This window comes from Molossus molossus, unplaced genomic scaffold (assembly GCF_014108415.1).
Source record: "Molossus molossus isolate mMolMol1 unplaced genomic scaffold, mMolMol1.p scaffold_m16_p_13, whole genome shotgun sequence".
Lineage (NCBI taxonomy): Eukaryota > Metazoa > Chordata > Mammalia > Chiroptera > Molossidae > Molossus > Molossus molossus.
Genome location: NW_023425348.1, coordinates 2,618,927 through 2,691,015, shown reverse-complemented (window position 1 = coordinate 2,691,015; position 72,089 = coordinate 2,618,927). Strand labels below are relative to the sequence as shown.

At 37.1% G+C, this 72,089-nt stretch overlaps 3 protein-coding genes across 7 annotated transcripts; all 3 read right to left on the bottom strand.

Annotated features, from left to right (window-relative positions):
- Positions 1-11,671: 11,671 nt before the first annotated feature.
- On the bottom strand, positions 11,672-24,729 carry LOC118628924 (caspase-12-like). 5 transcript variants are annotated; one of them, XM_036259936.1, is made up of 12 exons: positions 24,583-24,729; positions 23,223-23,471; positions 21,596-21,655; positions 21,355-21,432; positions 21,085-21,162; positions 17,949-18,043; positions 17,372-17,545; positions 16,353-16,587; positions 15,794-15,940; positions 12,846-12,955; positions 12,355-12,474; positions 11,672-11,777 (listed from the first exon to the last, which is right to left on the bottom strand). In XM_036259936.1, exons 1-11 carry the CDS (start codon positions 24,587-24,589, stop codon positions 12,376-12,378), a joined length of 1,332 nt encoding a protein of 443 aa, XP_036115829.1. In that variant the 5' UTR covers positions 24,590-24,729; the 3' UTR covers positions 11,672-11,777; positions 12,355-12,375. The 5 variants fall into 5 exon arrangements, with proteins under 5 accessions (XP_036115829.1, XP_036115831.1, XP_036115830.1 ...); XM_036259938.1 differs by lacking the exon at positions 21,085-21,162; XM_036259937.1 differs by lacking the exon at positions 21,596-21,655.
- A 10,209-nt stretch (positions 24,730-34,938) lies between these two features.
- LOC118627675 (caspase-13-like) lies at positions 34,939-52,049 on the bottom strand. The gene is made up of 9 exons (XM_036258115.1): positions 51,942-52,049; positions 47,498-47,752; positions 43,739-43,836; positions 42,725-42,898; positions 41,358-41,592; positions 40,341-40,484; positions 39,022-39,131; positions 36,724-36,826; positions 34,939-35,049 (listed from the first exon to the last, which is right to left on the bottom strand). Exons 1-8 carry the CDS (start codon positions 51,946-51,948, stop codon positions 36,728-36,730), a joined length of 1,122 nt encoding a protein of 373 aa, XP_036114008.1. The 5' UTR covers positions 51,949-52,049; the 3' UTR covers positions 34,939-35,049; positions 36,724-36,727.
- Positions 52,050-53,262: 1,213 nt separating this feature from the next.
- LOC118627674 (caspase-1-like) lies at positions 53,263-65,334 on the bottom strand. Its single transcript, XM_036258113.1, has 10 exons — positions 65,281-65,334; positions 64,388-64,654; positions 62,062-62,130; positions 58,828-58,943; positions 58,004-58,177; positions 57,385-57,619; positions 56,825-56,968; positions 54,340-54,449; positions 53,774-53,877; positions 53,263-53,358 (listed from the first exon to the last, which is right to left on the bottom strand). The coding sequence occupies exons 1-9, from the start codon at positions 65,285-65,287 to the stop codon at positions 53,779-53,781; spliced, it is 1,221 nt and encodes a 406-aa protein (XP_036114006.1). The 5' UTR covers positions 65,288-65,334; the 3' UTR covers positions 53,263-53,358; positions 53,774-53,778.
- Positions 65,335-72,089: the final 6,755 nt, after the last annotated feature.

Sequence of the window (72,089 nt, the reverse complement as noted above, 5' to 3'; positions counted from 1 at the left end):
CACCAGAAGTTTTTTTAATATATTTTGGTGCTCCTATATTGGTTGCATATATGTTTATCAAGGTTATATCTTCCTGTTGGGTAGATCCTTTCAATATTACGTAGTGGCCTTCTTTGTCTCTAATTATGGCCTTCATTCTGAAATCTATTTTATCAGATATAAGTATTGCTACCCCAGCTTTTTTTTCTTTTCCGTTTGCTTGGAAGATTTTTTTCCATCCCTTGACTTTCAATCTATCTGAGTCTTTTGTTGTGAGGTGGGTCTCTTGTAAACAACATATAGATGAGTCATGCTTTCTTATCCAATCAGCTACTCTGTGTCTTTTTATGGGAGCATTCAGTCCATTTACATTTAAGGTGATTATTGATATGTAGTTATTTATTGCCATTTTTGTTTAGTGTGGTTCTATTTTTCTGCAAAGAGACTATTTTTTTACAGGCTGTCCACTCTGGGCTCAGCACAGAGAGAGTTGATATAAACACTGATCTATCAGTCTATCTCAGAAAGAGGACTATTTTCATTCTTCCAAAGTTGCTGCTTGAAGATCAGGCTTCTAATTTAGCAAGCATCTAGAGAATGACTGTGATCTTCCCTGACGATCTAGGAAGCCTGTGGGTACAGTCTCCCTGTTCTCTCTGGCCTGCTTGACGTTGCTAGAGTCTTTCTGGAAGGAGCTTGTGCATGCACATGTCAAGTGCTCTAGTTTTTATGGTTGCCATGCAGGGGATGAACCCCTTGATCAGCCAGCAGTGCTTCTATTCCCTGGCCCCCACAGGACTGTAGCAAACAACAGAGCAGTTCTTGACCAGCTATATGCCAGGGATCAGTGCAGAGGAAGAAGACAGAAAGTTCTCTCTCCCAATCTTTCCCTGAAAGAGGCCTATCTGCATTCTTTAAAGGCCTCTGCCTGAGCATCTGGCTTTCAATTAGCCTACATCTAGTTGCTGACTGAGAGCCACCTCTTTGAAACACCAACAGTTCTTGGAACAACCCCAACTACTGGGATCTACTAGGAATAAAGATGATACCTGGGACAATCACGAAGAAGAAAGAATCAAGAATTTGGACCAGACTGAATGAAAAGGTTCATCTCCTACCTGAGTTCACTTTGTCGAGACAGGAATAGGTCATTGTTATATCTAATGCGTAGAAGCCAAAGCTAAGCGGCAAAAAAATGAAGAAACAAATGGGATATATTCCAAACAAAAGTACATGATAAAACTCCAGAAATAGATCTTAATGAAATGTCAATAAGTGATTTACCTGCAAAGAGTTTGAAAGATAAAAGTATTAAAAATAACTATAACTTCAATAACATGTTAATAGGTCCACAAGGTAAGAATATGTAAGTTGTATCCACAAAAGAATAAAATGCAGGGGGAGGGAAGAGAGTAAAAATGTAGAGCTTTAAGTATTTATTTGAAATTCAATTGTTATAAACTTGAAATAGACTATTATAAATATAAGATGTTTTATGTAAGCTTTATGGTACTCACAAAGCAGAAAAAATTATAGTACTTAAAAAAATAGAAAGGCGTCTAACATACTATTACAGAAAATCATCAAATCATAAAGGAAGATAGCAAAACAAGAAGATAGGAACAAAGAAATGACAAAACAGCCAGTAAAAAATTAACAAAATAGCTATAATTAAGTTCTATCTATCATTAATTACTTTAAGCATAAATAAACTAAATTCTCCAATCAAAAGACATAGAATGGCTAAATGGATAAAAAAATAAAAAATAAGACCCAATTATATACTGACTACAAAAGACCCAGGTCATCATAAGGGCACATACAGACTGAAAGTGAAAAGAGGTAATAAAATATTTCATGTAAATGGAACCCAAAAGAAAGCAGGGGAAGAAGGTATACATACATACATACACATATGTAAATACACACACACACACACACACACACACACACTTTAAGCAAAGACCGTAATAAGAGAAAAAAAATCATTATATAATGATAAAGGAATCATTCTATCAAGAGGGTCTAACATTTGTAAATATGCATGCACCCAACATAGGAATGCCTAAATATATAAAACAAATACTAACAGATCTGAATGGAGAAATAGAATAGTAGGCTACTTTAGGATGCCACTTTCAACAATCAATAGATTATCTAGACAGAACATTGATAGGGGAACATTCAACTTAACTACACATTCTATGAGATAGACTTCATAGACATTTATCATATATTCCATCCAACAGCAGCAGGATATACATTCTTCTCAGGAAGTGTGATGCCTCAGCTCTGCACTTATTACTCAAGATTGATTTGGCTATTTGGGGTCTTCTGTGGTTCCATATGAATTAATGAGGTAAATATCTTCAATATACAAAGTATTTATTCAAATCAGCAGCCATTATAGAAAACAGTATACAGTTTCCTAAAAAACAAAACCATTATATGATCTAGTAATCCCTAAGGGTACATACCCTCAAAAAATGAAATCAGTACCTGGAAGAGATAACTGTGCCTTCATGTTTTTTTGCAGCCTATTCACAATAGCCAAGATATGGAAACAACCTAAGTGTCTGTCAACAGATGAGTGCAAGAAGAATTTAAGCATTTATATACATATAAAGACATTAAAATTTTACATATATATGAATTAGCCTTTAAAAAGGAGATCCTTACATTTGTGACAACATGCATGAAACAAGAATGTTATGCTAAGTGAAATAAGCCAGTCACAGAAAGAAAAATATTGCTTGATCTCATGTTTATGAGCAATCTAAAATGTTGAATACTTAGAAGCAGAGAGTAAAATGGTGATTACTAAGGTGGAGGAAAGGGGAATGAGTAGATGTTAATCTAAAGGTATTTTTAGCTGCAGTTAAGTAGGATAAATAGGTTTAGAAAGCTGATGGATATAGTTAATAATATTATATTGTATATTGAAAATTTGCTGCCAGATTTCAGGTGCTCTCATCGCACACTCAGAAAATGGTACCTGAGTGATGAGATAGCTATGTTAATGAACTTCAATGTAGTGATTATTTCACTATATGTATTTAAAACCTCATGTTGTACACCTTGAATATATACAATTTTTACTAAAAATTCAAAATGAATAAAAATGTATCATGATTTTATTTTCAAATGTATATTAAAAATTTGAACTGAAAGTGAAAACTATTTTTAAAAATTATTTTGGTAAAGTGAAATTCAGTACCACACACAATTCTACATGATTCCGACTAACTGGCAGGGAGGAATCATTGATATGCAAGACCAGTCACTGTCGAGTTTGTACCATCTGTAAGGCATAAAGAGTAGTTTAGTTATAGTATTATGTATTTGAAAGTGTAATTTTAGTTTATTATATTTTTCATTCTGCAAATTTGAAGTACAAAGGAGAAACAAATAATAAAATCACGAGGCTCTCAACACAGCAAGCAAGTCGGAAATTCTCCAATTAGCAATAACTGCGGAGTCAGCACTTCCTCTACCCTTGAAATAAATGCCTCTTTAAAGAAACTACAATTTAAATATTTCTCATATAAATATAGAAAACAACATTGTCTCAAAGGAAATAAAATAAAAAACATACTGACAGGCAGCTGAAGTAATTGCTGTGTTCAAGTCATCTTGTCTATTTTTACATTAAAAAAAAAATGCCCTATTTTTCATTTCCATCTCCAGAGATGAAATATATTGGGGAAGAAGTAAAATAAATCCACATTAAAGTAACAATAATTTTTAACATAATTAGTGTGTCTGTGCTACCATATTCATCAAAATTTTGTAAAAGGGAGAAAATATTCATAGTGAGACATTTTGGCTATTGGAAGGATAAAAAAAAAACTATCTTAAATCATACTTTATTTCTTAGTTATTAGTATTTTATTTATTATTTTGTTGTTTATTCAATAATTCAGATATAGATAGATGTATAGATATAGATTAGATATAGATATAATGAGCTCCAGCCTTGTTAACATTTTTATTTTTAAGTAATTTTAATCCTATAGGAAGTTACACTACTATGTATACAGGATGGACCAGTGAAAATGCTATAGTAGGGAAGTCCAAAAGTCTGTCTCACTAACAAAAAGATTAAATAAACTGGCAAAAACTGTTTGAGTCAACTTACTTGGAACTTTGGATACTACTCAAAAGCTTATACCAACCAGAAGAATGCTCAATCAAGAAATAAAAAACAGCTGAATCTGAGTAAAAACACTTTGTAGCATTTAAACTTACTTTGATTTCACCTCCTGATCCCCAATTTGGTAGTGGTCTTGAAGACACCAGCATGCATTCCTGGTACAAGTGTCTAATACCAAATGGGTAGAGTGGACTTGACTCTGAAATAGTTGTAGTTGTTCACTTGACCTATCTGGTGACTCCCTGAAGGCCTGACCCAAAGGGCTTGACCCTGTTTTGCCCAACTCAGTACTCTTCTATGGCTGAAGAGACCACCCAGTAGCACAGGTCTAAATTATTTGAAGGCAAATTTAATATTGCTGCTTTGGGGGCAAGGAATAATAACTGGAGCAAGAAATAGAGTGATATAAGGGCTGAACGTAGAATTTTCACCTTCTAGGTGCTCCCAAAAGATTTGAAAACATATGTTAAGCAAAACAAGCACTTGTACATAAATATTTATAGCAACATTATTGATTATAACCAAAAAGTGAAAACAAACAAAATGCCCATCATCTGATTAATGGATAAACAAAAGTGCTACATACATACAATGACATAACTTCTGGTCATAAGGAAAGGAATGAAGTACTGATACATGCTGTAACATGGATGAAACTTGAAAACCATATGCTAAATGAAAGAACCCAGACATGAAAGGTCACATAGGGCATACGGTATAATTCTATTTATATGAAATGTCTAGGATAGGCAACTACACAGAGGTAGAAAGATTAGTCACCAGAGTTTGGACAAGGGGAAAATGAGGAGTGACTGCCTTAATGGTAATAGAGTTGCATTTTAGGGTAACGAAATATTCTGAAATTAGATAGCAGTGATGGTTTCCCAACACCATGAATATACGAAAACCCATTGAATTGCATTCTTTAAAATGGTCAAAAGGTGAATATTATGTTACGTGAATTTAAACATGAACACGTGCTCTCAAACACACGTGCACACACTCAAGTGAGTGGCCCTGAGCCATGGGTGAAAGGACAGACTGTTTAGACTGTGACTTCCCTCCTATATTCCAGGTTAGTAGGGACACTGGTACCCTAAGCCTTCCCCTAACCTGTGCCGATAAGCCAAGACCTTCACCGTCACTTATCCTGCAGTATGCAATTATGTTGTTTAATGTGGTTATTTCATTACGTCTTTATCTACCACACCTAAGTCTCATCCAAGCTATTTGACACTGAGTTTCCACATCAAGTTTTCAACAAGTACTCACTGAATAAAGAAATATAAAATAGGAGGGAAAAAAGGAGGGTACACAGATATCCTGTGTACCCTTCACTCAGTTTCACACAGTGGTAACAACTTATGTAATTGCAGTACAATATCAAAATGAGGAAATTGACATTGATAAAAATTCATACATTTTATTCAAATTTTACATGCCATAATTGTGTGTCTAAAGTTCTCCCAATTTTAACAAATGTGTAGATTTCTATAACCACCACCATTAAAATAATGAACTGTTAACCGTTTGTAGCCAAAACCAACTTTCTTTTCCCCCATCTTCTGTCCCATGTGGACCCTGTCTGATAAATGCTGCCTCTCAAGAACATGTGTAAACATGCTTTCACATATTTCTTCCAAGAGTTGGGGGAAAATTATCAAGGAAAAAAAATTTAATGAGCTGATAACTGAGCTGAATCTTCAATAAAAAATTGTTTATAGAATGTTTTGTGAAACTCTACATAAAAACATTCAAAATGAATATTTTTTTCTCATGTTTGCTCATGTTGCTACTGTGCTAGCTATATTTGTTATTATTGTTAGTACTGTTATGACAAACAATCAGAGAGTGGAAAATGTGCTCATTTCAGGGAAACAAGGTTAGCAGACAGAAAGGCATAGAGAACATATAGAGACACATAGAGTGTAACATAGAAAATTACAGGTAGTTGCCCTGGCTGGTTTGGCTCAACAGTTAGAGCGTCGGCTTGCGGTCCAGAGAGATCCAGGTTCAGTTCCCGCTAAGGGCATGTACCTCGGTGGCAGTTTGTCCCCGGCCCTGGTTGGGTCATGTGGGTGGCAGCCACTCGATGTATCCCTTTCACGTCGATGTTTCTCTCTCTCTCTCTCCCTCACTCTCGTCGATGTTTCTCTCTCTCTCTCTCTCTCTCACTCTCCCTCCCACTCTATCTGAACAAAAAATGGAAAAATGTTCTTGGGTGAGGATAAAAAAAAGAAAAAAGAAAATTGCAGGTTGTTGAATATTCCTGGGCTTCAAAGCAGAATAGGGAAAATAAAAGAAAATAAGGACACAATAGCATTTGTAAGTTATGAGAATATGTTTTTATTTTGTTCTGAGAAGGATAGTCTAGTAAGCTGATGGATGACATTCATTTCAGAGCAGTCTCTTCAATGGTAGTCTATTTGTGTATTAGATGAAGACAAATGTGCCTTTGGGGTGACCAGCGGTGAGTCTATCCACTGCTTCTGGTGAGAGATGACAGTGGTATGACCTGAATTGGTGAGCATGAGTATGGAGAACAGAGTGAATTTGGAATTTAGGAAGCAGAGTTGGCAAATTTGGTGATTAATCTGATCTGATGAAGAGGAAAGGAAAAAAGGAGGGAATTAATTCACACAATGGTTCTGAATAGAAAAACAGAGCTGGAGTGAGATTGTTAGTTAGGTTTAGAACATGCCATGTGTTTTAGCCCATTTGGGTTGGTTACTTTAACAGAATACCAAACACGGGGGCTTGTAAACAGCAGAAATTTTTGCTCTGAAGGCTGGAATTCTAGGATTATGGTGCCAGCATGGTCAAGTGAGGGTCCCCTTCTGGGTCACAGACTTTTCCTTATATACTTATACAGGGAAAGAGACTAGGTTGCTTTCTAAAGCCTTTTTCATAAGTCACTAATCCAATTCATGAGAGCTCCAACCTGTGACATAATCACCTCCCAAAGGCCTCACCGAGACTCAAACATTCAGATGACAACTGTGTTTTAGATATCTATATTAAATAATTCTATAAAAGTAACAACAAAAAATAAGCTCTATATATGTAGCAAGCATTTTTCGTATATCCTCAACAACTAGTATTGAATCAAGCAGAAAACAATCATACACACACTATTTATGGAGTGTATAATATTTGGTTGTGAAAGAAATAATGTACTATAAATTTCTAACAAATAATGGATGTTCCCAAAGAATAATCTAGAAAAAATGAAGTAACTTGATAAAACAGGAGGAAAGTCCTCGACTAAAACAAAACCTAAGTTTTGTATTGCAAAAGAAAAAAATGTTTATATTGCAAAGCCATTTGCCAAATATATTATATATTCTGTCTCTATAGCTCCACAGAATAACGTTTTCTAGATGCATTCATTTATCTAGTCAAAAAAATTAGTGCCTACTCTGTGCCAAGAACTATTCTAAGCTCTGTGAATACCACACCAAACAAAATAAAGTCATTGCCCTCACAGAGGTTATATTTTCATGGGTGGATGGCATATAAATTGTAAACAAATAATTATGTAGTGTGTGATAAAGTAATCAGTACTTTGGAAAAACAACGAAGCAGGGTCAGGATGTAGGGATTATCAGAGGCAGGACAGGGCATGGTTTATTTAGAGTGGTGAGAGAAAGCCTCACTGATAAGTGTTAACTTAGCAAAGACCCAAAGAAATGCAGCAGCAAGTCATGTAGATATGGGAATGGAAGAGGGGATTGTTTCAGACAGATGGGTTAAAGAATTCTGAAGTGAGAACATGCTTGTCAAGTAAGAGGAACGACTCTAATAGGGCTTGAAGTCAGGGAGACAGACCAGGAGCCAGTTCTTATAAGTTTATGGCAGCCGTATGCAGAACTTGTGGGTAAGAGCTTGTATATAATGACCAATAAACACAGGAAAGTATGCTTAACCAATTTATAAAGCAAGGAAAGAAAAGTTATATATGTTTATTTTGTTTGGGCCTGACAAAGTAATAAGACTGATTATGCATCATGTTGGTGAAATGTGAGAAAATAGGCCATATCATATTTTACTCATGGAAAGTACACATTTTGACAATTTTTTGAAAAACCGCTTCATCGGAATTTTAAATTTTAATATATTTGGCCTTGTCTTTTTAGATCTGAGAGTTTATTCCAATAATGTTGTCAGAGAAAAATTTAAAGACATATTTACTAGAAGATTTTTATTATAAAATTGTTTAAAATAACAAATTTAGAAATTACCTAAATTTAAAATACATTACAATAGATCTAGTAAATAGAACATCAAGCAGTCATTAATATGGAAACAATCTATGGCAGAGAGAGACATTTGAGACACTATATATATATATATATATATATATATATATATATATATTTCAGTTTCCTAATGGACACCCCAATTTTTTAGTTGGGCATGTGACAATATGCAGTAAACACTTCATTTCTCAGCTTCCCTTGCAGCTATGAGTTGTTTTGTGACTATGCTGCATTAATGACTTAAAGAAAGATGAAGTTCTGTGATATCAGTAGTTCAAATAGAAAGTTAATACTTTCTTTCTATTTACTCTATTCTATGTAAGAGCCCAAAATAGCATTCATCCCTCGGAGGGAGACAAACCAAAAAAAAAAAAACACACACACACACACACACACACACACACAAAAAAAATGTATATATACATTTTATTATAAAACAAAATCTATCTTAAATCAACAGGAAATATTACAGTTAGTTATGAAATTCTGTAGACCTTTTCATTAAAATAATAAAAGATGCCCGGTATCACTATTTTAATTGTTTTATTATATCTAGAAGTATATGATAACTATAGAACTTCATGAGTATGAAATAAAAGCTGTGAATATTGCCAAGGCGAGACAACTGTGATTTGCAGATGATAAAATTTTATATGTAGAATTTTTAAAAGAAAAACTTAGTGAAAAATTCTCTAGATTAGTGAGTGTTCAGTACAATTTCTGAATTAAGTTTATATATATTTAAGAACCAATAGTGCCTGCCATTTGTTTTTAACACTCATCTCAGTGATTAGTTGGAAACTTAGCAAAAGAAATTGTCATTCAAAATAGTAAGAAAATACAATTTGTCTAGGAATATCCACATCCAAAAATTTGAGGAAGATATATGAAGAAAAATATAAACATTTGCTTAAAGACAAAAAAAAAAAAAAGAATATGTGGCTTCATGATTACATAAAACATGGCTCTAGGTAACCAAATTTACATACTTACATCCCATTCAAACCCTATTCATGGTCAGAAAATGTATACCATCGTTCTAAAATTCACCTGGGAGCTTGTAGATAATAATTAAGGTGTGTGAATAAGAGAGGACTAGTGAAAATTATTCAACCACAGTGATTAAGACTATGATGTGGCATAGCCCTGGCAGTTAAATCAGTCCTGACAGTGAGGACTTCCACCACAAAGAGTTACCCATTATGTGACAGGTAGTGCGGCAGGAAGCCAGGACATACAAAGACCTTCACACCTGCTCTATATGAGTCAAGTGTTAGTGTACCCACTTTGTACCTGGAAACTGGTGTCAGAAAAATTAATTTATTTATTTTAAAATACCATAATTAGAATTTTATAGATGCCGGTTATAAAAGAAGAACTCATTTTACATTGGAGATGCTATTCAGAGAGAATAATTTGTTTACTTTCTAATTTCCAGACCACATTTCCAGACACCTGCCTACTTGTGCTCTAAGGGAATTGTAGATTACCTATTGTATGCTTACACCAAGGCTGTTGTTGTGTTTGGGGTTTTCTGAAGCTATTTTGAGTGGACTTTAAACCCATAGTCAAAAGATTCCCTAATATACACACCAAAATCTACTATCTTTATTTTATATCCTTCAAAAACCAATAGCCCTGAGCATAGTCTAAACTAATGGTGAAGACAGTTACAATTTGTAAAAAAAATGAAAATGATTCATGTAGTATATATTTCATATCCTTTGGGAAAAAAATCAATAATATCCTCAGTAATAAATCCCATAGTTTACAGCAACTAACTCACATACATTTTAGAGAAGGATAAAAAAATCTTCAAAACAATGATAAGAAATTATAGATAGAGTAGTATGTATTTAAGTTTGAAAAATAGAAACAAACAGAAAGAAACGTAAATGAATTACTAAAACTTTAAAGCTTTATATAATATCATACACAAAATTTATTATCAAACAACTAACTCAGAAATGCTTGCTAACATATGATCATGAACTAAAATGTAATTATACAGAATGTTTTTACACAAGTTAATAAGAAAAACACATAAAACATAATAAAATGAAAAGATAATCTGAATTAATAATTAACATAAAAAACTTGCTAGTGAAGATATTAAAAGTCCAATGAGCCCTGGCCGGTTTGGCTCAGCGGTTAGAGCGCCCGCCTGCGGTCCGGAGAGACCCGGGTTCGGTTCCCGCTAAGGGCATGTACCTTGGTTGCAGTTTGTCCCCGGCCCTGGTTGGTCGTGCGGGTGGCAGCCACTCGATGTGTCCCTTTCACATCGATGCTTCTCTCTCTCTCTCTTCCTCTCTCTCCCTCCCACTCTGTCTGTACAAAAAATGGAAAAATGTCCTCGGGTGAGGGGAAAAAAAAAAAAGTCCAATGATAACAACAAAAATATATGCCTATAAAACTGACTTTTTCATCTGTGATTTAGTAACTTTTTAAAAAAGAGACATCTAATTTCTTTGTCAGTCATCTTAGATTTCTAATATGCATAGAAGCAGGCATAACATTTTGAGAGTAAAAAGTATAAAAATATTTATGCTTTCATATAGAATTTCTACTCTTTGATATACAATTATAAGACAATGAATTTATACCTAGACAAAGTAAAAGAATAAAAATATTTATCATCATATAGTGTGTAGAAGATAAATATTGACAAGACATTAAACATAAATAAAAGTTTAAATATATATATACATATATATATATATATATATATATATACTATAATGCCTGATGCAATATCACAAAATCAAAAATAATATTTAGGGCATTTTTTATTGCTATTAGTGATGGTTGTCACAGAATTATAAAAGAAAATAGAAACAGAATTGTACAAAATTAAGGAACTTTATAAAAATAAGTTGATTTTATTATAAACAGAGTAACAAGAAGGTTAACAAGTATTTTTAAAGATTTTTTTTCCTTCTTTCTTTCATTTTTTTTGAAAGAAAAAAAATGGAGAGGAAAAGAGAAACATTATTGTGAGAATTACACATCTTTTGGCTGCCACTCAGCAAGGGTGTGTGCCCTGACCAGGAATTAAAAAGGGAATCTCTCCATGCCTGGACAAGGTTCAACCACCGAGCCACACTGGCCAGGGCAAGAAGTATTATTTCTTCATTAAAAATCTTTGTATGTTTCTTTATACTTAAAATTTGTATTTAAATGAGCATGCCACCTTTATGATAAATGAGAAAACAAGCGTATTTTAAAGGAATTTTATTGAGTATTAATTCAACAACAGTAAGACAGTGATTTTAGCCTGGTATTTGTAAAGGGTGGGCAGTTGAAGGTTTGGTATAAAAATATTCTCTATCAAAAAACTGATCTTTTAAAGTGGTAGATTCATAGAAACCATAATGCTTCCATTTGTCCTGGGAAAAACAGAAAGGAAACATTGCTATTAGTAACTAGAAGTAAGATATAAATAGAACTAATCTGTACTGTGAGATATATCTTTACAAAAGGGCTATGTATCTATCACACCCAAATAAGTAGCTCTGTACTAGGGCCTTACTGCCTCAGTGTAGATTCATAAGTAGTCAGTTGACACTCTGGTATAGCAGGCCTCATCACAGACAGAGTAGGGATGTGACTCAGCAAAATAGGCTTCTGGGGAAGGAAGCCAAGCACCAGCTGTGCATTCCATGTCCAATTATTTTGTTTTGTGCATGCATCGGAACTAAATATTTTCTACTCACTGAGTGGGTTTTTGAGAGATCTAAGGCCTGAAGAATTTTCTTTCTGGACTTAATCATTTCTTATGCATCATTACACTATTGTCAAATGCATATAAAACCAGGTTTTCCACAAGGGCCATTGCAAAAGGCAAATAAGGTGAGCCTTAGTGATAACTGGGAAGCAGCACTCTATCATTGTTCACTATTCTATCTAGACTTTATATATAGACTGAACAGGAAGCAGCCAAATCAGCTCCTTAGATACATTTACCTGAGATGATTCATATAAGTTTTAATTCCCAGGGAAGAGGTAGAAATACCGTGTCATGGACACTCTTTCAATCGTGGGCATCTGGGCCAGTACCTGTGGTGTCTCAAACGAACGTTGAACCTAAACTTGCAAAGAAAGCCTTTAGAGATTTTCTTAAAAGAAAATTTGAATGTTTCACTAAGAAGTGAGAAAATTTACAGTGTGTATTAAAGCTGTTGCCAGATGATATAAACAGAAGAAATGTGGGGTTTTTCCTTGGATATAGTATATACACGAGGGAACCAGCACCATCAAAAGCATTCCCAGAATGAGCAAGGCTATCAGAATCAGAGAAACTCATTCTGTGTAGTACTTTAGAAAACTTCTTGAAATAATCATGGAGTACAGGAAGGAGCATCAAGAGGACTTAAGGCTTTAGGATTCCTGAAAACATTTTGCAAATGGTTCTACAACCACAGGGGCATAGGTTCAAAGGAAAAGAAGATCCCTACCTTTCGAAAAATCTCTTCCAAATGATGACACCAAGAATATTCTTTGAAGTTGTAGATAATTTGGGAAATGAAGAGAGAGCCGTTTGTGCTCATTCTCCAAGAACTATTATCTGCAAATAAAAAGTATAAACATATTGGGGGATGCGGCCTTTGTTGAAGTGTGAAAACTACTAGGGCCATGGCTTTTGGACAAAGTTTGGTGTTGATGCTTTGGAGGAGAGAGGCAGGCCAGATCTGGATAAAGCTGGGACCACAGGTTTTCATAGCAGCCCAAACAAAACCATCATGGACCTTCCATCATAAATCCCCTTTACTTTCTTAGTAGCAGGGTCAAAGTTATGGCCCTTGGGATTGCAAGTAGTCAAAATGAACATAAATCCTGTCAGCACTTACTACATAAGAGAAAAAATAATCCAGCTCTTGGCATTCTTTGATTCTGGGTCTTCTCTTCTTCCATACTCTTCCTTAACATACATGTTTTATGCTTATAGTTTTGTTGTATAAATATGTTTTAAATTTCTTCTCTTTAACATTTAATGTGATCAAATCTCCTCTGTCATAAAAAAGCAAATATTCTGCTCGTCACTTTATCTTCAGCTACCTTCCTATTTCTTTTTCTTTTAGAAGTGCAATTTCTCAAATATCTCTACTTAACATCTTTATTTTCTCCTAGCCTGCTCACTCCTGTCTGGCTTCTTCCTCCTACCCTATATGTACCAAATGACTTTCTGAAAGTCACCCGTGTCCTCCAAATCATTAAATCCAATGGTAACCCATTGGGCCTCACCTTTACCTGATCTCTCATTCACATCAGAAACTATTGGTAACTCCAAAAGATTCTTTCTTGGTAACTCTCAAAACACATTCTCCTAGTTTTCTTTTTTATTCTCTGACCGTACCTTCTGAGTCTAATTTGATGACTAATACTTCTATCTCTGATCTTAAACTCTAGAGTTCTTCAAGCCTCAGATGTATGATCTGTTCTTTGTTTTTAGATAATTTCACCTATTTTTAGAATGTTAAATATCAACCTTAAGCAAGCATGTCCCAAAATTCTAACACAGATCACTCCTCTGGAAAATAGAGGTATGTAACTCTTCACTCTTCATTTTATCTTGAAATATGCCAAAGGCATCTCAAACTTTCTTTCAGGATTCCCATTTTAATACATGTACTATACTCATCTACTTGCAATGTTGAGTCATTGCTATCATCCTTCTTCTTTACCTGTTATAGTCACTAAACCACCAGGTCATATTAATTGTATCTACTAGTTATTAATTTTATCTACTAGTTATTTTTTTGAATCCAACAATTTACCTCATTCCAAGCTATCACTATCATTTGTTAATACTCAATAGCATTTTAACCTGCCCCCCATCTCTGCTCTTACCAGACTGCAATCCTTTTCCCCCAAACCCCCACAGTGATCATTTTAAAATAAAAATATCATTTTCTTGCTTAAATTTCACAAAATTTTCTATTACTGTTAGTATAAAGTAATATTAATAATAAAGCATATTAGTATAAAAGACAAAATGCTTTGCTGAAATATGAGGCTCCTGCCTACCTCTCCAACCTGCCTTTTGGTAACTCTTCCCTGGCTCCATGCCCCAGCTTCACTCGCCCCATTTCCCAAGCTCCTTTCTTTCTCAGATCCCTGTGTACTACTTTATCTGTCTGGTATGTTCCTCTCTTACTCTTGATGTGGTAACTCATTCATCCTTCAAATGTGAGAACATATTTTTCTTTAAAGCACTATCACAGTTGGTGATAATTATTTATTTCTATTATATGTATATTCCCCTTCCGAATTAATTTCTGCCTCTCTGGTCTGACCATACTCTTTGAAAAGTCCAGTAACCACGTCTGCTACAGTTGTACATTCTACGTCCTGCACCCAGCCCAACCTTAGCACATAATTATATGTATAAAAAATAAATGCGAGATTAGATTTTATTTTCTCAACTAAATTAAACAATCACTAAGAGTATGTGTCAAGCCATATATGACTTTTTAAATTACCTTTTAAAGCAAAAAGTATAGAGCTCTTCTTTTAAATATATATTCTCCAATATATATAAAGTAAGGTGAAGTAGAACTATTCCAGATGTGCAGTGGCCTTCATGGCTTTGTCCCTACTTCCCCAGGCTAGACTCAGAGGATCCTCTAGGCTAGGTCCTTGCTACTCATTCATGGTCATGGACCAGGAGCACTGACGTCACCATGGAAATTTTCTGAAAGGTAGAACTACTGAATCAGAAATCTACATTTTCATGAGATTCCCAAGTGATTTCTATGCACATTAAAGTCCTCAATTACTACACTAGAGCACTCAAAACTGTGATTTTGTAAACTGGGTTCTAAAAATTGCCCTTATTATCTAAATGGTTACTAAAACAATGTTGTATATGACTGTTATATCAGAAATATCTTTTACTTCTACCTTCTACTCTTCCACTCTGACTTTCCTACCAAAAAAAGCTTTTCAGTCATTGGCTGAATTATCCTGAAGGCAGGCACATGAATGTTAATGAATTTCCTAAGACTAGATTCAAATAATAGGTCAAGAGGTTCTTGGGTATGTGGAACAAGCATTCCAGTTTTCCTCATTGGCTCGTTTAATTGCTAGTGGATGATCAGGTGGACCAAACCATGAGAAGATGATGCATTTCTGTGCCATGAGTATATTTTTAAAAATCTCCTACTTTATTTATAGACTATTTTAAATCTGGATCCTCTCTCAACTCCTGTTTTGTCTGAAAGTTTCCTCCAAAATCAAGACATATAACTTTCTAGTTATGAAAATTTCAGTATAAGTCTCTCTTTTACCTAAATATCCCATTAGAGAGGACATGTTCGTATATTAGTGATAAGATGTGATCATAGCCTAGCCTGTAATCGAGGAACTGACAGACTGAGAAATTATTCTCTCCGGAGCCACTTACGTGGAGTTGAAGATTTGAAAGCAATGAAATCCTTCTCCACGTGGGTCTTTGTAACAGCATCACTCCAGATGTAACACTGAGAAGTGGGGTCATATCTACATGCAGGGGCTTTTTTCGTGTCAGTCACCCAAACGACCCCATCACCTCCTAAAAGAGACATCCATGTCATATGAAAGATATCATATTCAAACATGTACACAGACACACAAACACAATCATTTTTTTACCTTTATCCCTTTACTTCAATACCTCTTAATATAGCATTTATTAAAACTGAAAGTATCTTAGTGCTGGAAAAACGACCTCACTGATGTGAACCATACAGAGCCCACTTAAGTTAAAATAAACTTGTTGACCATCTAGTCTCAAATGATAGGGATATTCCTAAATAATCTAGGTGCTAATTATTTCTTTAGGAATAATACAGACTTAACACACTTTCTGGACTGGGACTATGAGTAGTACTACAATGTTATTTTATCTCCCTCCAGGCTAGGCTACATCAGGCTAATAGAATAAAGGTAAGGCCACTCCTTGGGTTCCTCCAACTCAGACTCACCGCCTCTGCAGGCCTGCATGATGATAACCTTGGGTTTGTCTCTTAGACTCTGGCAGTTACGGTTGTTGAAAATTTGGAAGATTGTATCATCACGCAGTATGTCTGGCTCTTGTTCTGTGTGCTTTGTCCCACAGATTCCCTCTAGGACACCATGTGACATGAACACCAAGACTGTACTGTCCGAGGATTTGTGCTCTTGGCGGGCAGCAAACTGCCATAGCACTGCTTCCATTTCCTGAGAGAGACCCCAGAATTACTATGAGGGAACTCAAATAGTAGATGGAGTTAACAGTTTGTACTCAAATAGTAGATGGAGTTAACAAAAAGGTACAGGCACCAAGGAATAGGGTGATTGGTACTTTGGAAGATGCCAGGAAATGAAGTATAATGAGGGGTAAGTGACATGACTAGTCTCCAGTAGAAAGGATTAGCTTCATCTGTTTTATATGTTGGAGTTCCTGTTAGTTTTCATTCAAAAAGAGAAAGAATCTTCTATTGACAAAAATTATGAACAACTTAACAAATTTCTTCATTATGGAACAGCAGAAAGTTAAGTTTAAAATAGTTTGTTTAAGGTCACCAAAGATATTTTAGGCAGAGCCAGAATCAAAACTTTCTGTGTGTGTATGTCTGTAAACTTTTTTTTTTTTTTTTTTTACTATATACCTGGTTTTACATTTAGATACATGGCGTTGAACTTATAAAAGTCTCCTAAGCTCATTCTGTAGGTATTAGGCAATTTTAGGGCCCAGATCTTTTGTCTCACTCATTCTATCAAGTAATAGATGTCTCTCAGATTGAGACCTTTAGAAAAATCCACCATTTGTAGTGAGATGCTACTACACAGAAGTGCTCTAAATCCTTGATATGAGACTGCATTGGAGGAGACAGAAATCCAGGTGACCCTATGCTGAAGCAAATATAATTCCTATGACACATTTTGTCCTTATAGCTGCTGAAGAAGAAGTTCAAAACTGTTTAGGATGTAGGAAGCTGGTCTCACTCTCCTGAGTCATTACCGAAGCTGTAAGATTCTCTTCTACAATCACTGAGTATCCAAGGTTTCCAAGCAGGTCTTGCATCCCCAAAAGGTCAACTTCAGAACCATATCGGTTACAAAGATAATCAAATTCTTTGTTGTGGATGATGAGGGCCAGGCGCGTTCTGTTCTCTTTCTCCATCACTGGATATATCTGTAGTTAACAGACACAGAGTGAGTTGCCACAGGCCTCTCTTTTTTGCCTCCAAAGTCCATACAAAACAGGCCTTTACAATTATAGAATGAATGGCTGGAGGAATTGGGAATGGAAGTATGTCCTCAGGAGGAAAGAACCAGGACCACAGGCTGAAACATGTAGTAGGAACTTGGCACATGTTAGGTGGTGGGTAGGAGTTCACAGTGCGTTCCAGGATGGGATGGAAGAGACAGAAAATCTAATGTAAGGAACACTTAATCAGATAACATGATTAGATAACATCCTATGGCTTTTGGCTTGATCTTAAGGCATTTATAATAAGAACTAAAATTCTCAGCATGTCCCCAGGATCTTGTTTGAGTGGGCAAATCATGTGTCTCCCTATTCCAAAGCAAAATACCTCATCTGCCCTTCTTGTCTTTAGTCTGTGGAAATGATCAGGAGGACAAAGCTTCAACTTATGAATGGGTTGGGAAGCCTGGGTTTCCTGAGAAGCTAAAAGAGAATACATACATACATACATACGTACATACATACATACATAAACAAAAATCTCGTTAAGCAATAAATAATATCTACTGCTTTGCAATCATGCAGCTCCTTAGAATGGGCTCCCATTCTTTGGAAACGCCTACTGCCATCCCACCAAAAAGCTTAATATAATAAAAAATATTTTATATTTAAAATGACTTAAACAAAAACTTGAATATTCCCCTTATTTTCTTTCTGACTCTTACTGACCCCACCAGATATTTCTGTTTTTGTTAGTAGTCACAGCATTGACTAATTTTTCAAACCCAACACATTACACTCACATAAACATAGTATCTAAGATTTGGATGGAAGCCTAATGTTTATTTAGCCCAGTCAAGTCATTATTCAGATATTTAAATGCCACTTACAATAACCCTACTTTATTATTATCACTCTGAACTATCTCTACTAACAGAGAACTTAAAACTTTCTAAAGCATTTGAACATTTCTGAATATGATAAAGTGTGAACCTTTTACATATAGGTATGTATTTCCCACACTGGGAACAACAACAACAAAAGTGTAATTCCTTTCCCTGTGAAAGCGCATAGATTCCTCCATGCCTTCAATATATCTCCCCATACTTTTATATAAATGCCCCAAATAAACAATTATTGTATTTTGTCTTAATTTTGTGTTTATTGTACTGTAAGCTTAATTAGGACAGGGAAGGTGTCTTTAATCTTTGTATTTCCAGTACCTAGCAAGATAATCTGGCACACATTAATGATATCTGGCACGGTTTCTAACAGCTCCTTAATGAATAATTATCTTCAACTTGAAAATAGCTGCCAAGTATCTCCTGGTTGTTAGATTTTCCTTAGGACAACAAGCCTGTATTCCTTTTGATATTTTTTTTACATGAAAATGATTTCGTCTTTTAAGCTACAAATCTATCAGTTTATCTCCATCTCTACCCACCTACTCTATTTTTCTTCCTATTACAAAGAAAGACAAGTATTGCCTCCTCTGAGGGAGATACTTCTACTTGGGCTCTGAGTTCCAGTCCTTCTCACCCACAAAGACTTGACTCAGATATTTAGTGAGCTGTGCCTTCTGCATCTGCCATTTCTCTCATTCTTCCAGTTGTGCTTTTCCCATTGACATATTAGCATGACTTCGTGTCAAGTTATCCTTCCCTTGACCCAATTTTTCCTCCAACTACTGTAGTCCCATTTCTCTGCTCCACTGTTCAGCACAGTTTCTTAAAGTCTCACTATTTTTATTATTTCAACTCATTTATTTCCCTCCTGGATGCCAAATAAACTGGTTACTATTTTCACCACTTATATAAAGTACTTGTTACCAAGGTTACCAATGACTGCGTCTTCCTTTCTTAGCATTTAACATAGTTGCACACATCTTGTTTTTAAAAAATGTTTTCTAGGCTTCTGTGATGCTGTATTGTCCAGCATTCTTTCAAAATCTGTTCTCACTGATAATTCTTTCTCTTCCACCATATGTCCAAGAGTTCCAAGAGTTGGGTTGCTCTGTGTTGGAACCTCTGTTATTCTCTATCGACATTTCTCCCCAGGTGGCCTCTTTCATTCCCATCATCTACAATTCTATTTACATGCTGATGAATTCCAGAATGTATTCCCCTTCCTGATTCCTCTGTGAAATCTTCCTGTTTGTTCAACATCTACACTTGGATGTAGCACATGTTTCAAATTAAACACATGCAAAGGATTCCTGATATTTGTCTACTTCACAAATCTGTTTCTCCTGACTTTACTCGGAATCACAAGTTTTCTCTCTCAGTAATTGGTACCTAGTTGCCAAGCCAATAAACCTAGAATCAACCATGATTCCTTCATTTCTTTTACTAACCCATGCCCAATTCATCTATAGTTTTTGTTGATTCTACCTCCAAAATAGATCCCGAATTTAACTCCTTGCTGTCATCTATATTACTGCAACTCTAATCTAAAAGCTATTATTTCTTAACTTAAACATACAAACAGCTTTCAACTAGCTTTTCTGACTCTATGCTTGTTTATTCCTCCTCTGCTTAAAAACTCCTTGAAGGTTTTGTATTGCAAATAAAACCCAAATCTTTTTCCACTCTCTAAAAAGGTCCAAATGGCATGGCAATGACATGCTGACACTTTAGCAGCTCCTCCTACTACGTTCCCACTAATTTCCAATTCTCCAGCCAGACTGGCCTGTTCTATAACAAAACCATTCCAGACTCAGCCCTTGCTCTTGTCTTCCCTTTCCATGGGATGCTTTTGCTTCAGAATTTGGCACAACTATTGTTCAGGTATGTACTGAAATAGCACCTCAGACGTGTTCTTGTAACTATCCACCCTGGCTCATGTATGTCTCATCCACCCCAACAAAAACATCTTTCTATGGCCTTAATCCTCTTTTTTCTTGTATATTTCCTGAAATTATATTATTTAGTTTTCACATGTTTATTATATATCTGACCTCACTACATTGTAAACTCCATGAAAGCAAGATCTTTATATTGCTTATTGCTATAAACCTAGTAATTAGAATAGTATACTGTAGGTTTTCAATGAATATATGCATATATTTTATATGTGAATGGTTATAACAATGAATAAAGGTTACAAAGTTTTATTCCTTCATTCGCCCGGATCTTCTGAAGATATGGTGCTCACTGCTCCCTTTCTAGACACTGTATTTCTTTAATGTGGTCCAATAATTCATTGGTTTCTTTGGTGAGCATATAGTATATGTGATTCATACTGTTTTTTTTTTAATGCACTTTTATTAACCACATCCTTATTCTGTTTTGTGTAGTTGGTAGGTGTTTATATCGTAGACATTTTGTGAATTCCTTTAAGGATGTTATTAATCTCATTTAAAAATATGAACCTCAGAAAAGCCGATCTATATCTGGTTAGTCAGTGGCAGATGGGCTTAATGTATACATTTCTTGGGTTTTACTTCACCTCTCCTTCCACTACACCACAAGACCTTTCTAATTTGCCTTAGCTCAAATAGTGTCATTATGTGTCAATGCTATTACCTGTCGGAGGTAGAACCAATGCCTGGAACAATCCAGCATGCTCCTCGGTTTCATTATCTTCATTTTTACTTCCAGATTCTTAAATTAAAGAGCAGGTACACATGTGCAATCCTACTTTGAGGAACTTTGTTAGGGGCAGAAGGGAGAATTACCTGGTTTCCTGAACCTAAATTCAGTGGTCTTTTCACTCTAACTTAGGGCCCCTGTACAGCTGCCTATCCCAAGTGATGTATAAAGCTCCCACGAGCCGCTGGGTTTTGCTGCAGTTACCTGATGGAGGGAGTGCCAATGCCTGGCCTGATCCAGATTTTTTCTTATCTCCATTTTCTTCACTTTCCTTTTCAGATTCTGAGGTGGAATGAAGAAAAAGTTAAGTATCAGGGCTCTACTCTGAAGGTTATTTCCAAAAATGCAAATTGACCGAGAACACAGGTTTCCTAACACTGTACCAGAATACATTCTGACCACGTGAGGAGTTTTCGCCTGTGATGTGAGATTTGGAGGCAGTTACCTGTTAAGGAAGAAGAGTCACTATTCCCAGATTCATCATTCTCATTTTCAGAATGAGATTCTGAAATTAAAAAAATATATTTATTTATTTATTTACCTATTTATTTGTTAGCAGGAGTATGTTTCTACGACCTGCACACTTCAAACTCTCTCCCTTGCAGTGACAAGGAAATGGCTAAGTTTAGGATGGGTCTGCCGTTTGAAGTGTGGGAATTTGGCTCATTCTCTCAACTCCAGGTTTGTTTTAGAGAACTGCATCTGAAGAAGGAGGCCGAGTTTCCATGAAATGAGGAAGAGCTCATTATCTTCCTGTTTTTATAATACAAGGAATAATTAAATTCTTTAATCGAGGCTTTTCTGCAATGGCATTTTTCATTCTGAGGAAGAAGAAAATACATCTCTGCAAAAATTTGTCTTTCAACAGCAACAAAATAATCCCTGAGGGATGTTGCAAGGATTTTGAATGTGCCCATGTATATGTTTACATTAGAGTAGGGGTCAGCAAACTATGGTCTGTGCATCCAACTCAGGCTAACACCTATTTGTATAACTAAAATTTTATTGGAACACACCTACATTCACTATGTACTGATTATATAATGCTGATTTCATGCTACAACAGCAGATTTGAGTCATTGTGACAGAGACCATATGGTCCAAAAAGCTTAAAATACTATCTGTCCCTTGAAAGAAGTGTGGCCAACCCATGTTCTAGAGAGAAAAACACATTTATGTCTTACCCTCCAATTGCCCATGTCCTCCTTTAACAAGGAGAAATATAGGTTCCTAGAGATGTATCTGTTGGGATAAGTCATTGCTATGTAGAAGATGGTGGTTGTGTTTGTTTTTTTTTTCTATTGAATTATTCTATATCTGGGAATGACTCTAAAGTCCGCAGTGTATGGCCAGAATAGCACAGATTAGCTAAAAATGCTCTTTAAATTTAATACAACTCACCCTGGCCAGTTTGACTCAGCAGTTGGAACATCGGCCCGCAGACCACAGAGTCCTGGGTTCGGTTCCGCTAAGGGCACGTACCTCGGTTGCAGTTTGTCCCTGGCCCGGTAAGGGGTCGTGTGGGTGGCAGCCACTGGATGTGTCTCTCTCACATTGATGTTTTTCTCTCTCTTTTCCTCCCTTTTTCCCTCCTGCTTTATCTGAAGATAACTGCAAAAATGTCCTCGTGTGAGGATAAAAAAAAAATTTAATATGACTCCAAAACTGCTTATTCATTTAACAAATATTTATTCAGCACCAATCAGGTGCCATTTGTATGCAGTTGGGATATATGCCTGAACAAAGCCTACAGAGATACATGCTCCATGGAGCTTACATTTTAGCAGGGAGAGATATAATATCACAAATAAGTAAATGTTATGGAATGATTGAAGGTGACAGTTGCTAAAGAAAAAATAAAATGTGCATCATTGTAAAGTGATTGGGGATGTTGAAACAGGCATGGGAGTAAACCCACGCATTTTGAAGTATTAGATATAAAAGTCAGGCAAAGAATTTACTACAGATGTGGTTAGTTCATTGTCCACATGCAAACAGAAATAAGAAGACAAAAATGGCATAAAGACAGTGAACAAAGATCTAGTACTAGCCCTTTGGCCCTAAATACTCACTTAAGCTCAGTAATTTCGTCTTGTTGAAGAGATTGTCCATTAATATTTCGCCTGTCATTTGAGTTTTCTCAGTGAAATCATCAAGTAGGCTTTCAGTCCTTTTCACGATGATGCCTACTCCTTCTCCTATTTTTTGTAACTCATCCCTGTTTAACACATTCTTTTCCGTCAAATCATCAATAATGCCATCGATCACGTTTTTGGCAAATGACTTCACCATGTTGATGGGATCTTCCTTCTGTCTCTTCTCTGTGAAAATAATAGGATTTTCAATGTAGAGAGAACCTTCCATAGGTCCTAGGCCAGTGGTTTTCAGATTTTAATGGGCCAGAGAATCTCCTGAAAAGCTTGACAAACAAGAACTATCTGCAGCCCATTCACAAAAATTCTAATTTGATGGACCCTGGCCCTGGGGGCCTCAGCAGATTAGAGCGTCCTCCCGATACACCAAGCTTGCAGTCTCCATCCCCATTCAGGGCACATACCAGAATCAACCAATGAGTGAATAAATAAGTGGAACAACAAATCAATGTGTCTCTCCCCCTCTCTCTCGCCCTCTCAAAAACAAAACAAACAAACAAACAAAAACTGATTTGATAGATCAGAGTGGATCTATCAAATTTTCATTTCATTTCTGTCAATTTTCATTTCTAACAATTCTTGAGGTGATGCGGAAGACCACACTTAAAATAACACCTGTCTTGTTCAAGCCTGTTTATAGATGAGGAAACTGAGGTTCAGAGACTTGAAGCAACTTCACTGAGCAGGTTAATAATGATATCTGACTCAGTTCAGTTTTCGTATCACCCATCATCTCTTCACTTCCTGACATATATATCAATGCTTAATTAAAAACCATGCTACATTCAAATCATATAGCAGCAAAGCATAAACATTACACCTATAAAAGAATGCATTTGGCTTTCATGAGCGAGGCTGAGGGCCACTCTGCCTGCAGAGTGGGTTCGTTTGCCCCAGAAGGGAAGGTCACGAGAGAGCCAAGTGCGGAGGAAAGGCACTGCCTCTGGTCCCCAGCAGGGCCTCCACCAAAACCAGGGAACACGTCAAATGGGTGGGAATTCTAGGTCAGTGTGAGTCCAAAGAAAAGCCTAAAATCACAGGAAAGGTTTAAGACTATAGGTCCAGAGTTTTAACATTTTTCCCTTTTTTCCCCAAGAAGCTGTAACTATTAACTAAAATACTTTGTGTGTTTGCATAGTCATTACTAAACCCCAAGCTCCCATCACCCACGTCCCAGAATAACACAAGTTTATCTGGTGAGTGCTCCTCCCCCACCTCCTCCTGAGAAGTAAGCCCCCAAAACATAGCTGTAGACAATGGACAGACTGGAGCCACTCACCAGCCATTGCTGCTGGGCTCCCTGGGCAGAAAGAGTAACGAAAATGAAAGCAAATTCCTTCCCTGTTTCAGTGACTCTTGTGCTTGATTGCCTAAACAGGAAAGTGCGGCTTCTCAGATCCTCCTTTTCTTTGCCAGGATGAAATTGGACTCCTCTGATTTGTAGCTTCTTCCTTCGGAATGCAGAAAAAACCTGTCTTTTTAGTTTGCTATAACAAAGTCAGCATAATGAAATACACACAGGCGCACGCAGTTTCTGCTCTGTTTTCCAGTCTATTTTTAACACAGTTAATAAATCAAATTGACCCGTACTTGTCTCTGTGCCACCCCTTAGCCACTGAATGGGAGGGAGAACCACTTGACCGAGCCTGTTCAACCCTGGAGTCAATGTGAACAGCTTGCTGGGAGCAAGAAACGGACTCACTTCCTAACTTGACAGGAAGATCACTATTTTAAAAACCCAAGTAATCTCTTTTTTTTTCTTTCTTTCTTTCATTCTCCTCATCAGAGGATATTTTTTCATTCTTTTTTTTTTTTTTACATCGAAGAGGGAGAAGGATAGAGAGGGGCGAGGAGAGGAGAGAAACATCAATGTGAGAGAGACACATGGATTGGTTGCCTCCTACTTGACCCCCAACCAGGGCCGGGGATCAAATCTGCAACCTAGATACGTGCCCTTTTGACCGGAATTGAACACACAACCCTTTGGTCCAGAGGCAGACCCTTCAACCACTGCGCCAAATCGACCAGATCTTCTCTTTTCTTTTTTTAAGAAAAGATAACAAAAAACAACTTTATTCTGTACATTGAAAAAGATAAGTACCCTTTTAGTGAAATGTGCACAAGTATTTTTCAGTTTAAATAATAGTAATAAATAAAGAGAACCTTAAAACTATTATAATATTCAAATTCAGTGGTATCTGCTGAGCAAGAACAATGAAGACTTCAGACATTTGTAAGAAAACCCCATTACTCAGTTTGAAAATAAATGGTAGATGTGTGATTTAAGAAATTCAGTGTTGATTTATTAAACAATTACATATAAACATACCTAGATTAGTGCCTAATTTATAATATTTGATGAAACAAAATAGTTCATTTCCCCTGACTCAATGGAACTTAGGCCAACGTTTTCTCTTTTTCCTGATCTCCTTAGTTGTCATTACCAGGTATTGTTTATCTGCATATTCATGTGTCTATTTTTTGTTATTGTTGAATGCACAAAACTTTTCTACATAATTAAAAAAATAATAGATTGCCATTAAAATTTAACAACAGAAAATTTTAGGCAATGGAGTAAGGTCATTTAGCTTCTTTAATTTCATACTGCGAAGTTGCCACAATTATACATTTAATTTGCATATTTTTGAATTCTTTCCAAAAACACTTAATGCAATACTGATTTTAGATGACCCCAATGATCAATATGCTTGGATCTGTGCTTCTTTGCTCTGACTTTGGACTGGCATTATGACTTGGTTTTGGCCAACATAATACAGTAGAGGGACATTGTGCAATCTGAACCTAGGCCTTTGGAAGCATCATGAAACTCTTCCTCATGGACACCTGAGCCTCCATGGGAATAAGCGTGGGCTACACAGCTAAAAGATAAGAGACATCAAATGGAGGAGAGACCAGTTGTCTCAGCCAAGGTTATTTTAGACCTGCTTCAGGCCAGATGGTTTTCAACTATATGAGAGATCCCAGCAATGTCAGTAGAGATATCTATCCTCCATGCAGGTGATCTCAGACACATGGATAAACCCAGAAACAAGAACCATCTAGTTGACCGGTTGACTTGTGAACAATAGTAAATGTTCACTGCTTTAAGCTACTAAGTTTTCAAGTAGTTTTTTTTTTTGTTTTGTTTTGTTTTTTGGTACGTGCCCCTAGCAGAAACCGAACCCGGGACTCTCTGGTTCACAGGCCAATGCTCCAGCTGCTGAGCCAAACTTTCCAGGGCTCAAGTAGTTTTTACTTAGCAATAGATAACTGACAAATATACATTTACCTATAAGTTTTTTCCCATATTATTAATTTTTTTTTAAGTTGACAATAGATGACAAATATTTATAAAAGTCAATAAAGAACTATCTCAATTTTTTATGATTGTATAGTACTAAAAGTGTTGCTAGACTATAATTTTTAAATGTTTGGTCAAATTAATAGCTATGTAAGGTAGTTAATCCAGTAGTATTGAAAAGCACATTTCTCTAATACAACTCTTTTCATTTTCAATCTCATATCCTACATATCATTTTTCTAAAATATTTTGTTATTGTTTTTTAGTGGTAATCTTCAGAACTCTTAATAACATGCTTATTTTATCCCTCTATTTCCTGATATTAAGTTCAAACAATGTCTTTTACTTCATATAAAAACTGAGATCTACTTTACTTACACTGCCTCACCTCTACCAGTCCTACCTAATATTTGATGATATGATTTTGAATTACTTTCTTGATTAAATTTTCAATATTAAATAACATTTAACCCTCATTTCTTCTTTCATCAGTGTTGCTCATTAACAATTCTCCTCTATGTAAGTTGTTGATTGTTGCCTGCATACAATTTTCTTGGTTGTTTTTTTTAATTTTTTTTCCTTTATTGATTTTTACAAAGAGAGGAAAGGAGAGGGAGAGAGAAATAGAAACATCGATGAGAAAGAACATCAATTGGCTGCCTCCTGCATGCCCCCCACTGGGGATTTGGGCCAGAACCTGGGCATGTGCCTTGACCGGGAATTGAACTGGCGACCTCTTGATGCATGCATCAACACTCAAACACTGAGCCACACTGGGTGGGCACCAGCATACAATTTTCTCTGTCTTTTCTCACTTCCAATTCTACCATCATTTTAACCTATATTTTTCTTTTACATTGTCTAAGTTATTAAAATTTTTATTTATTTTTGTATACTCCACCAAGTCTTCTGAGCTTGGTTCATGCAGTAACTGAAGGTTAAAAAACAAAACAAAACAAAAAAACAATGAAAAACATTTATATTAGTTTTGGCTATACATATCTGTCTGGCATAGTGATATGTTGGTGCATTTCCTTCTCTTTGGGCCCAATCTCACAAATAAATTTTCATTCAGAGGAGAATATTTCTAATCTTGGGATCTACCAGCTCACCATTACCTGGTCTTATATACTTGGCTTCGTTCCTGAAATTCTATCTAAGCCTAAGCCGTCAATTTTTCTATTTCCTCATTCTCACCTAGTCAAGGACATTGTTCAACAATGTTGTTGCTATAACCATAAACAACTCCATAACTCCCCCTTGTTTAAAAGAACTCTCTTGATCCCACTGCCACACAACTCCTCAAAATCACTGTTTATCCTTATTTGCCCCAAGTGTTATTCTTTCTTGAACCAGTTTCAATTGCTCTTTTGTCTCTACAAGACTATCAAAACAACTCTTATTAATGTAACCAGTGACTTTACTGTTGCCAAAATTAAATGTTAATGCTGTTATTCTTTTTTTGACCTATTATTTTACAGTGATATTGCACCTATTCCTGAAAACCTTCATTGCTTTGCCTTCCAAATCACACCTTTGTCTTGATTCTCCTGTTACATTCACATCTTTGGTCTTGCTTTGTTTTTTCCTCACTTATTTAGCAGTGTCTCCAGTATCTTGGTTTACAATACTGCTCATAGGTAGATAGATGATAAATGATAGATGATAATAGATAGATAGATAGATAGATAGATAGATAGATAGATAGATAGATAGAGATGTAGACAATAAAAAGTTTAGCCTCTAGCTTTTGCCTGTTCCCTGAATGTCATTCTCATGTAACCAATATCAACTGGGTATCTTTTGACCATCTGGGAAACATCTCTATTTTGATATTTCAATCCCTCCAAACCTACTACGTCTGAGAGTGTGTCCTATTTTATTCTTTAAGCTATTAAAGCCAATTTTATGCTTCCAGTTATTCAGAGTAGAACAAGGATTTTATTCTCTCTCAAACATAGTTCTGTTGGCTTCCCCTTCAAAACATGAAGGCTGCTGACTAACCTCTCTTCTGTCATCCAGATCTGAGTACCATGAAATTTACATTTTTGCAATAACCTCTAAGTGCTTTTTCTGCTTAGACCTTCATTGTCATTATCATCTTCACCATGTAGCCAGAGTGATTCTCATAAAGTATGACTCTGATAATTAAATTTATTCTTCTGCTCATAATTTTCCAATAGCTTCTTACCTTAGAGTAAAAGTAAAAGGTCTTTTACAGTAATGGTACCTTGTATGATCGGGACCTTGGTCACCTCTCTGATCTCATGTCCTAACTTTACCCTGTGCCTTTTGCCCTGGAAGTCTAGCCACACTAATTTCCTTGCTACTCCTCAAACACACCAAACACATTCTTATCTTAGGGCATTCCTACTGCTTTCACTGTGTTTGGAATGTTCTCCCTTAACATATCTCATCTTTTTCTTCAGGTTTCTTCTGACAATAAATTATGTGTTCATTTTATTTTTGTTTAGTATCTCTCTCTTTCCTATTAGACTTCAGGTTTTCATGAGGACAGGGATTTCGTCTGTTTTGTTTTCTTCTAGATGGTCAATGTCTGACTTTGAGTCAAGTTTGTTTTTTGTTGTTGTTTCCTAATTCTCACCCAAGGATATGTTTACATTGATCTTTGAGAGAGAGAGAGAGAGAGACATCAATGTGAGAAACATTGATTCATTGATTGTTTGCCTTCCAGACCCACCCCAACAAGGGATTGAACCCGCAACCCAAGTATGTGCCCTGACCAGGAATCAAACCAGCAAATTTTTTGTGCACAGGATGCCACTCCAATTTTCTGAGCCACCCAGCCAGGACCGGAATCTGTTTTTAATATTTGAGGTTGACTGAATTAGTGGATTTTTTGTTGATTATGTACATTTTAAAATATTTTCCCCTGGTTTCTGTAGCTTATCTTTTTCCCCCCTTTCTTTCATGTTTCATACTATCACCACAAAGTGTAATGTACACAGTGCTCTTAAATTCTGTATTAAATTTATTCATTTGTTTATGCAATGTGCTTTCTGGATCTTGTTAAAAATTTTCCCCACCAAAATCTCATAAAAATATTTTTTAATATTTTTTCTCTCCTGATAACTTTTTTACATTTAGGTCTTTGCTCCATCTCGTATATATTTGTGTATGGCCTCAGGTTCAAAGTGTGTGTGTATATGTGTTTCTACAAAATCTTTTCTTGAATCACTTATTATTTTACATCTGCAACATGCCATATTTTATGCTGTTCATTTCGAGCCTTTGTATGCTTTTCTGTGTGTCTATTTGTCTACTCATTGCCAACTGATGGAGCTTTATATTACGTCATGATTTTATGATTTGTGTTCCGGCAATCTCCCGACCACTTTGTAATTATTATTTTTTTATCTAGTCTTACTTCTTTACCTTTTAAACAAAAAGTATAAACAACCTGTTAAGTTAAAAAAATACCTTGTTAAATTTTTTTTTTTTTGGTACTCTATTGTGTTTATAGATTAATTTAGATAGAATATTGAAAACTTTACATTTATTTGTTTAATTAATGATGTGGCAGTTCTCTTATGCTAGTTAAATCTTCTATGCCACTGAATAATTTTTTAAATACTTTTTTATATATACTTTGCAACAATTTATTTATAATTATCTTTAAGTATCTTGTAAGGTTTATTGCTATTGCAAATAGGGGCTTAAAATGACAAAAATATTTTCTATTTGGCTGTCTTCTCAATAGAAAATGCTATTCAATGTTGTATATTTATCACATTTTTTGCAAATGTGGGGACTTCATTATTAATTCTAAGAGATTTCATTGATAACTTCTGGTCAAGATAGTGGCATAGGTAAATGCAGTGCTAGAATCCTCCCACAACCACATCAAAATTACAACTAAACTACAGAACAAACACCATTCAGGACCAACTGCAATCTGGCTAAATGGAAGTCCTACAAATAGGGATTTAAAGAAGCCGCATGGAGACTGGTAGGAGGGGCAGAGACACAGAATGGGCTGGTCACATACCCACATGTGATGGATCAAAATTGGGAAGGATATCTCCACTGTGGAAGTTCCCTGACAAGAGAGGCGCTTCAGCCTAGGATTCCAGTGCCAAGAAGAGAAGTTTCTATGACTTCTGGCTATGAAAACAGCAGGGATTGTGGCTGAGTGAGACAGAGGCCTTCCAAAGTCCCAAAAAGGTTCTCTTAAAGGGCCCATGCACAAACTTATTCAGACTCACTGGTTCTGAACTCCAGCAGTCGGGCAACAGCTTGAAAATCACCAGATACATATAGGGAGGAACTGAATTGTCTGGCATTGGAACAAGACTTGTCGGGCAGCTTTCTGCCAGACAGGAGTGCTTGCAAAGGCCACTGTTCCTTTTCTGAGAACCCTTCCACAGAGCCAGTAGGCAGGCACCATATCTGAATCTCCATCAATCTGTCTCACACTCTTTGCCCTGCTCTGGTGATTCCCTGGCACCTTGCCCCACCCAAATTACAGGACAACCTGAGCTGTTTCCAATGGCCTTTCCATACAAATGGCCTCTTCTGTCTCACATTTTAGATCTTCCTAAAATCTCTCAAACAAGCAGCATCAGGCCTCTGTGTACCTATACCACTTTCTGTGAGGGCCCAGGCCTAGCACAAGCAGCAGCTGGCCTTGGTTCACAGCATGACTTTTTCTGAGCTCCTCCAAGCTCAGCACAATTAACAGACATCTGTAGATTTCTTTGTAGCTCATACGAGGTGGCCCAAAGCAGAGCCCAGGGGGTCACTGACCTTACACCTCCACGGAGGCCCCAGAGCCAGTATACCCAATGGACAGCTTCAGACCACACTGGATTAAAACCCTATCAACTCCACAAGTGACATACTCTAAAGGTGGACTTGGAAAGAATCAAAGCAAGTCCTGCTCTGTAGTGGCATCTGGTCCTTGCAGGGGAAGCCAACCGTAATCAAGGTTCAACGACAATAGAATAGTACAAACAGCACAAACAGGGGTGCACTGGAGCAACCACTTGGATGACTGTGGAGGCTGTGCTATTGGGCCCAATGAGACACCTAATTCACAAGGTCACTCTACCAAGTCCAGGAGATGTAGCAGGTTTACCTAATACATACAAACAAACCTAGAGAAGCAGCCAAAATGTGAAGACAAAAACAGGTCTCAAATTAAAAAACAAAACAGAAATCTCCAGAAAAAGAACTAAACAAAATGGAGGCCAAGAAACTACCAGATATAGAGTTCAAAACAATGGTTATAAGGATGCTCAAGAAAATTAGTGAGAACTTTAAGGAACTTAGTAAGAACTTCAACCACATGAAAAAAAAAAAAAATAGAAACCATAAAAGAAAAAGTCTGAAATGAAGGATATACTAATTGAAATGAAGACTAATTTATAGGGAATCAAAAGTAAAGTAGATGACACCAAGGATCAAATCAGCAATTTGGAATATGAAGAAGTAAAATACACCTTATCAAAACAGCAAAAGAAAGAAAAGAACCCAAACTATGAAGGGAGTGTAAGAAACATCTGGGGCGACTTCAGGTGTACCAACATTCACATCATGGGGGTGCAGATGGAGAAGAGAAAAAAAAACATGAATTAAAAACTTATTTGAAAAATAAATGACAGAAACATTTTTTAACCTGGTAAAAGAAAGGAACATACAAGTCCAGGAAGTCCAGAGAGTTCCAAACAGGATGAACCAAAAGAGGCCTAGACCAAAATACATAAAAATTAAAATGACAAAAGTTAAAGACAAAGAGAGAATCTTAAAAACAGCAACAGACAAGCAGTTAGTGACCTACAAGGAAGCTCCCATAAGACTATCACTAGATTACTCAACAGAAAGTTAGTAGATCAGAAAGGATTGGCAAGAAATGTTCAAAGTGATGAATATTATGTGACAACCAAGATTATGCTACCCAGAAAATCTGTCATTTAGAATTGAAGGGTAGAAAGGGCTTTCCAAATAAGAAAAAGCTAAAGGAGTTCATCACCACCAAACCAGTATTACGTGAAATGTTAAAGGGTCTTCTATAAGAAGAAGAAGAAGAAAAAAATTTAAAAAATTTGAACAAGTGTGGCCAGTGTGGTTCAGTGGTTGAGCATCAACCCATGCACCAAGAGGTTGCTGGTTCAATTCCCCTGGTTAGGACGCATGCCAGGGTAGTGGGCCCTATCCACATTGGAGGGCATGCAGGAGGCAGCCAATCAATAATCTCTCATCAATGTTTCTATCTCTTTCTCCCTCTCTCTTCCTTTCTTTCTAAAAATCAATGAAGGAAAAATTTTTTTTTTAAATCTGGTCAATAAAATAGCAATAAATACATATCTATAAATAGTTGACTCTACAAACACAAAATAAATGAACAAACAGAACAAAAACTGACTCATAGATACAGAGAAGATTTTGATAGTTTCCAAATGGGAGGGGACTTGGGGATGGATGAAAAAGGTCAAGTGATTAGGACGTACAAATCAATTGTTATTGAAGAGTCACAAGTACGTAAAGTACAGCATACAGAATATAGTCAACAATATTCTAATAACAATGCATGGTGTCATATGGCTAAGATATTTATTGGGATGATCACTTAGTAAGTTATATAATGTCTAATCACTGGCATGTACACCTGAAATTAAAATTATATTTCAACTGTAATTTTAAATTTTTTAAAATTATTTCAAATAAAAAAGAGATTTCAATGAATCAAATTATATTTTCCAGGAATAATGGTGATATTTTTTCTTGTGCTCCAAATATTTTCTACTTCTGGTTTTATTTTCTTGAAAACCTAGTGTACAATTTAATAGAATGATGTTTGACTTTTTTAAAATTTAAAGATAATACTGTAATATTTCTGCACAGGAAGGTATATATATTTTTTCATATTGTTTTTTCTTTATTTCTATTTTACTATTAAGCTTTTATAGAAACATGCTTTTAAATTAAGGAATTGCTTTTCTTCCTTTTTTTCCTAAGGTTTCACTTAAAAATCACCAGTGAATTGTGAATATTATTAAATGCCTTTCTGGACATCTAAAAAAAAAATCACACTTTATTCTTTAATATCTTAATTTGAAAAATACTATCATAAACATTTCTATTATTCAACTCTAACTATATTCCCAGAGTAAATACAAGCTGAATAAAAAATAATTATTATAACACATATGGCTGGATTTGATTTGCTAACACACTATTTAGAGTGTTTATGAGCAATCAGCTTATGTTTTTTAACTTTGCCTCCACTTCTCTAGTTTGGTATGAGTTTTCTACTGACCACATAAAATAACTTAAAAAGGTTATTTCCCTTTTTGTTACCTGGACGTATATATATAAAGTAGAATACTTCACTTTCTTAGAAGTTTTGTAAAACATTTTTTTACAACCATTGTGTCTGTTTATTTTGAAACAGGTAGATATAACAAAATGTTTAATGTTTATTGATACATTTTACTTATTATTTATTCATGAATCAATTTTGATAATTTACTTTTTCTAGAATTTTATCTATATTGTATATGACTGTATCATGATTTTTCTGTATTTGTTTATTTGTATTTGTGATAGCTTTTGATCTCTGATATTGTCTTTGTGCCAACCCTAATAGTTCACACTCAATCTTACTGAATGTCTGCTATTTTTTTAAAAGACCAATTTTTGCTGACTTTTGTCTCATTAACATCTCATTGATTTTTGTTTTTTAATATTTATTATTGCATTTTCTATTTTATTATTAGTTTCGTATTTTTCTGGCTCCTCAGGTTCAGTGCTTAGTTTATACTTTTTTATCTTTCTTGTTTTTGTATGTGTTTGTATACAACTAGTGTATGTATATGCAATATAAATATATGTGTTTGTGCATGTGTGTGTTTTTTTTTCAAACTGTGCAATGATGTGTGAAAATCTTGGTTATTGGGTTTTTAATATTATCACACAGTGGTAGAATGAAGTCTCTATAATATGTATTTTTGGATCTTTATGATATGTCTCATATTTCCACATAGACAAACCAAGTAAAGAAATATAAACAGCATCATTCTTCGTAGTGTTTGTTAACTTTTACAATTCAAAATTCAGTTAAACTTTATAATTCAGAACCCTAATAATTTCTGTTTTTCATTGCTTTGGAAAGGCAATGCAGAGCCATGATTAAGAACTCAGATTCCAGAGCAAGTCCTGTTGAGTTCAAATCCTGCTATGTCCACCTACGAACTGTGTGACTTTGGGCTTATGAGTCATGAGCTAGAAAATCCAGTTAGCGTTCTCCACTCACTTTTACTCACCTATCATTTTAATTTAAATTCTCTTCTTTATTATAAAGGACTCAAAGATGCAGTTTATTTGTTTTTATTTTTATTTAAATACAAAAGGTTAAATATGTGTGCCAAACTGGTAAAGTTGCTTCTCAAAGTTGATAGAGGAGGCAGGACTGCCGGTCATTTTCTGAAGAAGAAAAAAACACAAGGTGAAGATAGTAATTCCCAGAAGCCTTCAATCCAGCTATTACCATATTTGCTTATTCATCCTTTTCCATGTGTTTTTGCCACTTCTCTTGGCTTCTAACTGTGACCCTTGTAGAATATTCACAGAAAGTACTCAGGGTGATCTTTGTAACATCTGATTAGATGATCTCACGTCTCTGTTCAAAAGCACTCAAAGGTTTCCTATGTACTCAGGATAAACATTTTAGAACATTTACCCTGTAATCACCAAGGTCCATGTGATAAGGCTTTTCCCCGTTTTCATGAATTTGTCTTTGGCATTTTCCCCACTCTCATTCTCCTCCTGCCCCCTGCCTTTGGCAAACAAGCTGAGCACCTTTCTGCTCAGGGCATCTCTGCTGGCTGGTCCCTGTGCTGGAACAATCTTTCTGCACAGACGCACAAGGCTCAGTGGCCCACTCTGTCTACACTGTGTTCTGATTTCATTATTTTATCACTTCAAGGAAGTCTTTCCTGAATAATCTATCTGTTTTGGTACAACCCCCATCTCTTTTATCCCTTTAATTTTCTTTAGTTTCTTCTTAGCTCTTATCACTCTCCAACATATATTTACCTATGTACTTAGAATCTGTCTCTACTCACTAGAGTGTGAGCTTTCTGAGAGCAAGGACTTTATTTATTTTGTACACTAGTATATCCCAAGATTCAAGAACAGATCTTAGAACATAGTAAGCACTTGATAAATATTAGTCAAATAGTTCAATTCCTAAATGTGGCTCTATTGGACTAATTAGGCAGTAAGAGCTATTCTGATGAAGTAGCTACACAATTATGCAACCAGGGAGTCACAAGCCAGGGGTAGAAGATAGTAGATAAAGATTTCAAGTATTGAGATAAACTTTACTATAAAATATAATTTTAATTATGAGGCTGAGAGGGAACTTGATAATATACTTCTACTACAGTGTGATATAAAGCTGTTATAAATGAGGAAAATAATTATTGGAACTAAACTCGGTGGGACCATTATCAATATATTTATTTTTTAAGATGTGTGTCAACATGGGTGCTTGAAGGGATTTCTGAGCAGTAATTAAGGATCTGAGAGCAGACACAGAGTATTCTGTGATCTACATTGTGAGGACAGTCAGAGAGCCAGAGTCCGCCCCAACACAAAAACTGCAGTCCAAGATCACGTTTATACTGTCTGGTAATGGGAGTTCAATGTCAGCAATGTGACATCTGCCCTCAAGGGATCGATGAACTGCTTCCTTCACAGTCATCTGTTCTGTTGTCTGTTTTTTTTCAGAATCTGAGACAATGTTGGATAATTCATTATCTGTGTGTGTGTGTGTGTGTGTGTGTGTGTGTGTGTGTGAAAGAGAGAGAATAATGGAAGCATGAGTACATTTCTGTTTTATTAATTGTTACCCTGTGTCCTTCATTGTTTATTACTTCTTGTGTTAGCCTGGTTTATCTCCTTGATTGGCTGACTGACTGATTTATTGATTGTGGATCCCGATTCATATAAGTAGAGCAAAAAATAGCATCTAATTATCAAATACATCAACAAGCAACATAAATTTGACCACTCAAGCAATTGGTTGCCATTGGTCATTGGACCTCACCACTAATATTACTTTCCCGTAATATTGCCAAAAGCTCTGATACGTACCTTTTCAGTTGCCAGGAAATAGGTAGAAATATCTTGACAGGGATACTCGTTCAGTGGTGGGCATCTGGGCTCTAACATGTGGTGTTTCAAATGATAGTTGTACCTAGAAACAAAAAGAGCATCTGATGAAACATAACTCTGATTCACTCTCAGAAAACATGTTGTACCATGAGCCAAAAAATTCTGGGAATGAAGGGTATGCCTAGAGCTGATGGGACGAAGCCCATGGATATTCTAACCACCTGTCACTGCTACCCTACCTTTTAGAAGTAATGCCCCATGTCAGAATATATACAGTCTTTATTTCAACACCTCATGCCTAACTCAAAGTCTTTCAAAGTTCATTTCTTCTATTTTCTGTTCCTGATCTACAGATATAAACTGATCTATGAGGGTCAGTTCATAACAATGGGATCTCAAAGATTCTCTATCTTTAACTTCCAAGTCTAACTCCTTAATTCTGTAAGGCACAAATCCAAAATTTTATCCCTCAGACTTGAACACAACAACTTTCACACTCCCACTACCAAGCTGACCTCTGAAGTTTTTTTGCCACTGACAGATAAATGAGATTGTATTGAATCTGTTGATAGTTATTAAGAATAAGAAAGGAGCAAAGGAAGAAGGCCAGACATTATAGGCATACCATTTGGGCAGCTTCACCAGGAAGCTGCAATGTCACACTCCACAGGGAACCACTGGCCCATTCCCTGCAGAGCACTGGGTGGGGGATCCAACAAACAGGAGATGAACATATGTATAATGAGCTGGAGTGACACAGAAAAAGTGCCTGTCATTCAAGCCAGGGGAACAATGGTTTAACTACAGTAGGCCGGGCCTTTGCAGACCCATGAAAATTTGGGAATACCTAGTCCTGCAGATAAAGGAGCTCGCACTCTTGCATGGCCATCTTGGCTCTCTGGTTCCTTTGGCTTTGCTCCTGTCCCTGTTCTCTCCATGGCCCATGGCCATGCGGACCCCACATGCAATGGACTGACGGACTCAAGCAGGGAACACAAGTTCAGTTAGCCTGATGCTGTATTAGACTGTGGAGACATAGAACAGAAATTATGGACACTGGCTTTGATTTTAGCTCTGCTGAAAACAAAATGGGACTTCTTCCTTGGAAGGACAAAGAGAAATGGGACCTTGAAACTGAGGGGCATAATTCCACAGAAATAAAGCTTTCTACAATATCTCATCCTTCTATGAAAGTCTCTGAAAATACCTTTCACAAAATATTGCAGCAACTGTTGAAGATGAGGACCTCTCCCCAACAATAATACTATTTCTAGGCTTATCCTAGAAAGTAAAATATCTCATTCCTATTCATCCAACAGAATTTAGTTTCCTAAATTCCCATTCACAGAGACCCTAACTCATGTTACAATGCAATATTCTTCCATTTATTAAAGGTGTATTTCTCTTTTCTCACAGGAGTGCTGCTGCTCTCTGTAGTTTAAACATAAAAACAACCACACTTTCCCATATTCTTAATACAACACCTTTCTCCCTTAAGAAAATGACCAAAAGGAATATCTGTTCATTTATTCATGAATGTACTTATTAAATGAATAGTATTTTCTAAGTGCCAGCATGTTGAGGTATCGAGCAAATTCTTGCCTTCAAATGAGTGAATGCAGATAAAAATCAAACAAAATATATAACAAACAAGTGGTGGTCAAACTGTGGAGAAAAACAAGTTAGGAGGGATGAGGCCTATCTTAAGTGGGGAAATAAATATCTTTTTTTCTGGACTACTCCACTCAAAAAATGTCTTCTCCTGTGTTTTCCTTCATTTGCCTTTGATCTTTTTTGACCCTCCCGAAGTCTGTAATGACAGATATGTTTGTTGGCCGACTTGTTTAGGATCCATCTCTCCCACAACAATGTAGGCCTCGGCAGCCTATGACACAGTGTCGCTTCTAACCTGTGCCGCCAGGATGGCAACAATCACCAAGTAAAACACCCAATATACATGTATTTAATAAATTAAGCAATACAAATGAATTCAAAATACTTTTTATTCTTTAAATTTTAAGTATTTATAGCCCATAACAAGTAAGCTCACATATTATATTATTTAGTTCTATTTTCATTTTCTGAGGTAGTATATTGACATCTTCCTTTTCTAAATCATATTTTAAACCCCTGGATAACAGAAACCGGGAACTGCTCTACTTTTGTTTGCCTGAAAAAGTCTGTCATTGTCACTTGAAATAAGAATAATAGTAAAGTCTTCCTGAACTAAAAAAAAAATATATATATATGTTGTTAGAAAAGGAAAAAGAAGCTTACCTTTCGAAATACTTCCTCTAGGTGACAATGCCAAGAGTATTTTTGGAAGCATGTGATTAGTTGTGTAATGAAGAGAGAACCCTTAGTTCTGTCTCTCCAGGATACATTATCTGTGAAGATAAGGAGTGTAAGCCTTGGGCTGTGGCCTTAACTATTCTTTTATTATACTTTTGTTGTATATATATATATATATATATATATATAAAGCAGAGCTTGGGCATTAACTTGACATGTTTAGGGGAAACACTTATATCTCTAAATGTTCCACAAAGGTCTAACTATAGGGATAACTCATCAGAATTGCATAATGATCGTATTATATTCTTGGAAATAATTTTGCTACATGCCTCAGGTTTACTCACTTGGCTTTGATAAAAGATTTGAGAGATAACAGAAATTATCCCATTTTACAGAAGAAAGAATAAACACTCAGGGAGTTCCAAGAATTTCTCCAAGCTCATAGAGTAAGCAACAAAACTTGGCCACCTGGCCCCAAGGTTGTTACAGAGTATATATCATACTGCCTTTCACAATATAATAAACATAGCAGATGAACAAATTCAAAGGCAACTTTCAGGGGAGGGATAGGTTTATGGCATTAATTGTGGTGATGGTTTTACAGTTTCATATTCATATGCAAACTCACATTATATACATTAAGTATATACCTTCTTGTATATCAATTTAACCTCCATGAAGTGGTTAAAAAAAAAAAAAAAAAAAAGACTTAACACAAAAATTTGCAAATTAGAAAAAATCAAATTAAGTTTTCTTAAGATACTACCTAAAGGTCAAGAACTAAATACTGATCTCCTATTAGGCCTAATATGTCCCATCGTATCATTTTCTACCTCTTTTAAAGGACATCTGCATCCTGCTGAACCACACAATGCACCACTCTAAATAGCATCACGTGTAAATATGCAGAAAAAGGCTTGAACTTGATTATTTAAGAAAGAACAGCCAGTCCGGGATCCATAAAAATTCTATTCAAAATGTTAAGCAGATTTGATAGAAAATTGAGTCAATTATTTGTTAATAAATGGTGTATGGTAAACAGGGTTTCTTGTATTGGATTGTTTTAATATTTGGTATATATTTGTCAAGTGAAGCACTTAGAATAAAAGTACAATTTTAAAGAATAAAAAAAATATAAAATATTTGTTTCCATAGACTAAATGTGATAAATGTAAATTATTTTGACAGCAATCAAAACGTGTCTCAGACCACTGCTGCAGAGAGCCTATCTTAATGTTCTAGAATCATTCAGAGGTGGCCTCAGGCCCACACACTCTCGTCTGTAACTGAAAGACACCTACGCGGGGTTGAGGAGCAGAAAGCAATGAAGTCCTTCTCCACGTGAGCTTTGTAAACAGCATCGTCCTCCAGGATCTCAGGTGACTGTGAAGAGTTGTCTGCCACGGGTGCTGGAGAGTCACTGACCCACAGTTCCCCGCGATTTGCTGTAGAGACATTAACTTAGTACACACTGTGTACCTCCCTCAGGATGACTGTCACAGTTGCCCGCCTCATTCTTTTTTAATGTTTATTCTCACTAGTTCCACACACAATCACACAAATACACGCACGCACGTGCGCACACACACACGCAGACACGCATTAAACCCTTCCCCCACACACATAACTCGGCCTCTCTCTAGTGTCATTGAAAAATGTGCCATTTAATAGTGACAGCATCTTATCAGTAAATAGGACAATGTTGTAACACTGGAAGACCCATTTGCAAAGAAGAGCATGGGAGTTAAAGTCTTATCTGAGTAATTTCAGAGCCTAGTTACCATTTTTTAGCTAAGTTATTTTTGCTCTTTCTTCCAAACACTGCTGCAACAAGCTAAGAGGCAATTGGAAGTCAGAAGAAAAATTCAAAGGAAATTTTGACAGAATCCTAAGTACCCTCATCTCCCTCCTCATTTCCCCTTCAATAATGCATGCGGAAAAAAGGGTGCCACTATTGCAGAACAGCCCCACTTTAGATGAAATTCTCCGCAAGCCAGAGAATGTCAAAATGTCTGTAAAACATTGTCAAGTAAAGCTGTCATTAAAGTGATTTGACTCCAAAGTTTAAATATTCTTGTTCAACTTCGATTTAGAAATTCTGAAGATCTCCTTCACTACTTACCTTGTTTTTAATCAGATCAATATTTCTTATCTAAAAAACAATTTTTCATAATACCAACCTCGTACCTGGAGTTTCCCGAGAATTCAATTTACTATTTTCACTGAATTTTGCACTAAGATTTTTTCCTCTAAAAACAAAAACATGTCACAAACCTCGGCAAACACATTCCCTTTGGATTTTTCACGTCGGAACTCACCACCTCGGCAGGCCTGGACAATGATGACCTTAGGCTTGTCCTTGAGACTGAGGCAATTTCGGTTGTTGAATATCCGGAAGATGGTGTCATAAGGTAGCACATCTGGCTTCTCATCACTATGCTGAGTCCCACAGATTCCATCCAAGATGCCATGAGACATAAACACTAGGAATGTGCTGTCTGAGGACCTGTGCTCTGGGCGGGCAGCAAATGCCTCCAGCACTGACTCCATGTCCTGAAAAAGACCACAAAGTCTTACTTTAATAGGACCAAGACTGACATTAATCGACCTCCTATTTATCATGAGCAGTACAAGTAACATGTGTCATGTTCCAATCACTGCGCCTTCCTGTCGTGGTTGCTCGATTCTGGCCGTTGCCTTCTCCTTCCCACAGCAGAGCAGGGGCTTCCGTCGGCTCCTGCTGACACTGCCGAACCACCTCTTGTATATTTCACAACTGCTTATTTGAACTTACATACTTTTCTATATAGCTCTGTCTTTTATCTCAGTACTTAATAGGAGCCTTCAAAAACCCTTCTTACTGTGCTTAGAATAAAACTCCTGACATATGTATACGGTCTCTTCCCTCCTCCCTCCCTGTGGGCTCTAGTCACACTGGTCTCTCTGTATTTCCCATGTGCCCGCTTCATATTCAGTTCAGGTCTTTCATCTGCAGTCATCACTCTTGGAATGTATTTTATTCACCTATTTCCAGACTTGTCTTGTTACTGGCAGTCATCTGTCAGCTCCTCTGTCCCTAACAAGGCTCTTCTTGACCATTCCATCAAAACAATTACTCCACACTCACCAATTTGCTCTTATGTTTTCTTTTACTTGTTTCACTTTCTTTTCACTCTTACTGAGAGGCACAAAGACACACCATATCTCTGAAATTTTCTGTTTTGCTTTTAATGTGATTGTCCTTGCTCCCCCCACCAGCAAATCTAAATCAATGCCAGCTTGGAACATCCAGTCTCATTCACAGTCCTACCCCCAGTGCCAAAAATAGGCCCTGGGACAAACCAGGACTCAGTATTTATATGGCGAGTACATGCTTTGAAAACATTCATTACATTAGAATTTTCTGGGAATATTGGGTCTGAATCCTAATCATCTTTGAAACTAAAAATTGTGTGGGTATACGTGCCATCACTTTTTGTCCAGTTTTATGGAATTGAGGACATTTGGAGCTCAAAAAAGACTGATTTCACCTATCTGATCATTTCATTTTATAAACACACACACACACACACACACACACACACACGTGGCCTCAGGTTGAAAGTATTCGGCTAACATTACAAAATTAATTTGTTGGGAGGAGAGGACGTGTGTCAAACACGACCATGTTTGGGGTGGGGCACACCTTGGCTGTGAGCTTCTCTTCCACAGTCACATTGTAGTCCAGGCCCACAAGCAGCTCCGTCATCCTTGTGATGTCAAGCTCAGCTCCCTCCCTGGCCGGAAGGTGATCAAACTCTCTATTGCAAATGATGAGAGCCAGGCGAGTGCGGCCCATTCTGTCCTTTATTGGATAGATCTGCAGGAAATGGACACGCAGTGAGTTTGATTTGCCTAAATATCTTTCAAACCTTCATATACTAGTCACTGTTGCTTTGTTACAGGCTCATAGCGCTGCCCTCTCCCCTCTCCTGTGCCAGAGATCCTGCCTTTTTCTTTGTAATGGAGTGAATGGACACGAGAAGGAAGTGAGAATTGAAAGTGATCGAGGATCGTCAGATTACTTAAAAAAATTACTCTGAAAAAAAAAGAAAAGAAAGAATGTGTTTATTTTCAAGACCCCAGGACTAGACCCAGAACATACTTGCTCAAGAATCTTGAGACTAAAACACTTTCTTCCCTAATGTTCTCTTTTCTCTTCTTGGCCGAAACAAATGTTTCTCGGTATTCCAGGTTCAGATCAAATTTCGTAAAAAACTGCTAAATATAAATACATCCACGATCCTTTGTCTTTGGTAACATCAATATTTCAGTATCGTTTTTAACATATTAATACATAATGTGTTTTCAGGCTTTATTATATTTTCAAAGCTAATTTCCTGTGTAAGCTTTTCATGTGGAATTCAAATAATTATTACTCAGCCACGTTATCTTATACATATTTTGGTTCTAGGACTACGGCTTAACTGTAATAAGTCCCAGATAGGAGAACAAATAAATAAAGTGTGGGATCTATTGTTATCATGGGGCAGAATGGGACCTGCCCTCTGTGTGAGGCTGGGTGATTTCCTCTGGCTCCTAGCATCTCTGGGAAGGATGACCGCTGTCCCACCCACCTCTCTGCACTTAGTGCTTTAAGCAATTGTGCATTTAGTGTTGTTTCTCTTTTTCTGTTTTACAGACAGAACATAGTAAGTACCTCTCCAGCCATTTCTTTCTGTAGTTTCAGAAATTCTTCATGAGGACAAAGCTTGAGGGTATCTGTAGTTTGTGCTGATTCAGCAGGTTCAGCCACTTCTGTAGAAATTGCAAGACACATCACATGAGCTCACATGATATAAATATTAACATCTGTATCTGTGACCCAATTATCACCTAAGAATATTGACAGAGAAGGTGAATCAGGAGGAGGTTTTCAAAGATTTTTTGTGGGAACTATAGCTGTATCTGTCCTCTAGTATGAAGAGGTGTGTTGTGCTGAGAAAGAGGGAGAAACCCTTAGTAGCAGATCCGTCCAAACCTAATAATAGATTGTGATTATTATGAGAAAACACCTTCCTTGGTGACTTGGGTCAAAATTAGCTTTTTAACATTCCACTAAAACAGTTTGAGTTTTGCCATTTTTTACTCTAGAGTACTCCCTCATCGAAGTGGACTTCTTGTCAGTGAGCAAGAGAATACTGAGTACACATATATCAGAGTGCTATTCGTTAGAAATATAATCAAGTCACATGTGCAATTAAATTTTTTCTGATGTCCACATTAAAAAAGGAAAAAGAAACAGGTGACATTCATTTAAATAATGTTTCATTTAACATAATATATTCAAACTATTATCATTTCAACATGCTTACTAGCCACAATTCAAGCCTCAGTAGTCACAATGTGGCTGGCAGCTATCAAATTGAATGCTGTAACATCCAAGTCTGCTCCTAACTCACACTGAACATAGCCATACACACACTAGACACCTAATGGACTCCTGGGTCCTGTACCATCCAGGTAGCATTTTTTCAGCAACCTCAGCCTGAAGTCTCAAGTTACCCAGAGGAGATGGGCTTCTGCAAGTCCTCGCCAAGTTGTTCAGTCTGCCGTCTCACGGAGAAATGCTGTCTCGCAACCAGAGGGCTAATTCCAGGGTCAGAGGGACAGTATTTTGCTCAGAGAGGTTAACATACACTGGATGTCCTTGCCTCCAAAGTGCTGATCAACCAGCACTAAATTTTCAACCCATGTTTTGAAATGTGAAGTAATAACTCCTCCCTGTTGGAGGCTTTGTTTCTGACTCACCCTTACCCAGTCCTCATAGAAACATAATCTTATCCAGCACAGCTTGACCTCACGTGACAGATGTTGCAAGAGACTCGGAAAGTCCAGAGCCTTCTGCTGTATGAGGAAGGAAGAAAACTTCACAAACAATAGGAAGAAACGTTTACCAAGATCTAATTGACAAGGTTTTTGTCCATGATAGTAGTAATAAACCTTGTTTAGTTACATGAACCACACAGGGCAATCTCTCATTTTGTTTTGTTTAAAGGAAATAAGCAATATTATCCTGTATAAAATGTTTCAGTTTTTATACTTTATATATTTTTTCTAATTTACTCATTTATTTTCATTAGTTTTTTTCCATAATATTTTTTTTGACAAATGTCTTTCTAATACATAGGCTAACAACATAAGGCCTGGAGGTGCAGAAAATGATAGGTCTTTAAGAAAACCAAACTTTCTGAACACTTTTTTTTTGTATAGATTGAACAGGGACTTTTTCTTCCTTTTTATTCCAGAAGTTTCTGGCAATATAAAGACACCCAGGGTCCTGGGATCTTCCCTCGTTAGAGAGTCTGTGTCTCATCAAAACCTCCTGTTTCCAGTTTATTTACAAGCTTGGTGAACTCTCTGACTTAAGAAACATCATCTCCTAATGACCATTACATGTCTATAGATAGATATAGTATTTGCAGTAAAATTGAGAATTAATATTTTCATAATACAATTAGCATGAAAACAAATATTTCGTTACAGCATAATAGATATTTAGTGAAGCCTGCTGCCCAGGAGTTTCTAGCAGCCTGGCAATGCAGCTGAAAGAAATGAGAGAATTAGGAGTTTACATAAAACTTTTAATAACTCACTCTTATCTGTTGTCTAATGAAATATTCAGGAAGCCCCTTCAACTGGTACAAAAAGGAAGGGACTGGTACCAGGTGTGACAAAGCCATCTCCTTAGGTGAGTAGGAATTTGAGTACTGATCTCTCTGACTAAATAACAGTGCTTGGCACATGGTATGCATATATATAAGTTTTTTAAATAAACAAATAGTTTGTATTCTTTCTATCCTCCACACCATTGCCTTCAATATTATGCTAGGGACCCTCAGAATTGTATCCATGTCCAAAAGGCCTGGGCAGGACCTTTGCTTGTCCTCATAGCCCAACTTGCTCAGCTTCCTGGCTTGCTGGGCCAGTGCACCTTAGATCTCCCTGGAGTGTCCTTGTGCAGACAGAGCCCAGGGGTCCAGCGCACACATCATGACAGGGTCTATACCTGCCTCCTGTGTGCCACTGTCTCTGCTGGTACAGTAGTGTATCTCAGTTCGGTTTAATGCTCATTGTGATTCCTGAGGTTGCTAAAAGTATTTTACAGCACCCATTACTTCAAATCTGACTCCCATTTGCAAATCTTTTATTTTTGGAAAAACTAAACAAAAGCAATTGTTCCCATCTCATCCCAGATTCAATAGGAAATTATAAACCCACGCAGGGATTAGTTTAAATGTTAATAAGAACACAGCTTAGACCCTGACCAAGGACATCCATCAGACAAGCGTGTTCTTCCTGCTGGTGGGACTGTCCCTCCCAACTAGAGAAGGGCTTCTTAAAAAACTTTATGTGTCATAGAGATGACTCCATAATGTCTGTAGCCTTTTGTGTATTATTTTTTATTATTATTGGTAATCTCTAGTATGCAGGGTTGGTATTTCAGCTTAAACTCTGCAGCAGATAGGGTTTGCCATGGGTGATTTTGGGCCTGAGAACGTTTAGGCTCTAGTAATATTCACAATTCAATCTAGTTCAAAAGTTTTGAAAGATTTTAATATATTAGAAACATTGTAGGTATTCTACTGATCATATTGTATAACTTACAGAAGTGAGTAAGCACTGGAAAGTTCTAAATATTACAAACCAAATAATACTCAAGGTAACTAATATTACTGTACCAGATGAGACAACCCCCCCGCCCTTGGGTGGGTAGCAATACTTCCTGCATGCATGCTCTCTGTTTGTCTAGGCACTCATATTCATTATGTGCCTGATTTGCGCCTGGCACTCTGCTACTCATTAGCAAAGGAAACAGTTGCACTCTGGATTGAGGTAATCGGTGGATCATAGTTCTAATGGCATAGAAGTGGAAGAGATGTGATCAGGGGAATCAAGTGTGTAATTTCAGATGCCGTAGCTGTGCGAGTCCAGGGGAATGTCTGAGTGGAAATGTTGAACGTGCACTTAGAGCAACCTACATCTGGAGCTCAGGGAAGAGCCAGACGAGAGCTGAACCATGGGAGCGGTCAGCAGAGGCCTCCCATTGTGTTCTCAGCTTACAGACCCTGGGAGGTTACTAAAATTGTCCTCATTTCACAGATGCTGAGACTGATGCTTAAGGAGGTTCAGAAACCTGAAGGAAGTCACGTGTGCAGTATCCAAAGTGACAGAACCAGGGTTGGGATCAGTATCCCTAGTTACAAAGTGTACAATGAGCCACCTCAACACAAAGACCCACCTTCTTAGCGGGTTGGAAACTTAATCCTCTCTCACAAAGGACAAGGTTGCCCCTAAAATGACAGTGATGAGGTTAGTAAAAATAATATTTTCATCACTTAAAGACACTAGAGGAGCATTGGAGCTAAATAGATTCTGGGGAATTTGAGATACTTGTTGTGAGTCATTCCATTCTTACCTTCTGTGGGGGTGGAGTTCTTGTCCGTGTTAAGGAAGGTTTGGACCAGGACTTGACCGGCTATGTGGCGTTTCTGCCGGACAGCATCCACCAGCACCCAGGCTTTGTCTCCAGGTTTGGCGTCATTAAATTTTTTTTTTTCACTTTCCTCCAACTTCAGAACATCTCTTTTCACCAAATTATCCAAAAGTCCACCTAAGACTTCTTTACCAATAGATTCCAAAGCCTTAAGTGGGTTTTTGTCGCGTTCACCTTCTGTCAGAAATACAAAGAGTCCTTCATCTGTGGGCACAACTTAAAGAGTTTTGCCCTGTATTTAGAGAGCTCCCTGTGGTGTGAATACTTTTGAAATACCTCCTGACTAGTTCACCATTTCCCCAATAAGTACATACCTCTTTCATTATACCTGTGGAATTCCCTCAGCACCTCAAATATATACTAGGCTTTGTTTAATAATTCATTGCCACTTAAGATGTTTTGATAGTTTCTCATATCCTTTCGGTGACATTGAACTTAATGTCATCCACTCTTCTTATATGCCTCTTTCCATTTTTCTCCATCTCATAGTGATGATGATGATGATCCACCTGACATGTGTGCTCCAAGGGAAGTCCATGCTTTTGTGTATACTGTAAATCCTTCCCTCTAGACCATAGGATCTATTCTCTCATCTGAATTTAGTTTCCTTGGAGAAAGCACTATGCTTTTGAATCCACATTTTGTGTCCGCATCTCTTACCCACATTTCTGTGCTTAAAATCTTAAAAGTACGTGTAGGCTTCCTGAGTATATGAATGAATGAATGAATGAATGAATGAATGAATGAATACATCCAGGTTCCTAATACTTTAAAATCTTGTCTCAGTTAAAACTCAGAGTTGAAATAATCTGATGACTAATTTTTCAATATGGTAGACTAATTTGATACCAGGTCAATTTATTACTGTCTGAGATCATTTGAATTTTTATAGAGGAATACAGAAGTCAAAGTAATAACTTTTAAAAATACTGCAGGTATGATTTGGACATGTTTATATTGGAAGGCAGGATAGCACATCAATTCTCTGTTAATTCTAAGAGAACTATCAATCCATCTAGATGTAAGGATAGCCTTGACACAAAATGACACTTTCTAAAGAAAATGTGCCAGGAATTTGAACAAGAACTTGTGCCCAAAAACACCAGCCTCATTTTCCATGTTATCTTAAAGTATTCTTTCAATAAGTATTTATTTGGCAATGATTATGAGAAAGAAATATGAAAATTACAAAACATAAATTAAAAAGTACCTAATGGCAATTAACTTAATAACAGCTAACATTGCTTGCCCACTTATATTGATTGAAAAAGAAATACATATGAAGCAATTTAAATTATCATTATTATTGTTTTTTATGAGTCTCTGTGTTAAATACAAATATCAATATACCATACCCTCACAATAATTTAATGAAATATCCATTATATTTCCTATTTTATAGATCATTTGCCCCAAATCACACAACTTAGGATTCATATTCTGTTCTTACACACAGCTTCAGCAATAATAGTTATATTTATAGAGTCCCCACTGGTAACAAGTTCTATACATAAATCTTCTCACTTAAACTTTACTAAAACTCCATCTAACCTGTATATTAGTAATTTCATTATATTAAAAAACAAACAGACACAGAGAAGTTAGTTAAGTAATTGACCCACGGTGTGTATAGGAAGTGGGGAGAAGGGATTAAAACTCAGGGGTTCAGAGCCCCCACTCTTGTTTTTTATTCTAACAACTCTTTCTTTTCTGTAATTTGAAAATATACTTTAAAATTTTAAATTGATTTTAGAGAGAGAGAAAGGGAGAGGGAGAAGGAGAGATAGAAACATCGATGAGAGAGAACATCAATTGGCCACAGCCTGCATGCCCCCACTGGGAATTTGGCCCACAACCTGGGCATGTGCCCTGACCAGGAATTGAACCAGTGACCTCCTGGTGCATGAGTCAACACTCAACCAGTGAGCTACACCAGCCAGGCCAGAGCCCCCCACTCTTAAATCATCAAAATACATTACATGATACTTGCTGAAGAGTTAGTTAGAATAATGCTGTCCAGCCAGTGTGGCTCAACGGTTGAGCATCGACCTATGCACCAAGAGGTCGCTGGTTCAATTCCTGGTCAGGGCACATGCCCAGGCTGTGGGTCCAATCCCTGGTGAGTGGCATGTAGGAGGTGGCCAATAGATGTTTTCTCTCATTGATTTTCTATCTTTCTCCCTCTCCCTTCCTTTCTCTAACATCAATAAAGAAAAAATTAATAAACAAATAAAAGTTGTTTGATCTATTCATTTTTTATTCACCTGCTTTGTTCTCTATACAAGTAAATGCTATATAAACACCAAGTACATCAAACCAGCAAAACATGGTAATAATGAATCTTTTCTGCTTTCTAAGTAACTTATTTTTCATCTCAAATTATGTTGATTTTATCTGCCAGATATTTGCAGAATCTGACTACTTCTCTCATTTCTAATTGCACATTATTCCATTTCAGGCTAACATTCTTCCTTTTCTAGTTACTTTAAGAACCTTATAAATATACTTTCGACTCCTTCTAATCTATTATTTACAACAAAGCAATTAGTGTTCTAAAATCTAGATTTGATAATAAAACCTCTGAGCTTAATCTAATTCAGGTCTTCTCGTGCATTTCTCCTCTTCCACTTACCCACCTTGTTCGTTACATTCAGTTTCTAGAAAGCCCTTACTTAGGAATCTCTATGTGGGCAGTCTCCCACCCCCACATTTTTCCTGTTCCCTCACTGTTCCATTTATCCTTTAAATCTCAGATGGGAGGCCCTTCCTTCAGGAAATCCCACCTGATGATCTCCGACAAGACAGTGTCAGAGGTCTGTGCTACCAGACACCTTGTGTCTCACTAGGCTAGCACCTTTTTCCTTTCCGTTGTTAATTATTTACTAATGGCTAACTAAACTATCAAACTTGGTTGTTTAAATTTATTGGGCCATTTTACTTGTTTTCATCTCTTGTTTTTTAGTTTTCATATCTGTTATGTGATGATGCCCTGATTCCAATCCAATGGTCAGTGAGGCCATCCTGCCTGGTCAAAGGGGCGGCCTCAAGTGTGACTTCCACCTGCTACTTTCCCACCAAAAGCCATATGAGTGTCATGAAGAAGACAGAAAACAAACAAACAACCAATTCTTGTATTTTAGAAGCTTGAGTTAATGTCACGAGATGAGTCATAAATCCTGGAGAGAATTATACTACAGAGAGAATCAAAGAAATAAAAAATATATAAGAACAAGGAAGTATGAGTAGAGTAAATTCAGTAAATATACTTTTTCTGTAAAGCTGAATTAATATTTTAGAGGGATTAATGCATAAATCTATTTTGAAAGATAGGAAAACCTATCTGAAAAGTTTAGACATTTCTAAAGAGGCAGTAGGGAGCCACTGTAGTTCCTGAGTAACAAAATTACATGTATATTTACCTAGAATGTGAGAACATTTTTTCTAATGATTCTCATCCATAAACAAACCTGTGCCAGGCCAGCTACATAAGAATTATCTGCAGATCTTTATAAGGTTAGAAACGCTTACAGCCTATTTAAAATAGAGAAATTCAGGGTCAGAATAACCTGAATAGTCTAAATTTTAAAGAATGACTACAGATTATTCAGATTTGGTATAAAGTTTAGAAGCTGCTGATCTAGTTGACTTTTCTCCCTTTCAAATGAGGAAAATGAAAGTACAAAAAGGATGTGACATGTTTGGCTACTCGCTACATAAACAGCTAATGATTCCTCCTCATGTTTCTTCAGCTCCTGTGTATAAAAACAAGGACCTGAAAGTTGTGTGCAGAGTGGATTGGAGGGTTAAAATCTGGAGAGAGAGACCAGTTTAAAACCTATGATAGGAATCTAGGAAAAACTGCCGTAGAGTCCTTAGCACCAGGACTGGAGAGAAAGGGGGAAAAGGAGTCCCCTTAGAAAACCAAGTATGTAACTCAATGTAGGGGATGGCAAAACGGGTGGGAATTCAAAGGTTCACTTATGAGATTCTGGGAGTAGTGTTCATCCCCCAGATGACTCATTAGGAATCAACAGGAAGTGAGGAGATTTTGGAAGGCGTTTGGAATCTTCAAGGGTTTTCTCACGCAAACACCTAATTCTATTTGTCTTCGCCCTCCCCTTTACCATCATGAGCTGAAAGAAACTTTTCCTGGGTCTAAGCTGCCTGGAAACTGTACTTTCCTTCAGCCTCTCTAAGGCAATGTCCCCCAGACGATTAAGGTACAAAGAGCTAATAAGGGGAAGAATTCAGCTTGCAAACACGGGCTCTCCTTTTCCTTTATGACTTCTGATCGTCACAGAGCAATAAATCAAGTGCTTTCTAAGGTCCAGATCCCTGACCCTCACCAGATAAAGCCCCTACTCACCAGCCATAAGGGGCAAAGCCTCAGTTCCTTCTTGCGCCTGTAAAGTGAACCACAGACTTGAAAATGAAACTTTCTGGGCATTTCCTCAATGCTGGGGGCGGGGACATATCATGCATTGGGCAACTTCTGAGTTCACAGCTGCCCAGAAGTCCCTTGGAAAGAAAAGTTACTTTCTTTTAGAAGAAAAAAAGTGTAAATGGTGATGCATTTTCCTGTGAGCTGGCACTTTTTTCTCCTTTTTCTTCTCTCACTTCAGTGTCCCCACACCACCTCCTCTCTGTTCTTTTCCGGATCTCTCAGTATTTCTCCTCTGCTGGCCTGACAATCACGAACATGTTAAAACTAACAGGTGTCCTTTCATTTCCAGGTGAGAATTATTCAAAATAGTTTCTGTTTTCTCTGTCATCTGTGCTGGTATCATCCCTTCCTTGTCTCCCTGTCACTTTGAATTTTTATGGATAATTACACACTCTTCATGCCTTCCTCTGACTGCCTAAGTCTGCCTTTACCTTTAGTGTGTACTGAGGCTGGCTTCTCACTACCCTTTCTTGATACTCTGAATGAGCAGTGATAGTAGAGGCCATCTCAGGCTGTAGTAGAACAAATGCTTGGTCGTACAAAAGAGATGTGTATAGAAGAACAGTTAATGAGAAAAACAAAGACTGTGATATTCAACTTTGAAGATCTTCAAAGGTCAGAATTCACCTCCACTCCTACTGGGTTAGGATGAGACAAGGCTCATAATTGCAAGTGAAAGGGTAGTCTGCTAGTCCTTCCTAAGTCTAACATTTCCAAATGGAGGATTTCACCCCAAACTCATTACCACTGCATCACATGACGACATTACTTTGTAAACAACACATCCTAGCACTTATTTATAGGGTGTCATGTATTGTCAGCTAATTGTTTTGTGTTTATTGACTACCTTGTCTTCTTAATAAGACTATGAACTAGTTGCCTGCAGTTGAATCAAAATTACTTTGCGTTCCTAAAATACCTTAAGAAAGGATAGAAATATGTAATTTTTTGGCAAGGACTTGGTAATGGTGAACTCTAGATTTCTGGATACATCACCTATCACACTCTGCATCTCTCCTGCCGAGCTCCAGATTCTTTGAAGTCAGGTAGCTACTGTGATTTTCATTTATATCTTTAAAAATAAAAGCCCAGATAAAATTGTTTTTAGAAAGAAAGAATGGTGCTATTAGGCCTTTCTGTGCTCATGAATCAAGTGTAAAGACTCCAAATCCATTACAAGCTCCAAAGTCCACCCCTTGTCTTCTCAGAGTAGAAAAACACCATGACAACTTTTAATTTTTTTAAAAAAAAATTAAGATTTATTGGCATGTTTAAGAACTGTCTGTGTTCTACAGACATAATTTCAAATCAGGAACAGAATGACAGAACTCCTGGTTTCCTACAAGAGAACAACAAAAAACAAATACAAAAATAGTTCTGCTAAAAGAAATGCAAGTTAAAAGATCACTCCACTGATAGGGACATACACATTCATAAGAAGAAAGAGTCCATGCTATGTCTAAATACTGCCCTGCTGAGTGAAAGGGATTAACATTTAAAACCAACCTTCATCATCTTATGGTCACATCTCAATCTATACCAGCTGACCCCGAGAAAGGGACATTTAACTGCTCAACTTTGAGAGAAGAACAATTAGCACTGAGCCAGAAGAAAGGCATCTTTTTAGTACCTCATATTTATTATATGAGACCTAGAGACCTTGATAAAGTTGAGGCCCTTTTCCACAAACCTCACCCCTACACCCGTCCCGACACACACACGCACATCTCTTCATTAACACTGATGTAACTTACTTATATTAATATCCTGGAAAGAGGTAGAAACATCGTGTCAAAGTCACTCTTTCAGCAGTAGGCATCTGTGCCCTCCCATCTGGTGACTCAAATGAAAATCGAACCTAAAGAGAAAAGAGAGTGTGCCTTTTTTTTTTTCCTGAGTGGAAGAATCTTCACTTCAGACTCAAAAATTACAAAAGTAGAGTAAAATAAATTATAAAAACAAAAAGTTGTGCACCTGTAAGAATTATAGTAATATACATATCCAAGCATGGAATGACCAGACTATTTAAATCTGTTGCTGAACCTAGTAGCTATGGACACAGGCAAATTGGAGAGCATTTGTTTGTCTACTTAAAGCTAGAGTGGAGTTAAAGTAAATTATTATTTTCTAGGGGTTGATTTCTAGATCAGAGCAGATTAGATGTGGCTTTCAGGTTTGCTGACTCGTGAAAGAACCTCAAAGCTCATTTGGAAAGAAGGGCATTTGTGAAAGATAAGCATGCCAAGAGTTTCCCTAGGTTTCCAACTGGGATAGTCAAATATCCTGGGAAACAGAGTATGAGAAACATCTAGAGCCTTACCTTTCGGAAAATTTCCTCAATGTCGCAGGAACAGGCATGTTCTTGCAACTTTTCAATGAGTTTAATAATAAAAAGAGAGCCCCGTTTGGGATGTCTCCAAGAAATATTATCTGTGAATAAAGCACATTGCAAATATCATGCAAAACTCTTGCCTGGCCATGAAGACAGAATGCTAGGATTTCCACTCCGACTGAGGAAGCCTGTTGAGTTCATGCTATTTTCTGTACACTATTTGCCATTATTTAGTGACTATATTCAACGTTCAGTGAGTATATTTTTACTGATACTCCACAATGTTTAATGTCATATGAAGGATGCTATATATGGTGCAGATGTAAGGTTGGCAAAGCCTGTGAGTTCAAGAATCTGCAAATTAGTAGACAGGGAAGGAAAAGCACAGTGGGGTAGAGGGAAGTGATTGGGCCTCAGGGAAGAAATACCTGCGTGTGAATCCCAAGAGTGTTATTCGCTGACTCTAATTTCAGTTACTTACACACTCTGTAATGCAATGGCCTTGACCACAAAGGGTAGTTTGGATAAAGCTTTCTGCCATAAAAATATATTTAAAGATTAAATATAATATAAGTATCTTAGAGAATATAGGATATGTTATATCTAGTTTATGTAGGGTAATTTTATTAATAACATTTTAAATATCTACCTTGTAAATAATCTAATTAAAATCAAATGATATTGATCATAAGGTAGTTGTATAAAGAAAATGTTAACTAAATATAAAAATAGTACCAATATAAAAGATACAAACCTGAAAAAAGTTTCAGAGGGAAAGATCATATTCTACTGGAAGTCAAAACAGCCTTATGAAAAAGAAATGTTGAAGAATGATATTAATTATATAAACAGTGGAGACACCGAAATCATGGAGCCACTTTAAAATTTTGCAAAGAAATATATAAGAGCAAAGCGATAGCTATGTTCATAACCATGAACACAAGCTTTAACAAAACCTTTTAGCCAATAATAATGGTAATAAAATATATAATAATAATAGGTTACAATTCTATTTAAAGCCACAAGTATTTTAGGAAGCGGGTTCCAGTTAAAAGAAGGGGATAAGAGAGAGGGTGAAGGCAGAAATCTCCATAAGTTCTTTGTGAAATTAAGGGAGTAAATGGTTATGTGTTTTCAGGAGAACAACACAGTGTAGTAGTGATTAATACCAGAAAATGTGAAGCTAAGTTTACTAGTGGAAGATAACTAGCTGGAGATAACAGAGTTGCAGTATTTAAGTCTCATCGGCAATGGAGGGGTGAGGAAAGTAAAAGAAAAGGAGAAAGAACTCAGCAAGATTGACATTGGGAAATCAGGGGGTCTATAAATGACTATATAGCCAGAGGTAAATCTTTTGTGGAATGCTGGAATCAAAGGATTTTAAAGAAATGTTATATCTAATACTTAAGTCTGCTAAATACGCACAAACTGAAAATCTGTGGGACTTTTTGCCTAGTGTCACTGTTTTCGATTTCTGAAAAAAATAATTGATTTCTACATTAAGACATGGTCAACACAATGCAGAACCAAGTTATCTTCTGAGAGGTGGTACCTCATTACAGAAAATAATAGAGTTTTTAAATTAAACTACTTGAACAGAGGCAAAGGTAATAAATACCTTACCTTAAGGTCATAGGTAATCAAAAAATGTGAATGCCCATGAAATTTCAAAACATAGTAGGTAAAAGAATTCAAATGACTTTCATTTAAACCTTGAGACAGAAGGTAACTGAAGATAGAAACCTTGAGTTAAGTTACAAATGAAAACATCTTTAATAATAGGCATTACTTTATGTGTGATTTACTCTGTATCATTCTTAGTATTTCACATATTCATTCAATCCTTAGAACAATGATACTTGTATATGCATATATCAGTGAGGGATTCAAACAAATCCCAGAGAGGCTGAACAACTAGAACGATTTACAAAATATTAAATAGCAGATCAGAATGTAATTGGCAGTATTCTTAATCCATAGCCTAGATTTAGAAATCATTAGTTTTTTTTCCTTTTTATCCACTCTATATTTCTGGTTGAAAACAATTTAACTGAGAGACTTAATATGCCTCGCCTACTTTTCCAGCTCTCCCTGCCCCTATAATCACTACTTTCCTGTAAATACATGATGCTGTCTAGGCAAAATGAACTGCTGGTTGACCCCAACGTTGTGACCCTTTCCTATGTGGAGTCTAATTCTAATTTACTTCAGTGTAGATACTTCTATTGATCCCTAACAGTTCCAGGAAACTATTTTTGTACCACGAGAGATTACTAGTTACTAATTTAGTGAAAATATATACACATCTGATCTCTGTGGAGAAGGGTGATTGAAGGTTTAAACGGGGAGGACTGCTTCAGTTGTTCTTCAGAAATCTTATGGGAACTTCAACAGCTCTCCATGTTCTATGAAGTGTTTGTGAATTTCTGTACTGGTAGCACCCACAAAGGTGTCCGACATAGGCATGCATTACCTGGCGTTGAAGAACAGAAAGCAATAAAATCCTTCTCTATATGGGCTTTCTTAATGGCATCATATTCTAAATCTCCTGGAGCCAACGAGGAGCTGCTTCCAGAGCCTCTTATGGAATCTTTTAACCACACCACCCCTTCATTCTCTAGAAAGACAAGATTTTGTATCTTGTTACCACCAACAGCCGAGAGAATTACTTTCTCCCTTAAAACTTTATTCAACCATATTTACTAATTGATTTGTGGCTATCTTTCATTCATATGCATATACACACATACATCCCAGGAAGTATCTTTTTAACAACTTTTATTTCTACTAACCCTTAAATGAATTATAATGATGTTGAAATAGCAAAGTCTTTAGACTAAAAGTGGTATTTCTTTAGTTGAAAATGGAATAACTATCTACCAACCATTCATACAACTCAAAGAAACTACAATTTTGTTTGGTGACAGTAGGTGTTCTTTGACATTATGAAGCAGACAAAAAAAAAAAAAAAAGTATGCAAATGATGAGGTCAGTACTTGTATATCTTGTGTTCTAACAGACATCAGAACTCACCACCACGGCAGGCCTGGATAATGATCACCTTGGGTTTGTCCTTCAAACTTGGACAGTTCCAAGTGTTCAGAGTTTGAAAGATGGTGTTGATGTCTAATACATCTGAGACTTCCTCAGAGTGTTCCTTCCCACAAATGCCTTCTCGAATACCGTGAGACATGAATACCAGGAAAGTACTGTCAGAGGTCTTGTGCTCTTTGCGGGCAGCAAATGCCTTCAGCTCTGCAGTCATGTCCTGGAAGAGACCAATCCATTAAATTTGGACTGGATTTATTATCATGGCACCCTGGGAATTCAATACAATGACACATAAGGAGATACAAAAGAAAATTTAAGTTTCAATTCAAAGGAAAGTGATATAGGATTATAGAATGTCATTCAGGAATTTCTAGTAGAGAGAAAGGGTATTGTTGCTTTAATAAAACAATTTCCAAATACAAGTTTCACTGGACTCTTGCTGAAAGACTCTATGTTGGAAAGGGTTATTGTCGCATTAAGCACCCTCTAAGGAAATATTTAAAATTTAGACTATCTAAGATTAAGTTTCTGGTGCTACAACCAAAAATTCTTCAGAAATATGAAGTGTGTAATTATTGTCCCCACATTCTGGAAGACTTACCAAAGCAGTGAGATTTTCTTTTACATCCACAGTGTATCCCAGATCTTCTAGCAGCATCTTCATACCTCTGACATCAGCATCAGCCCCAGTTCTCCTGGAAAGCTGGTCAAATTCTGTGTTGCAGATAATGAGGGCAAGACGAGTGCGAGTGGACTTTTCCATTATTGGGTAAACCTGTAGCAAATGCAAATTGCTTAAATGGCCTCATTCTTTTTAATTAAATATTCATCGTGAGGGTTTAAGACCGTTTCTCCTTCTCTAGTCCTATCCAGAAACAAAATCTCATGAACCATAGATAAAATCAGGTAGGACAAATGAATCTTACTGTAGAAGTCAGAATAGAGTTTACAAATGCCCGGATGACAACTGGCCATTTGATTTAATTGATTTTGAGAGTTAGAATTATGAGAGAAGAACAGACTTTGAAGCAAGAATGACAGAATTTTAAGCCTAACTCCTCAGCTTACTGATTTTGCCAAAATATCTTATAATCCATGCCGCAGTTTCCTGATCTATAAAATGGACTATTTTAAGAGTTCAAGGTGTCATTATATGTATCATGCTTAGAACAGTATCTGCTTTATATTAAGCATTCAATGAGTACCATTGTTGTTGATATAATTTTTTACTCAAAGAGTTGTATTAGACTTGGAACTCAATACATAAGGTAGGGGCTCTAGAAGCTAAGAATCCTTTATGTAAAGAAAGCAGCAGGATAATTTTCTAGAACCTCTCAAGAAAATTGGCCTTAAGAATATTCCACTGCCCTTGCAAATGGTCTCCAGAGTTTCTTTCACCCAGATTCTGTGTTCTGTGCACAGCACCTCTGCTGACTTTTCTTTCCATATCCTTTCGGCTATTTCTTGGGAGCAAAGCTTGAGGCCCCCTTCTGGTCCTGAAAGTGCAAGCTCAGCTGGATTGTCTTGCATTGCCCGGAGAGCTGCAACAGACAAGAAGCATTGTGAATAAGGACATCCATGTGTGTCCCGCTAGGTGCTCCTCAGACCATGGTCTGTGTATGAAGCAACAGAGGAGGAAGTGAATCCTCAGAAGATCAACCCTGGGCTCGTTGTTAACACTGTTGAGTGGGTCACTGCTATTAAAATACATCCTAAACCAGAGGAGAGTTCCCATGGCATGCTGCAAGAATCTACCTTTATTTCTTAAGATCAGCATTTTTACAAATATTTTAGATTAAAGAACATAGAGAGAGAATTTTTCAAGGCCATCCATGATAGAAAACAATAAACATGTTAGATAAAATAGTTAGATATATATTTATTTCAAATGATTTAAAGTTGAGAATAAAATTTAATGGAGGTAGAGCTTAATTACTCAATTTCACTGTTTTAAAATATATATGTGTTTGTTTATTTATTTACTTACTTAATAGACATGAGAGTGGGCATTAGAGGTGAAGGAAGAAAGGAAGGGAGAAGGTGAAGTAAGCAGGGGGAGGCAATGAAGAAAAGACAGAGGAAGGAAGAAAGAAAAAAGGAAGGAAGGAAGGAAGGAAGGAAGGAAGGAAGGAAGGAAGGAAGGAAGGAAGGAAGGAAGGGAGGAAGGAAGAGCTTTTGTCCTGTCCTCCATAACCTCTCTACTATGTGTACATTTGAAAAGGAAGATGAGGAATATTGAATATATTAACTAGAATGACTATTAAATAAAATGATAAATGCTAAAATCAAGATGTATACTAGATGGGTTCATAGCACTAAACATTAATTACACAAATATATGAGGAAGAGTTTTCATAATGTTTTATATGAGTAAAGCCTTTAGGGTTATTTTATTACAAGTTTAACAGCATCTAACTGTGATGTACTTGCTAAAGAAGTAACATAATGTCTGTTTCAAAGTAAATGTTTTCTCAATATTTTGGAATATCAGAACCTAAACTATTCAAACAAGAAAGTTATATTTAATTTTGAAGGGAAATTTGAAAAAAAAATTACAGTACATTCATTTAGGTAAACCAAGGCAACATAAAATGTGTTTACTGTGGATAAAGTAAAAGATAATAAGAATGAATATATCAGAGAAAATGATAAAAATCATTATTAGGTGGATAAAATATTCTATTTCTTCATACAGGAATCTGGAGAAAAATGGAAAATATTAAAGATTAATATTTGGATTATATTAAAGCTAATTATTTTAGTAAAGGAATAGAGCATTTGTTTATATAGTGAGTGTCTCATCCCATAAAATATCTAAAAAAACAAACAAACAAACAAACAAACAAAAACACACGCATGGGATAACCCCCCTTAATAAATTTAATAGTTTACAACAGTCATTTCTAAATTTGGTGAAATATTTGCTTCTGTAGTCTCTAAATTTCTTCTGAATATAAGATCTTTTTACTTTAAGAAAAAAGTATCACTTTCGGATGAAATAATATAAGAACCATGGGTGAAATACTGTTCCAGGACAAATAAAACACTGGTTATTTAGTAAGCAAGCAACTGGAGTCATACACAAATGTTTGCTAATAAGGAATCTACTACATATTAATCTTGTCAAGACTCAATAAAGCGGAAACCATTTTTTGCAGGGTACAGGACTGAAGCATTTTAAGATCTTTGTCATCTTGGACTTGGGATCTTCTTGTGCCACCCTCAATACTGCGTGAAATGAAACATTCCGCGTCTCAGTTTCTGTGGCAGAGGCTGGCTAGCTGTTCACCAAAGCACTGTCTTCTTCCAGGGGGCACAGCTGTCTGTGCTGCCGACCACTCTAGCAGTTAGGCTGCTGACCACTCTAGCAGTTAGGTGGGCCATGCCCCGGAGCTCTGGACAACAGAATGCAGGCAGAATTATGGTGTGACACCTCCAGGCGACTTCTAGCAACATCTCTCACACATGATTTTCCATTTTTCTTCCAATGCTGTTAACTGGGTAGTTGTGACCAGAGTTGTCTTGGCATCCGTCTAGGCACCTATGTTAGCACTTGGCGGCGAGATGCCTGCTGATGAAGGATGCTCGCTTACGGAGGAGACATAAGCTTCTATCATATCTGGTCCATTAGAAGTGTTGAATTTTTCTTGAAGTGTTTGTATTACCTTAACTGATACGGGTGTGTGTAGCGGTATAGCCACCCCTAATTTTTTGGCTAGCTTTAATTTTGTGGTGGAGATGCTATATATATACTCATTCATAACTTGTGTATAAGAGCAGGAACTTTGTCTTGTTTATTACTCTCTAAACAGTCTACAGAACAAGGTCTGTAACACAGTTGGCATGTGCTAAATATTTTTCTAATGGCCTAGAAAATAATAGAAATTTTGATGAAATTATTTAATAAAATAGTATTTTAACAAATATCCATTGCATGCACACTGTGAGTCAACTACAGTTAAATGGGATCATAACTATGAATAAGTCAAACATGTCCAATTTCCTCATAAAGCTTTAAAGCCCGGGAGGGACAATGGAGAATTTATTTTTAAAAATATAAGAAAAATATAATAAAATGTATGGTTAGAGAATCATAGGGAATTGTGGGAACAGGGGCTCTGAAGTACAGTAATAGAAATAAAAGTGGCTAGACAGATCTGGATTTGAGAGAGGAATCAATGAAACTTGGCCAGAGATGGAATGGAATGATGGAAGTAGGTGAGAAGAAAGAACTGAAAAGTGAATTTCAGGTTTCTAGTTTGAATAACTTGGTGATGGTGGCATCATAACCAAGACAGAGAAAACTGGGAGAGAAGCAAGGTATGGGGGAAAATGGATGGCAAGTTCAACTCTGGACGTGTATAGAAAAGGGGGTCTGTCGGGCATGTGAGTGGATATGTTCAGTAGGCGCTGTAAGAACGAAGTGAGGCATTCAAGTGGGTAGACAGAATTTGAAACACAGATTCAGAATTTGTTAGTATAAACATGGTACTGAAACTGCAGAAATGATTTCTGCTAAAGCAGAATAGATTAAAAACAGCAAAAAGCGTAAGATCAATTCAGGAGAATCACCCACTGCCCCCTCACTCCGCGTGTATCCCAGGAATCTGGTCAATGTCAAGGGAGATTGGGTTCAAGATGTTCTTGCTTTGCACATACCATTGGCTTCGATGGGACGAATCTCTGCTTCGGAGTCTTTTGTTTTACGACAATTTTCTGATTGTGCACCTGAGGAAAGATAAAGACTGTGAAATAGTCACTCACCCCTGAAGGATCTAGCCCCAATATGTTAGAAATTCCCTATTGAAAATAACTTCCACAAGAGTGTCTGCAAGTGAATCCCTTGATTTTTGCTTTCGATGATGAAAGTGGAATTGAGAGTCTATCAGTTAGAGAATCAAGAATTCTCTTAATGTGCATGTTTCAAGGTGGTTCTTGAGGTGACGACCACTGTATAACATGTATGTGCAAAGTGAAATTGTCTAACTCAGAGCTGACCTGGACTTTAGAGAAAACTAAAAAGAAAAGGCTTGGATACTCACCCTTGCCAAGATTTATCCCAGTGGAAAATGATGATGAAGTGAGTCACTTGTCTACCTTCAACCTGTGTTATTTTCTAAATGTCATAGAAGAGGAAAGTGGGGGAGCTGGGCTACAAACACAGAGCTGTCCTGCTTCTCAACTGGGGCGCTTGTGCGCTAAACTACTCTGCCAGCCCACAGAAAGCAGGAGAGGGTTATGGGTGTGACAGGGGCCCAGACCACAGTCTGTAATCTGCACCTGCCCTACTCAGTGGCACACTCTGATGATAAAAACACTGAAAGCCTCAGTTATGCTATTTGGTTGCATGAAACCACTCAAACTATTCATGTATTCTCTGAGGTCATGATTCATTATAATCGTCAATTTCAAAGACAAGAATTCAATGTAAAGTTCAAGTTTTTATAGGGATTTCGGTAGAACAATATGCACCTGAGAAGCTGATTCCAGAAACTTTAAGAATTCCCATGAACTAATAAAGGTGAAAAACCCTGAGATTTCCATAGACAAAACGTGGTCCATTTCCCTGCTCTAAATGAGGGACAGCCATAGACTGGCCCACAAAAGGTTGAGCCGGCAACAGATGGCACCTTGTCCCATCTTTTACATCTAGAATGCTGGACTAAATTAACCATCAACAAATTCAAGAACATTTTCTGAAGGAGGCCTTGTTATGGCAGTGTGTACATGCCAAGAACTTTCCTTTAAAAAGATCTCTCCCATTAGTCATTCAAATAGGACATCTAATACCTAATTCTGTGGTCCTGGACAGTTGACAAGTAGATGAGGAAGAGACAAAGCCCTGACCACCCTGACAAGCCGCGAGGCTGACCCCAGGTGTTCGTGTTGTTCAGTGGGTTGTCTGACTGCCTCTGGAACTCCAGGACTGCGGACCGAAAGGAATGGGGCAAGGAAGAAGACTCTTGGGCTACTACACAATTATTCCGAACCAATTGTTACTTGTCTTTAGTGTGTGTGTGTTTGTGTGTGTGTGTGTGTGTGTGTGTGTGTGTGTGTGTGTGGCAGGGGAGAAGTCAGGGAGTGTTAAATGAAAGAAAAAAGAAGCATTAAAAGAAAAACAAGAAATGGCTTGCAGATGAACTTTGCTTTGTCAGTAAGACAGGCATAGACTTCCTTCCCCAAGTCACAAGAGAAAAAGGCCCCTTGCTTTCAAAGAACAACTTTTTCGTCTGATTGCATTTGGGAAGCATGGACGAGACCAGTGGCTGGGAGTCGACCCAAGCTCACATCGTTGCTGTGTGGAGGGACTAAGGGACTTCAGAGAGAAGGGCAGGTCAGATGCCTGAGTCCTGGACCGGGTCCTCAGAGAGGTGGGAGGTGGAGAGTGGGCCCCACACTGGGGTACACAGCCCATTTCTAAGCTAGCAGATGTCAGTCAAAAAAAAAAAAGCAACAGGGCAATTAGAAGAGCTCACATTTCAAATCCTAGCTTTTCTTAAGCACTGAATTTATTCTCTGAGTGCTTTATCATCATTGAAATATGTTTTATGTCTCCTGGTGAGCAAAATTTAGGAGAGAAATTGTAAAAAGTACTTAATTATAGACCTTAAGTCTCATGGCAAATAACTATAAAAGTTTATGGGGACCCCTAGACTTCACTACCTAACTGATAATTAACTAACTAACTAAATCATGTGCCTTGCCAGGAGGACTTGAGAATACAGTAGGAAGCTTATCAGACTGTTCTCATAAACTTCAACAACTGAGTTACCACGTATTCAAGATGGGAAATGAATTTTAGTCCAAAGAACAACACTGAGGCTAAAGGAATAAGAATGAAGAATAAAGAGACGGGGACATACAATAGTGCCATTGATTTCAGACATGAAGACTTGTCTGCAAACTAACATGGCCCATGAAAAAATCAGATGTGGATCCGAAGACACAGGGCTCATGTGAACTTGAGTCTGGACTGTTGATTTACCTGAGGACAGCCCCAGCTTCTCTGCAAGGTGGGAGTCGTCTTCACAAATATGACCAATACATATCTGGCTTGCCCGGGGCCCTTTCCGAATGACAAAGTCAATCAGAGCTCGGGCCTTATCCATAACTGTGGCATTTTCATTTCTTACTTTCTCCATCTCCTCTTGGTTCAGCACTCTTTCCTGTAGTAGTTCATCCAACAAGCCATTTACTGTGCCCGGGCTCACTGACTGGATAAACACCCTCCTCTTCTCCTTCAGGACCAGGTCTGTTTGAAGCACAAGGATTCCTCACGTTACTAAAGCAGCGTCATTTCCTTCTCAAGTCAGTAACAGGAAATAGACTCCTTTAGATTTAATCCATAAAATGTCCCCCCCACACACTTGTCGTCCTGAGATCCCCACATCTCCTGTTCTGTCCTCAGTACTACCCATGTGTGCTCACTGAATGGCCAGAAGTCTGAGAATTACTGTCTCTAAGTTACTGCCCCAAATCAGAGACCATCCTGACAATGACTAATTTTTGTTCAATTTTGCATAATAAAGAATGAAATAGGCATAGCCATTTCCCTTGGGGACAACAGCTGCTGGCACCCACTCATACCGACCTTGCACTGTCTGTCAGATAATCTGGTTAAGTTTGCGCAAGGACTGCAAAATACCAGTGAGGCCCAGTTCCTTTCTGGCCCTTGCTGCTCCTTTCTGGAAACTGTGAAAGTCTTTGGGCCCTTTTCTACCCTCCTTTCTTCCTTCTCCCCCAGTCTGTTCACCTAAACGTTCATACAACCTAATTATGGCTTCCCCCAAAGCCAGCCACTTTCAAAAATTTTCCACCAAGACATATCCTTTGACAGTAATAAACAAAACAAAACAAAACAGGAAACCAAAAACTCACCGGCCATGGCTTTTCTCGCTTTGCTTTTGAGCTCGATTTGAAACTGAAAACATGTTCCACCTTCCTTCACAGTAGGGCGTGTACACATATTAGGAAATACCAACTGTTTGTTCACGGGCACGCCTTTAGTTTTTCTCCAAAGTAATAACCAGTTTGCCCAGCCCTAGAGTGCATCAGGGTGTATATCTTGGGAAATCACCAGCACTTAGATCAGGTTGGTGTCGGACGGGAGTGGAGTCCAGAGAATAAGAAAGTATGCATACAATTAAACGCACACAATAATGAATCCCTCATTCATTAGGAAGTATGATCTAAGGTGGCTGAGTCCATTCGTGGCACGGTAACAACATGCCACAGACGGGGTGGATATAAACACGAGAAATCTGTTTCCCACAGTTCTGCAGTCTGAAAGTGCAAGGTCAGGGTGCCAGCACGGTTGGCTTGTGGGGAAGGCCCTTCTCTGGGTGGAGGACCGCTAACTCCTCACCATGTCCTCACATGGCAGGAAGGGTGATGGATCTCTCGGAAGTCTCTGGTAAGAGCTTGGTCCCATTCATGAAGCTTCTATCCTCGTGGGCAATTCAACTGCCAAAGGCCTCAAATGCTAACACTGTCACCTTGGACATTAGGTTTCCAACATGTAAGTCCTAGAAGGACACATACATTCACTCTGTAGCATTTGGAGAAGTTGAACCACTGTGACCCATGCCCCACCCTGCAGGGCTGGTCCATGTCCTAGGAAGGGCGTTTCTGAGAGTCAGTTCTGCTGTTAGGCAGGGAAATTTTTTTTTTTTTTTTTTGGTCCATGCCCCTAGTGGGAACCAAACCCAGGACTCTCTGGTCCACAGGCCAACTCTCTAACTGCTGAGCCGAGCCATCCAGGGCAGGAAAAATATACATTTTTACCAGAATCAATTTTTTTTTTTTTTTAATCCTCACCCGAGGATATTTTTCCATTTTTTGTACAGATAGAGTGGGAGGGAGAGAGAGGAAGGGAGAGAGAGAGAGAAATATCGACGTGAAGGGATACACGTCGCACGACCAACCAGGGCCGGGGACAAACTGCAACCGAAGTACGTGCCCTTAGCCGGAACCAAACCCGGGTCTCTCTGGACCGCAGGCCGATGCTCTAACCGCTGAGCCAAACTGGCCAGGGCTCAAATATTTTTTTTATCTAACACGTTTTCTTTTCAGATAGCTCTGTTTTGTGGGATACTGTAAAGCCTGATGACTCCGGCTCTGGACTCAGAATATCTGATTAACATTTGAACCGTCCTTGCTTGGGGAGGTATTGAACTTTCCTGTGCTTCAGTCCTCTATTTGTAACACAAGGTAATTAACAGTACACACGAAACACCTTCGAGCATTGCGTGAGTGGAAGTCTGGAAACTGCATAGAACATTGCCTGGCACATGGTGAGCATACAACAGTTTAATTTAAACTTTTCTAAGAAAAAAATGAAATAGCCAAGGTTTGTTATTTGCAGATCATCTAGCCAAATGTCTCTTCTGTGAGAATCTGTGCATCTTATTCATTCATTCACTCAGCAAACGCAGATGGATGATCTAATCCATGTTGGACATGATTCTAGGCTGCAGGGGTTCAGTCAAAACAGACAGTGGTCTCCCGCCCTCATGGCTGCACATTCAAGGAGAGAAGACAAACATGAAACCCAGTGTGTAACTGGGATAATGGTAGGATGGGTTAAGTGCTAATGAGAAAAAACAAATTAAGAAGTGGTTTATGAAATACTGGAGATGTTAAAACTGAAGGCAGAGGAGTCATTGCTGTTCATAAGCACCTGTTCAACTGCATGTCCCAGAATAAATATGACATAAACAATTTAATTTATACATATGGTTGATGGAAGATGAACTTGTACCAAAATGCCTATTAGTCTTTCAAAGTTATCCATTTACTACAGATACTTTGTTTCTTAAGAGAATGACAACCCAGAGTTACTAGAACATTCTGTGTGTGTGTGCATACATGCAGAAAATATCTAAATTAAATATTAATAGCTGTATTACCATTGTTTTAAAACTCTATACTATTAAAAGCAAACCTACATTTTGACATGTGGACCACAAGTTTCTTGCTGTGGTCTAAGCTATGTGTTAAATTTATTTTTTAATTAGAATAAAATTCACTGTGTAGATTTTAATCTAAGGGTTTTCTAAGGGTGATTATATTTTTATTTTGCTCCTTACACCACCAAGTTTGCAATACAATCTTGTGCTCCTTGCCTCAGGGAGACTTGTTGCAGGGAAGAAAGCAGAAATTGCATGTATATCACCTCCCTCATATATTTATATATATCCATTTATTTCTGAAATGCCTTAAGAATTTCAAATGATGGTTTCTCTACAAGGCAGGGCACACACCACTGAGCTGAACCATGCTGAGGTGGCATTTGAGCCACAGAAAGGATGGCCAGGCAGTATGCCTGGGGGTGTAGAACCGTAGCATTGACCTTGGGAAGTTGAGTAGAGAACCACGACATTGCAAGGGCCCAGTGTGTCCTCAAAAAGAAAGATGCTAAAAACTGGAAACATTCCAAATACCTATTATAGGTGCATGTATGAGGAATCAAACTGTGCTAAATACATACACTGGGATACTACTGAGTAACTAAAAGGAGCAAATTACTGATACATGTAGTAACCTTGATGAAGACATTATGGTTGTATTATGAGTGAAAGAAGCCATATACAGTAGAATACATACCCTATCATTCCAATTATATAAAGTTCTAGAATAGACTAAGCTAATGTGTTTTGATAGAAATCAGGTCACTATTTCCCAGAGGAGAAGGTGGAGAGGTAGCAGGTGCAAAGGGCATAAAGGGACATTCTGGGTTGATGGAATTATTCTGCTTCTTGTTGTTATTTTGCATCATACACTTATCAAAGTAATTGGATCATATTATTAAAAGGAGTACATTTTATGTTATGTAAATTATACCTCAATGATGTTAAATGGCAGAAACTAAAATAAATGGTTTTAATGATAAACTGGATTGGAAAAGATTTTCTGTCTTTGTTTTTATGAATATACTCAAGCCTCAACAAATCTTTTCAAATTCTGGTAAGAGAAAAAGTTTTTTGTGGGGACTAAAATGGAATTTACTACAGCTAAATGGAGATTTAAAGACAGAATGAAAATACATTTTAGAAATGATAAATTTATCAACTGAGATACTTACCTAGAAATAGAATTAGATAGATAGAGTATTACATGGGTTAAATTATAAAATTAATGGAGCAGTCTAATTACAAGTAGTGTTTCATTTTATTTTTTTATTAATTTTTTTTCTTTATTGACTTTTAGAGAGACAGGAAAGGAGAGAGAGAGAGAGATAGGAAAACAGATGAGAGAGAACATCGATTGGTCGCCTCCTGCATGCCCCCCACTGGGGATCTGGCCCAGACCTGGGCATTTGTCCTGACCAGAATTGAACCTGCAACCTCTTGGTGCATCATGGGTTGATGCTCAACCCATCAGCCACAACAACCAGGCTAATTACAAGTAGTGTTTCAAAGGAAGCATACAGATTTAAATGCTTTCTGTGGTAGCCTGTACAACAAAATCTTTTTTAATAACTCTAGGTTGTATGATAAGCTCTTGCATAGAAGACGGAAGACTCCTGTGTTTATGATCTGGTTGTGCCATTTTCAACCCTTAGAAAGTCCCTTATACTCTCAGCTTAATTTATCTTTTATTCTTTGTTATTTTAGGGCTCTTAGGACATTGTGATTAGTACATCTTAGTAAGAGCACTAACCATCACATATTATTTTATATTATTTTTGTCTCAAACCTTCTCTTTTGTACAGTTTATTAACATGGACTTTGAGATCCAATAGCCCCAGGATCAACTTCCACTCATTATCTGAGGATCTTGGACAATTTACTTAACGTCTCTGTGCATCTGTTTTCCCATCTGTATATGTGTTTGTAGGTCGCGGGGAGATTCGTAGTTGTTCTTCCTTTCTAGCATGAAATGGTTGGGTGAAGACCATGCCACAGGGCCTTCTGTTTACAGTAGTCATGAGCCATATTTCAGAAGCAAGTAATGTTAAAATGTGTTTCTAAATTACCGGTCATGACAACTGTGTAAGTTTCATTTTATGAATAAGAATATCAGGTTAAAAAAAAAAAAGTGTTGGCAAAATAAAACAGAAACTTGGCAAACACAAACTGCAGAATCTGGGTTAGAAGTGTGCTTTCCTCATTCAATACAGTCATGCTCCAAGAGGGACATTTCGGTTAACGATGAACTACATGTATGACAATGGTCCCATTTTATTATAATGGAGCTGAATGTTCTTTAAGGAACGAAAAGTATGTGGCACAGAGGGACTTTTTTATTTTTAAATTAGAGTTTATGTACAAATCTGTATTAGTTTCAGGTGTACATCACCACAATTAGACATTTATGTAACTTGGGAAGTGATCACTCTGATAAATCTGGTATCCATCTGACACCATACATAGTTATCAATAGTATTGACTATATCCCTGTGCTGTACTTTACATCCCAGTGACTATTCTGTAACTACCCGTTGTACTTCTAAATCCCTTCATCTTCTTTACTTATTCCCCCGACCCCGCTCCCATCTGGCAACCGTCAAGGTGTTATCTGTACCTGAGTCATTTTCTATTCTGCTTGTTCATTTGTTTTGTTTTTTAGATACCACATATGTGAAAACTTGTGGCATTTGCCTTTCTCCGTCTGACATATTTCATTTAGCATAATACCCTCTCCCTCCAGGTCCATCTATCTTGTCACAAATGGAAAGATTTTATTCTCTTATTATGGCTGCAACATTTTCCATTTTATATATTCACCACTTCTTTATCCATTTATCTATTGCTGGACCCTTAGGTTGCTTCTATATCTTGGTTATTATAAATAATGCTACAATAATATATGGATGTATATGTCTCTGATTTAGTGTTTTGGGCTTCTTTGGGTAAATATCCAGAAAAGAATTGCTAGGTCTTTCTTTGTCTCCTGTTACAGCCTTTGTTTTAAAGTTCATTTTGTGTGGTATAAGTATGGTTTCCTCAGCTTTTCTTTCTTTTTTTTTTTAGTTTCTATTTTTATGAATTATCTTTTCCCATCCTTTACTTTCAGTTTGTGTGTGTTTTTAAATCTAAAGTGAGTTTTATGTAAACAGCATATATAAAGCTCTTGTTTTGTTATCCATTCAGCCTTCATATGTTTTGGGGTTTTTTTATTGGAGCATTTAATTTATTTACATTTAAAGTAATTAGTGATAAATATGCATTTATTGCCATTTCATTATTTATATTTTTATCTGATTTTTTCTTTCTTCAGTAAGAAGACCCTTTAATATTTATTGTAGTACTGGTTTGATGGTGATGAACTCCTTCAGCCTTTTCTTATTAGTGAAGTTATTTTTCTATCCTTTTATTTTAAAATTTTTGATGGGGATCCCAGCAGTGTGGCTCAATGGTTGGGAATCGACCTATGCACTGGGAGTTCCTAGTTTGTTTCCTGGTCAGGACACATGCTGAAGGCATGCACCAAATCCCCAGAGGAGGCATGTAAGAGATGGCCTTTCAATGTTCTCTCTCATCAATGTTTCTTTTTTTTTTGCTTAATTAATTAATTTATTTATATTACAGATGTTTCTCCTTTTTCCCGCACTGATCCCCTCTCCCCTTCCTTCCTTGCTCTATACCCAGCTTTGTTGTCAATGTCCACTGTTCATTCATACAGGCATATAAGTTCTGTGGCTTATCTCTCCCCCACAACACCCTCTTCTGGGGATTGTAAGTCTGTACCCCACTTTCACTTCTCTGGGACTACCCCATTCCTCAGACTGTTATGTTCGTTATATTCCACAAATAAGTGCGATTATATGATACTTGTCTATCTCTGTTTGGCTTGTTTCGCTTAGGATGATACTTTCCAGGTCGTCCCTCCATGTCGTCCCAAAGGATAAGAGATCTTTCTATCTTACAGCTGCGTAGTACTCCATTGTGTATATGTACCGATGTTTTTTATCCATTCGTCTACTGATGGACACTTGTACTGTTTCCAAATCTTAGCTATTGTAAATAATGCTGCTATGAACATGGGGGTACATATATTCTTTCTGATTGGTGTTTCAGGATTCTTAGGGTATATTTCTAGAAGTGGGATCACTGGCTCAAATGGAAGTTCAATTTTTAATTTTTTTGAGGTAACACCATATTGTTTTCCATAGTGGCTGCACCAGTCTGCATTCCCACCAGCAGTGTACTAGAGTCCCCTATTCTCCACACCCTCTCCAACACTTGTTGTTTGATGATTTGTTGATGGCGGCCATTCTGACAGGTGTGAGGTGATACCTCATTTGTTGTTTTAATTTGCATCTCTCTGATGATTATTCTTCATATGTCTCTTAGCCATTTGTATGTCCTGTTTGGAGAGGTGTCTATTTAGTTCCTCTGCCCATTTTTAAATTGGGTTCTTTGTTTTCCTTTTGTTGAGTTGTATGTACACTCTATATATATTGGAAATTAACCCCTTATCTGATATATCATTGGCAATAATGCTCTCCCATGCAGTGGGTTGCCTTTCCATTTTGATGATTATATCTTTGGCTGTGCAGAAGCTTTTAAGTTTGATGTAGTTCCATGTGTTCATTTTTTCCTTTGTTTCTGTTGCCTTAGGTGATGTATCAGTGAAAATTCTGCTGCATATGATGTCGGAAATTTTGTTCCCTAGAGTTTCTTCAAGGATTTTTATGGATTAATGAGTCACATTTAACCTTTTATCCATTTTGAGTTTATTTT

Excerpts from the sequence above, each read along its gene's own strand:
- LOC118627675 (XM_036258115.1), bottom strand. Across the intron at positions 39,132-40,340 it reads TTTCTGCTCCTCAACCCCGC|ATAATGTATCCTGGAGAGAC; the intron begins GTAGGTGTCTTT and ends TTATCTTCACAG. Across the intron at positions 36,827-39,021 it reads TAGAGGAAGTATTTCGAAAG|GTACAACTATCATTTGAAAC; the intron begins GTAAGCTTCTTT and ends TTTTGTTTCTAG.
- LOC118628924 (XM_036259936.1), bottom strand. Across the intron at positions 16,588-17,371 it reads AAGAGAATCTTACAGCTTCG|GAAATGGAAGCAGTGCTATG; the intron begins GTAATGACTCAG and ends GGTCTCTCTCAG. Across the intron at positions 12,475-12,845 it reads TGGAAGAGATTTTTCGAAAG|GTTCAACGTTCGTTTGAGAC; the intron begins GTAGGGATCTTC and ends TTGCAAGTTTAG.
- LOC118627674 (XM_036258113.1), bottom strand. Across the intron at positions 62,131-64,387 it reads GAAGCTGGGGCTGTCCTCAG|GTGCACAATCAGAAAATTGT; the intron begins GTAAATCAACAG and ends ATCTTTCCTCAG. Across the intron at positions 58,944-62,061 it reads TCGTCCCATCGAAGCCAATG|CTCTCCGGGCAATGCAAGAC; the intron begins GTATGTGCAAAG and ends TGTCTGTTGCAG.